The sequence below is a fragment of the Clupea harengus genome, chromosome 23 (assembly GCF_900700415.2).
Source record: "Clupea harengus chromosome 23, Ch_v2.0.2, whole genome shotgun sequence".
NCBI classification, from domain to species: domain Eukaryota; kingdom Metazoa; phylum Chordata; class Actinopteri; order Clupeiformes; family Clupeidae; genus Clupea; species Clupea harengus.
In genome coordinates, this window is record NC_045174.1 from 19,640,932 (window position 1) to 19,713,020 (window position 72,089).

General features: G+C 43.0%; 6 non-coding genes and 1 pseudogene across 6 annotated transcripts; 3 read left to right on the plus strand and 4 right to left on the minus strand.

Moving 5' to 3' along the window:
• Positions 1-35,557: 35,557 nt before the first annotated feature.
• Positions 35,558-35,640, minus strand: trnal-uaa. The gene has a single exon. It is a non-coding gene; the product is annotated as a tRNA-Leu (tRNA).
• A 410-nt stretch (positions 35,641-36,050) lies between these two features.
• Positions 36,051-36,133, minus strand: trnal-uaa. Its single transcript has one exon. It is a non-coding gene; the product is annotated as a tRNA-Leu (tRNA).
• Positions 36,134-36,543: 410 nt separating this feature from the next.
• Positions 36,544-36,626, minus strand: trnal-uaa. Its single transcript has one exon. It is a non-coding gene; the product is annotated as a tRNA-Leu (tRNA).
• Positions 36,627-37,024: 398 nt separating this feature from the next.
• On the minus strand, positions 37,025-37,107 carry trnal-uaa. The gene has a single exon. It is a non-coding gene; the product is annotated as a tRNA-Leu (tRNA).
• A 5,462-nt stretch (positions 37,108-42,569) lies between these two features.
• Positions 42,570-42,652, plus strand: trnal-uaa. The gene has a single exon. It is a non-coding gene; the product is annotated as a tRNA-Leu (tRNA).
• A 734-nt stretch (positions 42,653-43,386) lies between these two features.
• On the plus strand, positions 43,387-43,469 carry trnal-uaa. The gene has a single exon. It is a non-coding gene; the product is annotated as a tRNA-Leu (tRNA).
• An 8,186-nt stretch (positions 43,470-51,655) lies between these two features.
• On the plus strand, positions 51,656-55,781 carry LOC105904727 (annotated as a pseudogene).
• The last annotated feature ends 16,308 nt before the right edge of the window (positions 55,782-72,089 follow it).

Here is a 72,089-nt window from a genome sequence, read left to right on the forward strand (position 1 = left end):
AGCAACTCTCCTCTGCATCCACACTCTGGACTCACTGAAGCCGTTAATCTTCTAGTCTTGATGCAGCTCTTTGGTTATCAATCAGCGTTGGTTTTCAACTGTCAAGTTATCAGGGGATTTTTTTAACTTCTGCCCAAACTTGAAAAAGGCCTTGGCCATCAACAGGGTTAAAATGGTAACGACTCAGACGGTTTCTTCATTCTTCTTTGTTTTATTTGAGTTAAAATACTTCTTTTCAGCAAACACGTCTTTTCAGGTTGAAAACCTTTACAAGAAACAAAACATAAAATACAGCACTCAAAAACTGCCCTCCATCAAATACACAAACAACAACAGTGCATGTAAACTACCACAAAACTCAAACACTAAAGCACACTTTTGCAATAGATTACCAGATAACATCAAACATTGTCTTACCAGTAGCATCCCTGGTAGTGGCCAGCAAGTTAAGCCCCCCATTAGCAGTCACCATATGCTTTACAAACACTCACACTACCTGTGCTTAAGTGACTTGACTTCCTGTATTTCCTGTCATGAGGACCACTTCCTGCTTCACAATAAAAGTTGTATTTTCAAACAAAAGTCCCAATACAGTTACAATCTGACAGCACACCCACCATGCTCCCTTTCCAGGCTGGTGGCAATGAACCAGAGATAAATATTCACCAAGCCCCGCCTCTAAAGCCTGTTTAGTATGTAAACTCGTGGACATGCTCTCTTGTAGAAACCTTTCTGCTTGTGAAAGGAATTATTTCTATATCCCAAATGTATCGGAGACTCAGTCAGATTGTGATGAAAAAACCAAATCCAGGTTTATTCTTTCAGTGGCGCGCACCAGAGGAGGAAAGAGAGTTAGATTTCACTGAGTGTGTGTTCCACCTAAATCTCCTTCACTGAGTGTCTTTTGGGAAAGCACAGAATTTAAGCTGTGTGCATGCCAGGGGGGGTGGATCCCTAAATGCTAATTATTATATGTCTCTAGTCAGGGGGGGAAGCTGTGAGGGCTTCTCACACCTCATGTAGGCCAGGAACAGAATACACATGAGAAGTTTTTACAACTCATGAAATCCAAAGAACACTAAAATGACCACTAGGTCAGATATATTGAATTATTGACTATGGAATATATTTATTAAACTATCAAATGTCGGTCCCTTCACTTGCCTTGTGTCTGGCATCACACATTTAAACGTGGCGGTGTGTTGTTTGTGAAGTTCAGTGCAGCGCAGTGTCTTTAGAGTGAGTGGACCTCGTCCTTGGGTCTGTCTGCCTGTGTGTCCCCCGTCTCCAATCACACGCTCATGAAAGGAAGGCAAATGGCGTCCTCATTACGAGACTCAGATGCGCGAAGCTGAGCTGTTTGAAAGGCTGTAGGGGTTTGCGATTACTGACAACTCCTAGCTGCCTCCACAGTGTGTGTGGTTAATGTGTGTGCCTTCAGAAAAAGCCCTTTTATTTTTATTTTTTTCCCCCTCATGAATGAGGGACTGAAGTGACTCCTCAGTCAAGGCTGTGAATTATGTTCATGCACTTAAGTCTTTAATTTAAGATTATCTTCAGACTGTTTTCAGGAGAGTGGCAGCCAAAGCCTTTAACTGTAGAGTCGACTGTAAGATGTTTTTCGTTTTGTCAAGTAACTGCGGAGACATAGCTGTGTCGAGGTAACGGTTTTCTGAATTCTACAATTCTGCTGTATGTGCTTTGACGTGGTATTTCACACAGCGGAGACTCTCAAGATATTCCCCAGGGCCAAGTGATAAGAGAATTCAGAAAAGAGAGCACTAAGGTACAGCAAGCCTGCTAGCCACCAATGCTTACGGTACAGCAAGCCTGCTAGCCACCAATGCTACTGTCTGAGGCCAAGAGAAGAGGAGAGGAGGTACAGGGCCTGGTTCAGATATGAGTCGTCCACGCACACATGGGTGGAGATGGCAGCCTCTCCTGCTCTGAGCAGCAGCCAATGGACATACAGGAAGGAACTGCCAACTCCGTGTTCCAAACAGATGGTGCGAGAAGAAATCATGGAGTCAAGAAGAAGAGGATTCGGAACATTCTGGAACATTCTGCATTAAAACATGTACAGATGGCAACAGAAAAGACAATCCCAGGATTGGAGTTGTTAAAGTCCTTGCACGTTCTGATTAGCACATGACTGTGAGTCATACCCGGGAGCTTATGGGCATGCATAAGGGGGCACTGCACACCAGAACTAGGATGTCACCCTCTCAAACATGCGAGGAACGTTGCCTGCTAGTGAAGCCACAAATGAGCCGCCTTCTTCATTTCTGACGGAACCTTAGTGGTTTGGTTCTGGATCAACAACTTGACTTTTTCTTCCCTCTCCTACTCTCTCTCTCTCTCTCCTACTCTCTGTCTCCCTCTCTCTCTCTCTGTCTCTCTCTCCCTCTCTCCTTCTCTCTCTCCCTCTCTCCTTCTCTCTCTCTGTCCCCTCCCTCCTCTCAGTCTTTGCCCCACAAAAGTCCCAACTTTTGGCAGTGTAATTGAATGACAATGAAATCAGTTTAAAGTAACACTATGCAACAATTTGACACCTTTTGAGGTTTTATAGGCAACTAGTTTTGGTGCCATCCTCAAATGCATTTTGATAGTATATGATCATGTGAAGGACAGATAAACACCTGTGTCTTCCCCACTAGCCATCCAGGTTATACCCTATGTAGTTCTGTGTACCGGGCTGGAACATGCTGCAAAAATGGAAGAAAAGCTTTCACAGCATGACATTGCCGACTATACTGCCAAAAGACACCAGTTAGTGTGTTGGCAAGCTTCTATCAGTGTCAGCTGGGCTGTTGTTGGTGTTGGCAAGGTTTTTGCATGCCTTTTAGGTAGTTAGCTTGCTAGTTTTGGAACAGAAGTCCTTATTGCTGCTTTAATGACAGCGTTGTTGTGAGTGGATGCCAAAAAATATGTGGGAAAAGAGTGTATGATAAGAGACATTATTGCTTGTATTGCTGCTAGTTTTGGAACAGAACTCTGTATTGCTGCTTTAATGGGCTTGAATCTGACTGTGGAGTGAAGGGTGAAAGATGAGCTGGAATGTACAGATAGGCAGCAGAAGACTGATCACTCAGCCAGTCTGAAGGGACTCTGCAGGAGTTTTCACTTCTTTCCAGAAGCAGAAATGCTACTCTAGAGGGGGTCTATACAAAATCTTTTTTTCCTTTATTTTTCCTGAAGTGATAAATTATGCTCTGTGTGTATGTGGGAGGAGACATGGAGAGACTGAGAGAGATCAGAATGAAATACTGAGAGTGTTTTGTCACTTTGATTTCTTTGTGCAACATATGTGTTATATTGTAAAGTGTATTGTAGTATTTATTGACTTACTTACTTATTTATTTATGTCACAGTGTGACATCATGTGTGAAAAAAATGAACAAACATCAATGTCTAATACCTACCTAATACATAAAGAGGCTGTTGGAAAATGTACACAAAAACAATCAAACCCACACACACCAAATTACTCATTAGTGGTCAGTCTCATCAAGACCATGGCTCAGAGCCCTTCCCTCATCACCACTCCGTTCCCAGAAGAGGGAGATGCCTCCCTTCTCCAACAAACAGTTTGTGCCCACAAGCAGCAGCAGCAGCAGCAGCAGCAGCAGCAGCACTAGCACTAAGCTAACAGCAGCAGCACTAGCACTAAGCTAACAGCAGCAGCACTAGCGCTAAGCTAACAGGTTCAAACAATTTGTGCCCACAAGCAGCAGCAACACTAGCCCTAAGCTAACAGGTTCAGCCTCATTTCCGACCAGCGGGGGGGGGGGTTCTTATTGACCAGATCAGATCCTTTAGCCCTATGAGGAGACCCGCTGGTTTAACAAGATCAGAGTGATATGGAGCTAAGATGTGGAGATGAAAGAGGAATCCAGGGAGACATGGGTTATTATGGACTGCAGATGTCTACGGCATGGATCGGGGTGAATCAGGGCAACAACCCTGGGAGAAGTGTGCAGATCTCTCCACCACAGACATTACTGCTGTTTCACTGAATGTTTCAGTCATGTTATGAAGTATATATTTTCCATTTTGTATTTTTTTTGTTTACTGGGATGTTGACTAACATGAGGAGGTCATGGAAGGACATATTTCACCTCATCTCTCTCACTCGACCTCTCTTGTTTTCCCTCAGTAACGTCAAAAGCCTCAGCCATGTCTGCTTGAAAAATGTGAAAATGTTTCATCTCTCTTTATTGTTTTGCTCCTTTTCACTCCACTATATTTTGACTGCCATGAGAAGCTCTTGACTGTTGATTTGAATGGATTTCTTTCCCTCAGCTCTTCCTTGTTATGATGCCGTATAACACCTCAGCCATGTCTGCTCCTGAAAACAGAAGTAAACAAATTATCCAATGTGTGGCAACAAATAACATTACCTGATTCAATAGTGAGAGGGGATATCGAGGGTGCTAAAAGCCATTGGAAGAGGACCTGTGCGGGTAAGAAGCTTGCCCTGTCTTTTACTTAAAAGAAAGCTATTTTACTCAACCGATTGCAGTGTATACTGTATTCAGTTGAAAATAACTTGAATTATGACCTTTAATGCAATAAGAAAATAACAAGTGAATTTATGCTTGAAATTAAATGTTTTCAACTTGACACACTATTGCTTAAAATAAGACTCCCACACTTAAAGTGGATTATTTTACGATAAAGTTCTCAAATCTAGTTTTAAATAACTCAAATTAAGTTCAAATGTGTTTATCAAGACAGCGCAAGTAATATTAGCTAGAAATAGGTAAAAATAACCTTACCAAGAAAGCACTAGGTAAGTCCAATTTAGCTAAAAACAATGTCAACTAGATGTTTCATCTTAATATAGGAATAATAACCCTAGGTTAGAAAAAGCTGTTTTTGCAGAGTTTACTGTATTCATGATGAACTGGGCACATCCATAAGTGTTTTTGTCCCCCCCATCTGCTGTCTCTGTTACGAGGACACAAGTGCTGCGGGTGTGTGTGTGTGTGTGTGTGTGCGCGCGCGCATGTGTGTGTTTGTTTGGATGTGCTGTGGGTCATGGCACTTCCCTCAGGTAACAGTCAGAGCTGGGCACATTGAAATGCCTCATGCTCAAACAGTGCCACCAATCACAATCTGCCCTTTTGCTCACTGAAGCTAAAACAAACTGAAATTTAATTTGCTTGTGATTAAAAGAAGCCAATGACATATACATATTGATGATGGGTACAGAACGCAGGGGGCATAAAGGTGAAATTCCTCACAGGATGTGAGACATCAGAAATGACAGCAGAAATAAATCATCACTCGGCAACCGCATAGACCTTTTAGAGTTATTATGGTCTGAGCGATGCGTTGAACTTGGCTGCTACAGTTTCATTCTTTCCAGTGTGATCCAGCACCATCTTAGACCAGGAAGATGAGACAGTGAACTCCAGACAAGCTGAGCTCCATTTCCATGTCTCTCTCCCCCCCCCATCTGGCTGCAGGTAATATTTTGTAGGGAAGAGGAAGGATGTGGATGAAATTGAGTTCATGAGGAATTACTGTTGAGGGCCGAAATGATGAGATGGATTTGATTAAGTGACAGTGCACGCAGGAAGAGAGCTGTGGGATTGAAGGAAATCACATTTGCGGGTGCTGCTGCAATAACAGGCCGAAGCAGAGGTCAGAGGTGAGAGGGAAGGAAGGCTGGTAACAACGTTAGTGAACAGAAGCGATGTGGAGAGAATGACTATGGAGAGATACAGCAACAGAGCTGGGAGGGCTTGAGAGTAAAGAGGATTTGGGACAGTTTGGCAACCGTGTGACAGTACTCTTCACAAGACCTCTCCTCTCCTTGTGCAATGCTTGTCTCTTTATTGCTTACAGAGTTCTGACGAATTCTGTCTCTGAGCAGTATGTGGAAACTCTCTCTCTCTCGCGTGCTCTCTCTCCGACTCTCCCAGTTATTGTCAGTGTATCTGTGTCTGTGTCACCTTTCATCTTTCTATGCGTATTATGCGTTCATATGTGTTTCTGGATTCTCATGTAAGGCCTTGCATCTTATTGTTTCTTAACCTGCAAGCTCACTGCTTGCCTGGCATATTCCCCTGCCTTGCCTGATGCCACCCAAGACTAGCAAAGCCTCAGCCAAAAGCATTTCATATTAAAACACTTTCTTAATTACTTCTTGATTTAGAAAACCATCTCCTCTGCTCCCTCGTGTTCACCTCAATCTTCAGTTCAAGAGCAGGATATATGAACATGCCCAGTCAATAGAGCGGGCAAATTACTGGCCGGGTGGTGGAACAAACAGAAGCAGAATCGTCACCAAGTGTGGAATTGTTCTTGACCGCTCCCGATCAGTATATGAGTGGGTAGATGTCTGAGGAGTCGTATCGGAAGGTCACCAAGTGTCGAAGTGTCCTTGAGCAAGACACTGAACCCCCCCAACTGCTCCCGAAGTGCTGGTACATACCTTAGATAGTTGCCTCTGCCATCGGTGTGTGAATGGATAGATGTCTGAGTCATTCATCTGTAAAGCGCTTTGAGTGCTCTATTAGTAAAAAAATCAGTATATAAATGCAGTCCATTTACCATTTATTTCGTTAAGCAGTGATGCCTACACATTGCCTTTTGTGCTCTTCACAACCTAACAGGTTCGTTTTTAGCCCCCAGAAATGTGCTGTTGCAATTGTAGCAAAAACAAAGCCCTTTGGTTGGCAGCATTAATGCAGTACTTTGACTGAGCATCCTGTATAGCCTGCAGATATATGCTATTGCAGAGCTAATGAGCCACATTCACCAGCATGCATCAGAAGTTAGCACAATCCCTGACTGCTTATGCTGTGTCTTCTCATTTCAACAAGGGATTAATTTTCCTGTCAGAGATAAACGGTAGTTCAAGAGGTCCTGGTGGGTGATTTTTCCACTCACCTGCACGCTCATTCATGCCCTTTCATTCAGACACTGATTCATCCTTGTCTACGAGATCACTGATTTTATTAGCATCCAGTGTGTCTGACAGGGTGTTATTTCACTATTGAAATCTGGAGCACCCTCAGCCAGACAAAGCCACTACAGTTAAACCACTGACTTCACCAATCACTTCATTAGCTGTATGTCCATCTTCTGACCTCACATTAATGCATTAGCAAAGGGCCCTGGAATCTGATTACCTTAAAGCACAATCTAATAGACTGTCTGCACATAAATTATTAATGCACCGGGGAAAAAAAACATTAACATAAAAGGGGGACACAGCAACATTCTGAACCAAAACTACACAGAATTAGAGATTTACATGGAACACATTGAATTATGGGAGCTACACTACATCACACACACAGAGCAGCGAGCTACCCCCCCTGCAGTACAGTTCACACTTAAGGCCGAAATATACTTCTACGACTCTGTTGTCACGCAGTTGCCTGGACGGACTCGTTTTCATTATGGTTCTCCGACGGTTGTGGGTGTTGTAAAGCATTGATACTGATGTATTGACGGATTGACGGAGTCGGATAGTTACAAAATTTGGGAGGTGCACGTCAGGCCACGGAGTGTCTCCGTGTGTCCGTAAACGGACGACCATAAATTGCACTTTACACTAACACAGATACTCATACACATGCACTGCAAACATGCATCTTCTTGAAAGTTACGCATCTCACTCACCCGTCAAACATTCATCCCTGTTTGAGGCGTCTACCAGCATCACTGACGACCTTTGACCCCCAGCAGCACAGCCAAGGCAGCACACAGAAGAAAACCCAGACGTGATAGATGGGAATATAACATTCACAGACCCCCACCCCCAGGCTCGTCCGTGGTTGCTCTTACCAGAAAGACAGATAGGTAGTAAAAAGAGAATGTGAAAAGAGAGTTGACTTTTTCCCTCCTTTTTCTTCAGTCCTTCTGTCTATTTCTGTGATGTTATTTATGTTTGTTTGTGTTTTACTTTTCCAGTCTCCACTGTCCTTGGTTGTGCCACTATCCAGATCTGCAGAGATTATTCGTATCCAATATAACAGCAAACAGAATGCAGGGACCATTCCTAACAGATCCAAAGATAGATAGCAGTTATAAGCATCATACGTCATATAAGCATCATAAGTGTGTGTGTGTAGTTATAGGCATCAACGGTCTCAAGAGTGCGCTCTGCTATCTACCGAGGGATAAAAGTTGGCACAGTCCACCTTCAACTGGAGAGAGAAACACAAAACAGCGAAAATGAGACAAAATAAAAACCTATAAAAGTGACCTTCAAATAGGGGGTAATACATCTGTGATGTATTTACACAAGCATACATGTGTTAGTGTGTGTGTATTACTGTGTGTGTGTGTGTGTGTGTGTATGATAGAGAGGTTGATTGTTGTGTTTGTTCTGGAGCACAGTTGTCTACCAACAGTCCGGTGACACCTCAGGCCCCCCCCTCCCCCCCATCATAACATAGGGTTAGGTTTTCTTTACACAGGCATACATGTGTTAGTGTGTGTTTGTGTGTGTGTGTATCCATGTCAGAGTGAGAAATGTTTTTCTTGACTCCCTCTGTTTGTTCCGGAGCACAGTGTTGCATTATCAGTCAGGTGACACCTCAGGTCCTCCTTCATCATCTCCTCCATACAATCACTGGTAGGATCATGAGGGCTTTATATAGACTTGAAGAGAACGACAGTGTGTGTGTGTGTGTGTATGAGAGAGGTTGATTATTGTGTTTGTCCTGCAGCACAGTGGTCTACCAACAGTCCGCTGCCCCCCCGCCCCATCATCCACACTGTCACTGTTCAACTGATTCAGCTTCCACTCTCGCTGGGCCGTGTAATGCAGGGTAATGGCTTCTATTAAAGCACAGGGCCATATGTATGTATGGCCCACACAGCTCCATTACAGGAGAGGCAGAGGCCATACAGTTTCAGGGAGCGTGAATCCTTCACTGAAATGACCTGCTGCTAAGGCTTTCTCGTAGACAGAGAGGGGGAGGAAGAAAAAGAGAGTGGGAGAGAGAGAGAGAGAGGGAGGGAGAAAGAGAGAGTGGTAGAGAGAGAGAGAGAGAGAGAGGGAGGGAGAAAAAAGAGCAGGAGCGAGAGAAAAAGAATGAGGGCAGATGTGTAAACTGGTGTTACACCTGAGGCCCTTATAGGAGCTGAGTGTTACGTCCAGTCATGTTTATTAAGTTAAGTTGCCTGGTTCTTAGGCAGCATTCACACCTACGCGTTGGAATGCATTGCGCCAACGGATGGCGGAGGAGGAGTCTGGCGCGTGGGGTTCTGTTGATACCAGAGACGTTATAGTGAGATTGACAGATCAACAAACCAATCACGCCACTAGCAAGCTGCTTACCTTGTAAGCAGTAGCATGCTAACATTAGGTAGGGTGCTCACACACCTCGCAAATCCTATCAGATGTATTTTTCAGTTACAATAAAGGGGTTTTTACATTGTACAGTGTCTATTTCTCGGTAACTTTTAAAAAATCTAAGCAAAAAAAGTCAAACAAACAACATCTAGGTACAAATACGACCATCTACGGAGTTTGGTCGCCATCTTTTTTTTTTGAGCTTGCCGCTTTTTAGACGTGAGCATATACGGGATCTGATTGGCTAGCGCCTGTGCTGTCAGTTATGCATGAAAGGCAATTTGATTGGCTGACGCATGCATTGCCTCACGAAAAGTTGAACATTCTTCAACTCTTGCCGCAAGCAAAGCATGAAGCGCAACGCACGGGAACCCAACGGAGCCACAATTCAGTTCGGCAAAGGATGATGTCACCCCATTCAAATTGAATGGAGATCCGTCAACCCTGACGGATCAACGCATTCCAACGCGTAGGTGTGAATGCTGTGTTATCGTTTATTCTTCTGTTCTGTGTTGTGTTTGTTTACTCATCTCTCCTCTCGTTTCAAACTCCTCACGCCTGCCTTGTGAGTCCACCCCTCCTTGATTGTTAGCACCTGTCCCTCATCACCTAGTGTATTTGGTCTGTGTGTGTTCCTGTGTCTCGTTGCCAGTTCGTCTTTGTTTCCCCCGTGTTTCAAGCGTCCCAGCGAGTTCCTAGTGATACCGACCATTGCCTGATCGACTCCATGTTTGCCTCTTCTCTGCTGGTACCTCTGCCTCTACAACCCTCTACCTGTGTAGAGACCCTGGACTGGATAAACAACAAACCCTGCCGCTGCCCACCACTTCTTGGATTTGTTTGTCTGTATCTGGACTGTCTTACAGTGTAACGAACCCAATTAGTAAAAGTTGATTCTCTTCATCTTTGTCTCGAGTCGAGCATTTGGATCCGAAACTTCCACGTACATTGCAGTACGAACTGGCCCATATGGATTCAGCCGACTCCGAATGTCATCGCGCTGCCCTGCAGGCACAAGGCAAACGACTTTTTCAGACGGAGGAACAGTTCAAGCGGTGACGTAGACTGTGCACAGCCAGGTTAGTCTACTGAATAGTCATAGCCAGCATGTCATGGCTCGTCTGGACGCCCTCGCAGCTTCAGGTGCTGCTCCAGCTCAGAGTTTAGCTCCGGCTCCACTTCCCACTACTGCTCCGCCTGTTCCACCACCACCCATCCCGACAGATTTTCTGGGAACTCTGGGGACTGTCGGTCATTTCTGGTCCAGTGTGGGCTGCACTTTGAGTTGCAGGCACCGTCATTCCAGACAGAAAGCTCCCGATCATCTCCTATCTCACCGGCAGAGCTGAGAAATGGGCGACTGCCGAGTGGGCTAGAAACTCACCCATCTGCTCCTCGGTTCAGCTCTTCACCGACACGCTTTGCAAGATCTTCAACTACACTGCTCCAGGTCGGGAAGCAGCGAGAGCACTGATGGATTTACGTCAGGGCAACCGCAGAGTCCGCGATTATGTTATTGAGTTTCGCACACTGGCAACTGACAGTGGGTGGAATGATTCCTCTTTGTTTGATGCTTTTCTGCATGGATTGGCGGAACCCATGAAAGATCAGCTAACCCCTCTCAAACTCCCGTTTGAGATTGACGCTCTCATATCTCTGGCTACAAAGATTGACAATCGCTTTCACGAACGAGAGAAACAAAAATCCAAGCATTCAATCGTCCTCCTCTCCTCCTGGGGCTGGCTTCTTCTTTGTTACCAAGAAGGACAAGACGATCCGCCCCGGTATTGATTATCGGGGATTGAATGACATCACCATCAAGAATCGATACCCTCTTCCTCTTATTTCCTCTGCGTGTGAGCTGCTACAAGACGCTGAAATCTTCACCAAGCTAATTTTTACAGACGTTTTATTAGAAATTTCAGCACTATTGCCTCTCCATTGCATAACCTGACCTCCTCCAACGTAAAGTTTCAGTGGTCCCTACCGGCTGAGCGAGCCTTCCAGAGGTTGAAGGAGACCTTTACTACGGCGCCTGTCCTCACACTTCCAGACGTTAGTCGTCAGTTCAGGGTTGAGGTAGATGCCTCGGACGTAGGAGACGGGGCGATCCTCTCCCAACGATGCGACGATCGCAAGTGGACAATAAACTCCATCCATGCGCCTTCATCTCTCAGAAACTCTCTCCCGCTGAACGGAACTACGACGTGGGGAATAGGGAGTTGCTGGCCATTAAAGTAGCTCTGGAGGAATGGTGTTATTGGTTGGAGGGAGCAGCGCATCCGTTTTACTCATCTGACTGAACTGTAATATGTACCTTTAACTTTTCACCCCCACTATAAATTGTTGTTTGCTTATGTAGACTAAATAAAACAGGGTTCCCCAAGAGAAATGCTTACTTAGACCAGTTACAGAGCATTCACACGCTTCCGTTGGAATGCGTTGATCCGTCAGGTTGACGGATCTCCATTTGAATGGGGTGACGTCATCCTTTGCCGAACTGAATTGTGGCTCCGTTCAGTTCGTCAAAAGGTTGACGTCACCCCATTCAAAGTGAATGGGGATCCGTCAACCCTGACGGATCAACGCATTCCAACGGAAGCGTGTGAATGCTCTGTTACTGTTTTTCACGTCACTCGTGGTTGAACCCCTACTGGCGCACTGGCTCCCCACCTCAAGTCTCACATTCATCAGAGCTGACAACTTCCGCAAGGAAGAAAGGGCCAGGGTCGTACTGCCTCAGTAAATCACCGTCACCTGCAGGGAAGTACTGTGAGGTATAGCGTGCCCCACCGTCACCTGACAAGAATCCAATAATCGTCAGTCATCGCCGTGATGCTGTGTATGCGGAGGCACATACCCACGACCACACACACACACAGATAGAGAGCGAGAGAGAGAGCAAGAGAGAGAGAGAGAGTGTGTGTGTGGGGGGGGGTATGCTGAGATGTTTGTCTCTGAAATTATCTCGGGTGCAGAGGTTGGCACTTCTGAGCTCCTGTCTATTTGTTGTCATCCACAGTAAAGGTGCCTGTTGCTTAAAGAAGGCTGAATGGAAGTTAATTAGAAAGAAGTCTACTCTGTCTGCTTAAATGCCATCACTTTGCTACATCCAAAATGTCACAACAAGGCAGAGAGAGAGATCCAAACCATTCACAGCAACTCCAGTTAACCTTTTTAAAAATCAAATTAAAATTATTTGTCATCTTATTGCTCTTTCAATTGCAACATTTACACACATAAAACACAGCTTCAGTAGGTTACATTTTAGTTTCTGTCAACCTGGTTTCAGCTAGCTGTAGCCTGTGTTGGTTGTGTCTGTAGGCCTTTCTGTGTGGAGTTTGCATGTTCTCCCTGTGTTCTCAAGGGTTTCCTCCACATAGAACCCCAACAAAAAAACATGCAAAAGAACAGAAAAAATCGCTCCCTGTCCGTCCCTGACCAAGATTGGACTGAACACTTAGCCTGGTCCCCGGGCGCCGAAAAAAAGGCTGCCCATTGCTCCTGGCTGCCTTGAGGAAGGACAAGGACTCCAGGATGGGTTAAAGGCAGAAGGCAATTTTCACCGGCGACCTCATCAGCATGTGTGTGTGTGTGGTGTTGTGTGTCGTGCTGTGTGACAATAAATCATGACTTTGATGTAATCTTCTTGGGTGAAGAGTTTAGAAGATAAGACCCAAATGACCAAGCAGGGTATCAAAGCTCATTCAGGGTCCCCTCCAGAGACGCCTTCAGACCCCTCAGCCTCCCCACAGAACCAGAGAGGAGACGGAGGAGATTCTGGGGCTTAGAGCGGTTTCTTTCTGAATAGGGAAACCCTGAGCGCTTTGTGGGTTATTGTGTATGCATCCGTTTGTGTGTGTGTGTGGGCAGGAAGAAATGTTTTACTATGAAGTTGAATTTTTCTAGTGTATGTTGGCATGCATCTCATTTTAGTGATTTCGTTTGAACGAGTGGTCAATCTCTTTGCATGCAACGCAGTATTTACATCTAATTGAGCATGTATTTCTCATGTTTTTGTATTTTTGAATGTTCTCCTTATAAAATGTGTGTACAGGTGATCAGCATTGCAGCTAATATGTGTTTACAGTTGATCAGCATTACGGCTAATACCATGGCAGTGGAAGACTCCCATCCTTCCCTCCTGTCAAAGAGTCAGATTGATGATGTGACTGGTCCAAACAACACTCCTCAACAGGTACAGTTATGTTCATAACCAGATTGAATTCTACAGTCTTTCTTTGGTCATGTTTTTGTCTTTTATAAGCAATTATAAGAGGAAGGGAGTTTATTGTGATGGTCATCAGATGTGAATTAGTATATCAAACAGTTAAATGTAATGCATCTGGAAGGTTGGTGGTATTTAGGGCAAATTTTGGCTCTCAAAAGGATTTTTCTTGGGCAATTATCACTCTATTCTGGACACTCCTGTGCCCTAATCCTCTATGCTTGAATAGAAACTGTATGTGACAAATTGGCCCCGTGGCAAAAATAGCGTTGTTAGCCTAAGATTTATTTCTATGCTTAAGTGTCATATCAAACTACACAGATTTCACAGTTTTTCGGAGAAATATCTCTCTATCTCCCATGTTTTTGTCTTTTTTAAGCATTATAGGAGGAAGGGAGTTAATCTGATGTGAATTAGTATACCAAACAGTTAAATGTCATGCATCTGGAAGGTTGGTGGTAGTACCAAGATTGAGGTGGACTAAAGGGGTCATTGAGTTCTAAATATTGAGTTCTCAATTATGTGGCAAAATACCAGAGAACAGTGAAAAATATGCACAACTTTTTCTTTAAGCCCAAAATCGTCTTTTGTCGAATTCTGCTTATTATAAAGAGCGAAAATAAGGGAATTGTCACACTTGCAAACTTCAACAAAAGCTCAATTGAAAAATGACGAGTAAATTGACAGAAATAATTTCTAACTTCTTTTTTCAACGGGTCAAAGTTGGACTTTTGTTAACATTGTAACTTTTGAACCGTTTGACCGATTTTCAAAAATGAGGTACCATTGGATTCCTTGGATCAAGACGAATTTAACGTTCAATGGCGCCAATTTTCGGTTGTATAGATTTTCTGTTATTCCCGGTTTTATCAAAAAACCTTTGAAAGCTTACTCCTCCTAAAATTTTGGTCAAATCTTCTTCAAAATCACCAGAGATGATCTTCAGACCAAGCCTCACAAAAAACACAACCGTTTGTCCAGTATAGCCACTCAAATTCAGCAGAAAAGCCGCCAAACAGGAAGTAAAGTAATATCTAAGCAAATCTTTGTGATGTAAACCTAGGTGACAGTGGTACAGTGGTAGAGAAGTCGTTTAGTAATCAGAAGGTTGCTAGTTCAATTCCCTGTCGAAGCGTCATTGAGCAAGACACTGAACCTCTAAGTACAGTGCATGAGTGTAATGCAGTGTGTTGTTATTCCTTCGTTTCTTATACTTCTTCTTTCTTTGTACCGACTTCTGCACTTAATTCAGCTCGAACCGCTTAACTTAGAAACTCCGTTCAAACTTTGGCGCGTAGGTCTTGTAAAGGACACTTATGCTATGTATTTTTCATTTTTCTAAACTTTATACTTTTTAAAGAAACACGAATACAAATTCTCCCATTGACTTACATTGGGCCATTATGACGTCATAATATGGTCATTAAACTGGCTTGCACCTGTGCTTCACTGACACCTGCGCCAAGGTTCCAAGGCTCCTCTTTCTCTGTCCCTCTCATTTCAACTGTATAACTAGGAATATTAATAGACACCTTCCATAGGCCTACTCTACTTTTTTTTCTCCATCTTTCTCTCTATCCCTCTACCTCTACTTTCTCTCACACTCCATCTCTCTGCTTCACTCAATTATCTCTCCTTTCAATATTTTCCCTCTTCACGCATGCTTGGCTAATTGATTGATTTCCAATGGAATGTGTCCTTCTGCTCCCCTTGACACACGCGCGACCTGCATGAGACGCGCACACACACTATTTCATTGAGCTACTATTTTCTGGATACCGAGAGATTTTCGTCTACATTTGACCGTAAGTAATAAAAGCATACCTATTACTGTTTAATTCATATGATAACTGCAAACCGATTTTATTCTTGGTTACTGTATTTGAGGCAGCGCAGGTGTTTTTGGTCGAAATGGTAGCTAGCTTAGTTAGCTGGATAGTTACCTAGCATTAGGGAGAAGGCAATATGGTACCGATAGGTACATGTTTGAGGAATTGTGTTCAGAAAGTGATTTAACCAAAGGCCAGAAGTTTAATACCCCGTTTACACGATGGGAAAACGCATGTATTTTCATGCGTTTTGGCCTTTCATTTACACAAAAACTGAGGTTTTATCGCGGAAAACGACAATTTCTAAAAACCCAAAGTGGAGATTTCTGAAAACTCTGTTTTTGTGTTTTCGGTGTGAACTAGGTCAAACGGAGTTTTAGGTTCTCAAACGTCACAGTATGCGACTAAAAATGCATCACATCATGTGAGCGTCCTATTGTTTACAGTTAGTTTGCTTACTGATCATGGATGCTGTTAAGGTAGTGCTCATTTATACGTTAATGCAAACGCCTGTTTGTATTTACAAACACAACTGCTTTTCTATATGGAGGAGCACAGGCGAAGAACTGCACGGAGGTCAGCAGTCTTTCTACTGCTTTCACTCCCAAGACGTAGGCTACATTGCCTGCCAACGTCGCCGCCGACGGTTTTGGATCCGACCAGGGCGAACTGCTGTCTGGTGGGAAAACTTAGAGAAAAAAGTCGTCCTCCCGGACGAATGGCATGAGAACTTCCGAATGTCGTGCTCATCACTACTGTCTCTTTCGGAGTCACTGCATCCCTCCATAGAAGGGCGTATTTATGCGGGTTCATGTAAACAGAAACTTTTTTGAAAACGATCTTGTGTGTACGACGTTATTTTTGAAAACGGGCAGAAATATTTGTTTCTGTAAATACCCGGCTATGTGTAAATGTGGTCTAACACAGTTCATCTGCATTGATGAATACAAATGAAGTGTTTTATTGACTTGTTCCAGTATCACTTTGTGACTCCGTACTGTGTTGTGGATGTTGCAATGTCAATCATTTCATTTCCTTTTGCTTCTTGGCGTTCTTGTGCACGTTTGTGCGTTTAACAGCTCTTGTTTGTGTGAGCGAGCATTTATCTGTTGATGCCCGAGTTTAATAAAGCCAGGTTATTCATAAAAAACGTTGAGAAATTGATTCCGTCTGGCTCGGTTAGGAAAAAAATATTTCAATGTGTGTCGGACTCAGGGCTTCAATCAATGCTCTAATGTACATGTGTTTGTACAGGTAATTGTGTAGGCTTTCAATATTAGCATAGTCTTGCAGGGCTCGACATTTGTCCGCTGGTTTGGGACAAGTGGTTTTTTTTTTAGGGCAAGTGGAAAAGAAATGCTTGCAGATTCTGAGGATAGACCATGGAAGTTGCATTTAAACGCAAAAGGCAATTCCTCAAGTTGAGTACACAAGTGTGTGTCTCGTTTATTTTGACATACCAACAGGAATGAATGACAAGATGCCGCTGCCCTGTAACCTAACACACATGGGGCTTGACGTCATCACAACAACAGAATATTTAAAGGGACCGCGATCCCGGAACAGTCATACTTATACACGTAACACATTACTTAAATTACCTGAAACAACAGTGTGTAGAACCACACTAAGAACAAGGGTGAATTATGAAATCACGTTCACTACACACGTCCCCCCAGAATTCACCATATAAGAAAAAAATGATCGGCGTGGTGGTCGTATTAATCGAGTTTTGGGAGGGAGGGGAGCAGGGGGTGGGTGCAGAGCTGGAGGACGCCCGCGTCGTGGGGGTTGGGCCAATTCAATGAGCCTAGCAACGTCCAAATGAGCTGGTTTGAGGCGGTCAATGGAGAGTCGCTCCGGTTTACCACCCATGTCCACCACAAAATGTTTGTCTCCCGTCTCCAAAACACGGAATGGGCCCTCGTAGGGCGGGCGTAGCGGTCCCCTGTGAGCGTCGTGGCGAATGAAGACGTATTCAGCCGTCTGCAGCCCAGCAGGGATGTGCGACTGAGGGAGGCCGTGACGGGAAGTGGGGACAGGTGCGAAAAGCCTCGCATTGTCCAGTAGCGCGGCCCGCTGGAGAGTCGCAGACCAGGGAACGGTGGAGGCAGGAACAAAATCCCCTGGAACCCGCAGTGGCTGGCCATAGACAAGCTCCGCAGATGAGGACTGTAGTCTTCCTTTGGTGCAGTCCTGATGCAAAGCATCACTCACGGGAGCTTGTCGACCCAGTTGCTGTCTTTGAGGCCGGCACGAAGATAAGCCTTCATCGACCTATGAAATCGTTCACAGAGTCCGTTAGCCTGCGGGTGGTATGCCGTCGTGCGGTGGAGTTTCGCTCCGAGGCTCTGGGCCACCGCGTTCCACAGCTCAGACGTGAACTGTGCGCCCCGGTCAGAAGATATGTCCGAAGGAGTGCTGAAACGGGCAAACCAGGTGCCGAAAAATGCCCGTGTCATCTCGACAGATCAGGGGTTTTCCTGGGTCAAAATGGGTCTTCGGTGCTCAAAAAAAAAATGTGCGCGCTATGCGCGCAGTCTGTGTTACCATGTCACCTTATTAGCTTACATTTTATCATTTCATAAATAATGGAGGATATGCTTCAGGAAATCATTTAGCTTCCACTTAGATTAAAATAGATAGGCTAATAGATTGACAATAGTCCAAGCCCCATGGTGCTATCATTTATGGTTCAAAGATTATCAAGGTTGACCTCTTTACATATATATGCAAACTACTGAAATGTATATCAATAGAATCTAGAACTAACCAGTGGTCAGAAATGGAACACACAAATTATGAAATTCAAGTTTATCTATTATTACTATTAATTTTTATTATACAAACCTACATACCATTCATTTTGTTTTTATTATTAAAACTATCCACAAATATGTTTAATAGTGTGTTTAACTTCTATTGGCCCACCAATGGAGGCTGCGTTGGAAATCAAACTTGTCAGCATTTTGAGTGGACATTTCATTTGCATTTGTACAGGTGTATTCCTGCACGTAGGGCTGGCCCTCGCAGCGGAACGACAACCGCATCGGTTTATCAATGTTAATATTAATATTATTATATTCGAGATGCAACACAAATCTATCCGCTCTCCTCCGAACGAGCTGAGCTTTTATTGATAAACCATTGCGGTTGTCTGCCTCTCCCGAGGCCCCCGAGGTCTACTGGTAGCCTACTCGTTCAAACGGGTAGACAAATCAAATCATAGCCTACTCCTGTGTAGGTCCTCAACATAGCAGATATTTTAATCAGGCATGAAAATCCCTCACCTTTCGGGGAAATTCGCCGTTTTGAAACCGAATTAGGTGACCTACGTGAATCGTGTAGAGGGGGGGGGGTGAAGGTATTCATATTCATATAACTGCGAACAGGTGCGCGTGCCAGAAGGGAGCGCGAGATTCAGTGAATTGCGAACAGGTGCGCGTGCCAGAAGGGAGCACGAGTGCATAGAAATATTAACGCGAAGTTGCCTTGCATCACCAGTGCAGACCACCATCAGAAGCTGAAAGCACGCCTGCTGAAGAAGAGAAAGGGGCGAGGCTGAGACGTGGCAAAACAGCGAAAGCGGACCATGAAGGTGGTTCAGGCAAAGAAGAAGAAATTATCTGGTTCTGAGAGTATTACGAACTGTAATGTAAATTGTTATCTTTGCCAATAAAATGTATTAAAATTAGGGCTGTCAAAGTTAACGCGTTAATCTATGAGATTATTGTGGCCGAGATTAATGCGATAAAATATTTTAAGGCAGTTAACGCAACTTTGCTTACTTCCGATGTGCATTGACACATGACACGAAACCGCCGCGTGCCTGCAGTCAGGAATAGGAGAGACCGAGACGGTAGTTGAAGATGGAAAGAGCAGGGGATTGTTGGGCGGAAAGTTTCTCAGACATCCCAAGTCTCCCGGAAGTTCCGGGAGTCTCCCGCATATTGATAGCGACTCCCTGATGCCCGCAAATTACTTAAAATCTCCCGGAATCTAGAGCGAGCAAGACCGCGCACGCGAGACAGACGTGCTCCAAACCGCGTAAGCATCTGTGCAGCGCGCGCACGACAGAGAGGGACCTAGAGACTGCGTGTGTGTGGCAGTGTGAGTGTGTGCCTCATGAAGCATCCTGATTGGCCTGTTTCGGTAAGTCAACCAATCACTTTTCAGTGTGGGCGGGCTTTTATGTCTTCTCCTGAACCGAATTAATCAGTTCAGTGTATCTAGGAACAGGAGCACCAAGGCAGAGGGAGAGTACCCTAAAAAACGAAAATATAAGACACATTTTACAACAGACTATACAAAGGTGTACCCCTGTCTTAGAAAAGTAAATCACCAAGACAGTCTTGCTCGCTGTACAATCTGTAACAGTGATTTCAGCATTGCCCATGGCAGGTTAAATAACTGTAAAAGACATGTTGAGGTGAGTTCACCTCCCTGAAAGGACAGGTTGCAGGTTGGGATGTCTGGTTTCTGTTTAAGAGTAAAAATGACGGAACAACCGACAAAACTAAAGTTGTATGTAGCATTTGTTAAGCTGAATTTAGCTATCACAGAAGCAGCTCGTCTTTAAAGGGCCCATCGTATGCCCAATGGTTCCTTGGGGTCTTAATGAAATGTCTGTAACATATTTTGGTCAAAATACCACAAGGATCATTATTAATGGCATCCTTTTTACCCTGCCAAACACAGCCATTCTGTCAGCGAGCTGTTTTGAGCGCTTATGCTAATGAGCCAGCTAACCCCTCCCTCCTCCTCTACGGTTTTGGGCTAATCATTCTAACCTTTTAGTTTTTAGCTACTCATTCTTACCAAGTTTAGTTTTGTAAAATATGGCGACTGGATACGAGATTGTTCAGACCCTGAATAAGAAGAGGTTCCCAAACAAGTTCGATAATTTAGGGTACAACAGGACGTTTCTGAATGGTAAGTACACTTTGTCACTTCACTTGTTTTTACTTTGGCTAAGGTCATACGGTCTAGTCGGTGACGAGAACATCACAATGCTAGATAATAGTGTGTGCATGTACGAGTATGTCACAAATACAGTGTGTTTATGTAAGTTACTGTTTGTGAAAAGTGTTTATGTAAATGCAAGTAACGGGAACGCCATTATGCCTGCTACACGGGTAAAGCTCCAGCTGGAAAGTAAAATGTTATCTGACAACAGTAATGGACCAAGCAGGTTGTAGTGGCTAAAGTTCCCTTCTTGTTATCAGGAATTCATTTTCAACATATTCATTCACTTAACCACTCTAGACGGAAAGAACGAGTCTCTACGCGTGTTTAGTGCGTTTAACAACGGTAGAAAACAGTGAAATGAATGGCAGTTCTTATACATTCCATCAATGTCGAGCAGACTACGTCGTAGCTCACTACCACGCGCACTCCAAAGCAACTCTTATGTCCCATGCATATCTGGTTATTCTAAGCATTGCATGTACACTAAACATATATTAAACTGAAATGCAAAACTATAAAATACAATTATGCAATCATTATAATGAGCAATCACTCAATATGAATCTAAACAAAATAATATCTTTATCTGAGTCTAAATTACAATGTGGAAAATGGCACTAACACAGATGTAGAACATAACGTAACGTGTTTACCTCCGTTTATTAGCGTTCAAACATTGTTTTCTCATATCGTTGTATTTGTCAACTTGTGTCTGTAATTGTAACACAACATTCAAATACACTTCACCTGCAATGTTGTCACTTTTTAAAACCCTTTATCTATACAGGCGTAATTGTGCCAAGTGTAAGCAAATGCCTACAGAGCCTGAGAATGGATGCTGCAGGGAGATGCCACAGGTAAAATTATTTGTGAATGACATGGTAATTATGCAGTCATCTTGTTTTATATTCCATACTTACACTTTCAATATTCAAGGTAACAAGAAGACTACCGCAGCTTCCAAACCAACCAACGTGCATCATCCGGGACTTTTAGCTGTGTGATTGAATGTGTTCTCACTACAGAATGCATTCAACATCTATAGAGCAGACTATGGGCCTTATGTCTAAGGGGAATATAGCAGTAAGTTGTTTTGTTTTTTATGCATATGAGTCATCAGTGATTTCTGCAATACAAATATAACTGGGGAAGAAAATACAATAAATTCATCTTCCCTCTGTCTTACTTTGCTTACTGCTCATCTTGCATGTGTCAACTGTTGACGTGTTACATACCAAAACTGTTTCTATAGACTTGCTTCAAAGAATGCCACAGAGCTTTTTAAACATAGTTATTAAATGTACTGGCTAGTACATGGGTAATAAATACAAAAAAGACCAATTATAATAAAAACATTGATTACAAAATCACAATTCGTGCCATCAGTAGCCATACTGTTAACAAAGGAAGACTCAATAGATGTGTGTCACCATTTATTCTCTAAATACAATGTAAACTTTGCTCAGACGTTACAGGTATTTGGTGTACAGAAGCTTTGTTAGCAGGTCTTGGGGCTTTCTGGGACGGAGAATCTGGGTGGTCCTGCTCTTCTGCTCCAGATGGTGCTTTGGAGGATCTGTCTGACAGGCCACATGATGTAGCCTAGGACACTGTTCAGATGTTCTTCCTTAACCACAAGAGCAGCAATGTTATTCATGTTTTTTCCTGAATGTAATAAAAGGAAAATACTCCATACTGTAAATAAAATGTCATCTCACTGACCATTATCCTTGCACTGCAATGCATGAAACATGAACTAACAGCCAATACATCTCTAGCATTTGAAGAAATGTTGTATTCCATTACACCTAATATCAGTTTCACAACACAGAAAAGTAGGTACAATAACATTGGCATACTACCAACCCGGCATTTTTCTCATAAATCATTATGAAATAATCATACAGTGAACAGTATTTTTAACTTGTGCTGTACTATACACAAAACCCTCAAATGCCCCACATTGACAAACTGTTTTGGTAACTGCAGGTGAGTCTAAGCTGCTTATCAAGTCGTTTATGAATGATGCCTTTTTGGTGCGAGAATTCTCTAACCTTAACAACGGGAATCATACATTTTAGCGAAACATTATTATCCGTTGGTTTTCAACTATTATTAGCTATGATACTGCCTTGAGCGCTAATAGCTAGCGAGCTGTTTACGGCCACAACCCACACAAAGTTCTAAATGCCCGTGATATGTTGTGCTGTTGGACGTGACAACAGACGCCAAAGAAACCTAGATGTACAATTGATACAATCGTGAATAATTGCTGTGTCTTCTCTCTGCAGCTAAACTCTCCTGAGCAAGCTAGAGTGCTAATAGCTAGCGAGCTGTATAGCTCTTTTTTATGGGCTTTAGCTACAACTCGTTAGCCCATATTGACACTCTTGCTTGCTCAGGAGATAAGACACAGCACTTATTCACGATTGTATCAATTAACCACCACTAAAATAACACGGTTCATAAATCGCTGTTTGAATTAGTCCCCCTACAACATGCTAACGTCGTTAACCACCACACTGAATGGGCAAGTAACAGAATTATTTTTAAAAATACTTACATTTCCCTCGCCTGAAGTTCATTCAGGGACATTGCCTTCAAATATGAATTCAATCCATTTCGCTTGTGTCTTCTGAGGCTGGAACGTGATGTAGAGATCTGGCCAGCCCACCACAGCGCATCTTGAGTACTTAGTTTGCTTTATGCTGCTAGCTAGCTAGCTATTCAAAGAATATCCGAGCTTTGCAATAATGGCTTGCGCTCTGGCAAATATGTAATGAGTGTGGGGGGTGGGCCAAGGGGGGGGGGGGGGGGGGGGTGGTGGAGGACGGGGACGTTTTCACTTACTGCACTGCACAGCACTCAGGCGGTCTGGAGAGATATTTGGATGAAAGAGTGATGTTAAATGGATTTTAAACTATTTATTACTGTGACTCAAATATTTACATAAAAAAAAAAAATCTAACTTCATATACCATCAGCGCTGATGTTTTGCTAGCCGGAACTTTTTTTGGCCACCGCTATTATTAGGTTTATGGTGTCCATTGCCTTCAATTTACTCAATTTTTAAGTAATGATGCTGTAAGGGACAATGGCAGTCTTGCAAGACTGGTTAATGACGACTAGGGATGCACCGATACCGGTATCGGGCCGATACTTCGTTAAAATACTCGTACTCACTTTGAATTGCCGATACCAAGCACCGATACCACTCAACAGTATTTCACTGCATCAAACTGGTCAGGCTATGCGGACACAAAATGTGATTTGTTGTCCTACCTGACCTACCACTCTCTTGCCGTCTTGTGTTGCACTTGCTTGATGTTTGACTGTGTTAGGAAAGTTTGTTAAAGTGTCAAAGTATTTCAGTATACAGGTTTCGCTAAATTTAGCCGCTAGCATCTCGTTAGCGATTAGCAATTCCGTTGTGCTGCCTTAACGGCGATTAGGGCTCATTTTAAGATAAATGACGGCGACAGGAGTAAGGCACAGTGGAAGATCTGCACTGCTACGGTGTCGAGGGGCGGAAAGGAAAGTACTTTGTTTAACACAAGCAATTTGATTAAACACCTGAAGACGCACCATAGTGCTAAGTACAGAGTTCACTGATGCTAGTGGCACAAGACTGAAGCAACCAATCTTAACTGACGTCTTGCAAAAGAAAAAAACGTGCGCGCACGCACACACAGAGAGAAAGACTTATAGTGCCACATAGGTTAAGTGATTGTTTGTGTACTTGAGCAGGAGACTAATAGTTCTGTTTAGTTCGGGTACTTTTTGTTAAGCAGACTGATTTATTAACTATGCAGCAAATTGAATTGCCTTTATCTGGTTATATTTGCATTTTGTCTAATGTGATGATATTGTCATTTTGAAGGCTTTTTTTTTGTTAAAACCAGAAAGCACTGTTTATTTTTGGCTTGGGATAGCCTTCTGTTAATTTTGTACTATAGGCTTGACATAATCTGCAGAGGATAAAATAAAATCTGCCTCCAAATTAATTGCACTTTCATGGAGACCAAATCTAAGAAGTATCGGTACTCGGTATCGGCAAGTACACAAATAAAACTACTTGTACTCGTATCGGTTTGTAAAAAAGTGGTATCGGTGCATCCCTAATGACGGCCACATTAACACCAACTCCAAAATGAAGAGGATCATTGTGGAAGGAAAGCCCATCTCTGCATTTTTAAATGGGGCCTTAACAAAATGAAATGTTCTGTCCTATGGCAACTGTCTGACCCTGATTTGTATTGTAGGGATTATGATTTACCAATGTATTTCTTGTATGCTTATTTTTTATAGATGGAAAAGAAAAGATACTCTCCATACCAACGGGCCTTAACTGTGCGCTTGAAATGCGTGGCGAAAGCGACCAAAGCGGTAGCCACTGCATTCCACTTTGGTGACACGATCACGGCAGATTGGAGCACCCGAAATGTCTGTACGCTGTGCAATGGAGAGGAGGTCTTCGCCGCCAACCTCACAGAGTCCATGGCAGGAAGGATCGACCTTGAGCACACATACACTTTTAAAAACGTTGTGCTCAAGGATCAAAAAGCATTTTTAAATAAATCGACAGAAATATATAGGTCTGACAACCTTCCGGTAGGACCAGATACGGCAGCACAGGGGGTTCAATCGAAGCCTCTGCTGTGGCCGAATGCGAGTGGAGACTAACTGCAGGTGGTCCTCAGGTTGCTTCAGCACCCAAGGCTAATAACTTGCATACAACTTGTAATACATACTAGGAGGAGGAGTCTGTTTGCTCTTTTTGTTAAAATATTAAAATGTTTTTTTTGAGTGAAGCTAAAATTATCCAGTGCAATATAACACTATGCCTAATAGGCTGAAGCCGATTATTAGTGCTAAATAAAGTAAACCTACCATTAGTATGAAGCCTTGCTACAGGGTTTAATAACTCTAAGTCTCCTTTTTGCAGCTTGCAATGCCTCGCCAGGTCTCCACCAGAAATGGGTCGGTCCCCTTGACTGATATAACCCTGAACAGTGGTGGCGACACCCAAGCAGTGGTTCTTTGGCGCGAGGTCACCCTGACACCATTGGCAGTGGGTCGAAGCCACCCATCTCAAGGCAGCAAACACACCTGATTTTGGATTTAAATTTAATTCCAGTTCCTACACGGAAATAAATGTAAGTTGACAAATATTACTTCTTGTTGACATTCTGCTGTCCACTGACTAGCAAAGTAGCAATAGTGGATTTGAACATGACACAAATGCTAAAAAGAAGAGAAAAGCGTAATTGGGCCGTTTATAATTCTTTGGCTGGGCCTACCTGTAGCTATATCTTAGTTGAGGCCTAGCCTTCATTTCAGGCTGCAAAACAGGTTCAACATTACATTTACATTATCAATAGACTGGTTTACGGATGACTATAATGCCCATGTTTAAGCTCAAAATATTTCAAACCTACTGGAAACTGCCACAAACTTTACACTCCCACATTCACATACCTGCAGAAAAAAACACATTGTGTAAGGGGCAGATCAACTTTAAAAAAAAAGAGAGACTAAAATGAATGCCATCACTCATATTAACTAGAACTAAGAGGTTGCCCAGAATTTGCTACTGGAGTCCAAAATGAGGAGAATGTGTGCTGTGACCTATGAATACAAAAAAATTAAATCATTGGGACCAAAATAATACAGGCTAATGGTACATAATTACATCGGATCATTGTAACATCTGTGATCTGAAGCTCTACCTGAGCAGCTAAATTGTACCAATGAAATACTTGGCCTCTATTTAACTTGAAAATCTCTAAGAGCAAGCGTTTAGGCACGCAGAAAGTTCCCATCATTGTGCAAATGTATACTCTAGCTAGTCAGACAGGCAGAGCATCATGCAAGTTAGCCAACGTAAGCAAGCTAAATAATATTCATGCCAAGCTAATATACAAAGTTCGCCTACAAATCATTGCACAACCTAGGGGATTAATTTGACTGCATCTTAACGTGACCTTTGAGAAAGCGATACATTACGGTGTTGAATGATGGAACATTTTCTTAGCCAGGGTTATGTTGCACACCTACAGACCAAGCTTGTTGGGTCTAATATGCTAAGTCGTTAGCTAGCTCTAGCTAGCCCGCTTTGAATGAAAATAAGAAAAGCGAAACAAAATGTAGTCATGGAAAATCTATTACCCATCAAGTATGTGGACATCTCTAAACAATTCCTGAAAACGGATAAAGCTTACCAAGTAATAGCCCACCATGAGTTCCACGTATGTTGCTGGTTCTGGTTGATGAAGAGTGTGCACATGTTAACTTTGTAGGTGTGGGATCCAGTGAAATAATTACATAGATTTTATATGATTCAATCAGATTCATTCTGAATGTATCTGGATTAAACAGGTTGATGTGGTCTTTAATTGATATGGATAAATTAAATGTATTTTATTAAATTTTAAATACGTTTCATTGGTTACCTTGGATGCATGGGTTTTCTTAGAAACTTGACTGACGCATGCGCCAATTCCAAGGCTCCTCTTCTCTCTGTCCCATCATTCAACTATGTCCATCTTTTCCTACTCTTTAAAAAAAAAAAAAAAATTGTCAGCTTTCTTTGACTTTACAGTCCTCTATCCCAGTGTTTCTCAACCTTTTTTCAGTGAGAGACTTGGGCCTCAACCGCTCTATTCTCGCAGGAATGGATGACAGACACACACGTAGCTTCTGGTCCACACCTCTCTGTACTTGTTCTTGATGCAAGTTGAGTTCGAAAAGCTCAGTTCACACAAATGTGTCGTGGCAAAGGGTAGCAGTATGTCAACGGCGTTACTTGACAATATCGGGTATTCCTTTTCCAAAGATATCCAAAATGTATCTTGCTGCTGTGCCTGCAATGGCAGGTCGGCTGCGCTCTCCAAAAGCACACAAATTCCAAGGGTCACGGACCCAGTCAAAACCAGCAAAAGTCTCGGCTGGAAAATAGTTAATAAATCTCTCGTCAAGGGTTTGCAGAAGCCGAGAGATCAGGTCGGATTTTTTTTTGCTGTTTGAATGTTCACTGTACACAGGAAACATCTAAACTCTCCCCTGTTTCACACAAGAGTTTAGACTTGAAGCCATGCAATTTGTCTGATGAACTCAGAAGATTTTCCTCTTTACTTTGCATTTTAGAATTAAGTTCATCGAGGTGCTTAAATATATCGGCCAGGTGTGCGAGTTTCGCGCACCATTGTGCATGTGCAATTAACTCTGCATATGCTGAATTCTCTCCCGATAGGAACACTCTGAGTTCTTCTCTTAAAAACTCGTAGTCGGTCCATAACCATTCCGCGTGAGAGCCAGCGGACAGCCGTGTGCAGCAACAAGCTCTGATACTCGGCTCCCATTTCCTCGCAAATAATGGAAAAAAGACGGGACTTTAACGGCCGCGCCTTTATGAAATTAACTATGTCCACTGCCCCGTCCAGTACATCTGAAAGATCTTTTGGCAAAGTCTTGGCAGCTAGTTCCTCCCTGTGAAGGAAACAATGCGTTGTGCAAACATTTTGGTTTTGCGCTCTGATCCTGCTGATGAAACCTTTGACATTGCCCGTCATCGCAGCACCCCATCAGTGCAGACACTTATACAATTTTTCCAACTTAGACCTCCCTGTTCAAGGTACTCTGTTGTTACACGGTATATACAGGTAAATACAAGGTAGAACAGTTCACCAAACTGGCAAATTAGCCAACCGAAAACTGAATTTCGCCCGAAATAGCAACTGCTAGCAGACTCAAAAAACGTATGCAACTAAATATTTTACTCTATTCCCTGATAGCTGAGTGTACTAGTAACTATTATAGTAACTAGTAGCTACCTACAGCCTACTCTAATATACCAAAGGGAAATTAGCCACAGATTAGCAAACCGAATTTCGCCCGAAATAGCAACTGCTAGCAGACTCAAAAGACATACAACCTTTCCAGCAGCTGTCTCTTAGTTTGACTATAACCGTACTTAACAGTCGTACTTGCCAGTACGGTTAGTACGTCATTTCCTGTATATTTATTTCTGAAAAATCTGTGTGCCTTTACAAGTGTTTTGTAACCCACCCCAGCAGCTGTCTCTTTAAAAAAAAAAAAAAAACATAAAGCTGTAAATGCTGTAAAAACATTGGTATTGTTTTTTATTTTTCGGCCAACCGCCCCATAACAGCCAGAAGCCTATCCAATCTGACATCGGCCCTCTCCTGCCGCTCCATCTCTCTCCGCTGCCTTTCAATGTCAAAGGCCTCCGCCCTCTCCATCATCTCCCCCACAAAAGCCATGTTATACCTCCTCTTCCTCGATCGTTCCTGGCTCTCCTCTCTCGGTGGTGGGGAGGACACACTTCTCTGTGGGGAGGACACGGCACCCATAGAGTTGGGCTCTGCCATGGATGAGCTGCAGGGCAAAGAGGAACGCAGCACGGGTGGTGTGATGGAGTGCCTCTGACCAAGCAGCTCATCCATGGCAGAGTACCATGGCCACGAGGCAGCCGTATCCTCCCCATTGTCTGTCCCCGTGCCTGTGGGTGGGCACTTCAGCTCCTACAGATAAATACTACAGTAAATACCACAACAGTGCATGCAATATTCCAATGGTAGGTCATGTGTGACTATCTGGTCATACCTTATATTTTGATTTGAGATTATCCCACTTCTTGCGGGCCTGAAGTGGGCTGACCATGCCCGCAAGGCAGATGGAATCAAGCACCTGTCTGAACAGACAGCCAATTGTATCAGATATGTAAATGCCACTACTTCTTCAACTGGTTACTGTGGCTGAAGAGTGCCTTTGGAGTACTTACTTCCATCCTTCCATTGCCGTGTTTTTGTGGCCAGTGAAAAGATGCTCTGCCTCCCCTCTGGCCTTGATGAACGCACAAACATCGGTTGAGGACCCTACATAGATATAAAATATTATGAAAAACATTTTAACCACCACAAGACAACTATCGTAACGGCAGCTATTAACGCCCCAGCTATTAAAAAAGTGACAAACAGTTAAAAACATTTATAGATCGAAAAATCTTTACAATCAACCTTACATATTTCAGTAGCCGTGGGTGTCTAGATTAGACTGGTAACTTGTTAGCCTGGATACCAGACCGAATTTAGCCCCGCCCACACATTTTTTGGTTAGGAAGTTCGGTCTGGCATTACTCCATTGAGGAGAAATTATCTGCGGCTCGATATCGGCCGTACCAATCAAATTGTTAAGGCGGGCTTTATACGATGATGGACAGATGATCAACAGTAACGTAACCAACCACGTCACCAACACACGAGTTGAATTCGTTTTCAACAAACATGGCTGCCGCTGGAGAGCTGAAATGTATAGATTCGAGTCCATTTAGACATTGACAGTGCATTCATTTTGAAAGAGGAACAGAGAAACGCGATTAAGGCATTTGTCAATCGAAAAGATGTTTTTGCCTTCCTTCCTACGGGATCCGGTAAAAGTGTAATGTATCAGCTGCCCCTGGTCACATACTACGTTGTTCTGATTGGTTGTAGGTAACCAATTGAGCGAAGAGGCATTTTTTCTCCTGGTTCGGTTGAAACACGCCCCATAATCACAGCCCAATGGAGCGATATCAGACTCATATTCTGACTAGAATTATGAGTATGACATCGTCAGGCTAGTAACTTGTTTGGAATTCAACTGAAACGTGTTTTCCGTTTTTTTTCCTTTGTGTAGACCCACACGCAAAATTAGCTGATACAGGAGGTGGTACCCAATAACAGCCTTTCTCGTCGCGAAATCGAATTCGCTCAGTTCGTTCGTCAAACATTAGCCTTGATATTTTTAAATAGCAGGTTATTTTTAAAGTACATTTTGTATGCAGTTAAAATGCATATTTTCTAGGAACATAAACAACCGTTCACTTTCCTAACTATCTTGCTGGCGAACTAGCTATGACAGTTAACAGCAACCAACTGACAGTTAAGACACCTTGATGTATTTTTAAATAGCAGGTTATTTTTACAGTACATTTTGTGTGCAGTTACAATGCACATTTACAATTTCACATCATAAACAACCGTTCACTTTCTTAACTATCTTGCATTAAATACAGATAAATACCAGAGTTAACGTTAGCAATCTTGTTAACAATCTTCAGCTACCGATAGCGACCTGGCTAACGGATACCTTGCTAACTAATTCAGACAATTTTTTTGTTAATCAATCATGGCATAATTACATAGTACACTGTTTATTTCTCGGTAACTTTAAAAAAAAAAAAAGCAAAGAAACTTACACTTATGAATACTTTTGTTCCCAGTTTGGACTGGACTGGACACCTCTTGACTGACTTGTTCCGCCATCTTATTAATATTTTTTCTCTGGCTTGGGTTCTGGCGCACAGAGTTATGGGTAATACCTGCCGCCATTAAGACAGCAAGACAGCTCTGATGCTCTCTTGAAAAATGACCGTTATGTGACGTATTTCAAGGTATCTTACTAAAGCGGAAGAGAAGGTTTAAGACATTTCAGTACTTGCTCTCTTACTAGGGAGGAAGGAAGGACAGGAGCATTTTAAGCCTATTCGAACAGACCCTTAGTTTGACGATAACCGTCCTGAGCAGTCCTTTACGGTGACAGTATGGTTAGTACGTCATTAGATAGTTAATAAGATTAGCGGAGGGAGAGAGTTCTTTGCAATCGCCAAGATCCATTATTCTTGTATGAGCGCTACCGATTCAGCCGACAAGGAATCATTCATTTACAAGACCTTTTAGAGTAATTTATTGCAAACACCACAGTCAAACATTGACTGTCTTGCGCTTTTTTTGCGAGTGGTACATTTTTGTAGTGTCGGTGATGCGGCGAACAAAGCACTCATAATTATATGAGCGTTATTAGTACACCATAGCATATCATTATTGTAGAAAATGATTACGGTGGACTCATGATAAGAATAGAGAGAAATACAGACAATTTATTTTCACTGCTTCAATTTATTGCATTTGTTATTAATACATTTAGTCATTTAACAGACGTTTTTATTCAAAGCGACTTACAAGAAAATGTAGAACTATGTCGAGGAAGGAGGTGAGGGGATTCGAACTAGCAACCTTGTAGTTTCGAACCGGTAGAAGGATCCTCTGTACCAGGTGACAATTACTGTCAGGTATTCATACATAGATATCACCCTATAAACATCCCAACACACCTTGCTCTCACAGCAGTGGCGGTGTTGAATTTTGCCATGATTATGGTCTTGTATTCTTCATAAGCGTTCATGTTCATCTTCTGCTCGCCAGCGGAGAAAAAAAAAATTCTTTGAGTTTAGAACCATTATACCATTAGAAAATCATTGTTTTGGTGATCGACCTTTCCTGCCTTTTGAAGTAGCACGTGCACGCGCAAATGCCCCGGTAAGTTTAGCCTGGTTGAAATTAACCACATGATTTAGATGCGGATCAGCCGTTAACGAACCGATATTTGCTGTTCTCAGTAAGGTCACTAATCTTAACGGGCTAAAAGGCCAATTGATTAACTTAGCTTCAACCCTACGACGAACGGGCCCCAGATCTCTTCCAATTTTAGCCAATCACATTATCTTGTCTATGTGGACTACAACCCACCCGTCATAGTAACGGACATTGTCTCGTCCAGCCTGAGATCATGAGCAATGGCATCTGGTAGCTGCCCACCAAATGTTAGTGAAATATAGCTTGTTAATCTTATTAAACCGATTATCATACCTGGTTGAATATTCTTAAGAATGGCAGGATCGATGTTTATTTTAAGTGTCCTCTAAGCTAACGTTTAGCAAGCTAGCTAGTCAATGTCTAACATAACCTTGGCCTTGCTGACATGGATAGAGCTACGTTTGCTGCATTAGTTTGCTCTCTAGCCAGGTAACATCTTACTATCCTTTCAATATTTTCCCTCTTCACTCTCTCTTTATCTCATTATCCATAGCCACTCCTGTTCACTCTTCTTCTATCAATTCCTACTTTTTTTTTAAAAAACTTTTTTGACAGCCTTCTTGACTTTACAGTTCTTTATCCTCCCTCACAATCCATCTCTCTGCTTCACTCCATTTTCTCTCCTTTCAGTATTTTCCGTCTTTACTGTCTTTGTCTTTAGCCACTCTTGATCACAATTGTTTCCTTTCTTAACTTTTGCACTTCATGCACTGGTATTTCCTTCAGGAAATGCATATTTTAGTTCTTGTTATTATTATTATTCCTTTTACCGAACTTTAGCGCTTAATTCAGCTCGAACCACTTAACGTAGAAACTTCGTTCGAACTTTGTCGCATAGGTCTTATAAAGGCACAGCTAAAAGGGCGTGGCAAAATCTCGATGTTCGCTTGGGTTACAGTAAATGACAGTACCCTAGATTTGTTCCTCATGCTGATCTGGATCTCCGTGGACCTCATAATGGCCGCGATGAAAAAGATTTAGTGTGGAAAAACGTCCTGTTGGCTCAGGAAATGTTGCGGTGTTTGCGTCATCTGTGATGTACAGACTACTGCAATTGACCTGTTCAATTGGATTGAATGAAAAATACCATAAAATATTTAAAAAACATTGTAATTAAATAGTAAAAAGACTCATGCTTATCCCGGGTTCCATAAAAATATATATTATAGGTCAACATACTTTAAAAAATTATATACATATATAGCAAAGTTACTTTAACTAACATCAATGGCCGCGGGAACTAGTGGTTCGAGAATTTAAAATGATATGACTTGAAAATCCACCACCGCGGCACAGCCCCGCAGTCGTGGACTGGCCATCGGGAGCACCGGGAGAAGAATAACGATGGAAAACCAGGCTGAGGCTGAAAAATTAAGAGACAAAAAGACATCACCTTCACTAGACAAGGTTTTACCAATTGAAAACCGGCTATGTTTATTTTACACAAAGCTCAAAAAAATATTTTGCGCTCCAATAAAGGCCAAAAAAGAACCCCCCTGATAAAATATGTTCCCGCGGCTATGCTAACATTAACTCATTCTACCTGTCATAGAATGACGTGCCACCAAGCTAACCAAGGCGCTGTGAACTGTGTGAGCATTCTTTTTTGCAATGCATAAAAGTGTCAATTATAAGTTGAACAATGACAGCACCTGAAAAATCCTGCAAATCTTGTCTGCTGACATGTCATCTTCTTTCAGTGTCACCCGTTTGGGTCCTCGAAATAGCACGAAGATTTCCTTTGCCGTTTCCATTGTCGTTCCACACTAACTGACAAATAGCAGCGCGCCCTCTGCTGATATCCTGAATGTGACCGTCAAGCTCGTGGGAGCAACTTCCGGATCACAACACAAAAATCTACGCAAAATTGAGAAAGAAGATTTCCACACAGTATTTTAATTACCGATTTCCATGTTTAAGCACATCACAGAAAATCAGATAACGGGTCGTTTTTTCGTTTTCCGTTTTCTATTATCAAATGGGTCGTTTTCCGTTTTCTTATTTCTAAATGATAATCCCGATTTTGGTTTTCTCATTTCAAAACGACCGCAAAGTACACAGACCGAGCAGCTATCTTTTTTTGTTTTAGTGACATCAGTGGCTGACATTTGTTTGTTTGACTGAGCGAAAGGGGGAATATTTACTCTGAGTCCAATCTCATCCAAGTCATTCTCAATGAGAAACCCTTTGTCGACCATTACACCATCTCCCTTGTTCAGGTAGATGTGTTCTATTAGTGTATTCATCAACTCTAGAAAGTTGCTTTTCTGAAAAATGTCTTTGTTGGATAAGGCTCAAGTGAACAGAGTTGAGGTAAACAGAATAGCACCACGTGGATCACATGCAATCAGTGATTTCAAAGTGTTGGTTGACTTAGAGTTTGAGAAGCTTTGGCTTTGCAGTACCAATGATCTTGGCTTCTCGATCTTAAGTTCTGTGCAATCAAGTATTGGCAGAGTTGTAGGAAAGTCGTTTTTATATTTATCTGGCATTTGAGAGATTATGATGTTTCTATGTGGCCATGCAGGGAGTTCCCCAAGTACACCAAACATGTAGTCAATCCACGAGTTGAACAGAGTGCCTACGCTGCGTTTAGGTATCTGAAAGCCAGATCCTTTAAGTAAAAGTTTTGGCGCAAGTTCATAAGAACTAGCAATAGTTGGTGACGTAGTGGCATTTCATTAATTTCTTGATCCACCCTCTTATGCATCAGTGGGACACTAGTTGGTGGAGATGTTTCAGTGCTTGGCACTGCAAAGACAGCATAGGTTGTTAAACTGGTCATAACTAAAGCCAGTGAAATACTGGAAATAGTTAGCAATATTGATGTGGTGCAAGATTTCTGGTGTCAGTCTATATAGAATCAGATTTTTTCTCAATACATCAATTTCGGTATCCCTCTGAGCCAGCATAGTCTTCAATCTCAGCAGCTCCTCTGACGGATGCTGGTCCAGGTTGTGGTTGCTCTTCCACTGGTGGCTGTTCTTCCTCTGGATGCTCTGCAAATGCAAGTTTATGGTTAATTTGGAAGAAAGGCAATAAACATTTACATTTAGTCATTTAGCAGACGCTTTTGTCCAAAGCGCCGTACAAGGGAAATAATCTCTTAATGGGAAGGAAGGAAGAAAGGAAGGAAAGAGGCATTTTAAGACATTACGAACATGGCCAGGGTGTTTGGCACGGTGGCTCAGTTGCTTGCACTGCTGCCTCACAGCAAGAAGGTCATGGGTTCGATTCCCGCATGGGGCACTGTTGGCTCTGGGGGGCAGGTCCTCCCCAGAGTGCACAGTGCTCAGGTGGGCTATCTCCCGGGCCTTTCAGTGTGGAGTTTGCATGTTCTCCCCGTGTTCACAAGGGGTTTCCTCCACTAAGAACCCCAACAGTAAAAACATGCAAAATAACAGAACTCATGTCCATCCCTGACCAAAGATGGACACTTCACTTCACTTGGTCTTAATTATTATTACTCCTAAACAGGATCAGGGGTCAGGATTTAGAGGGTTAGCTCCAGCCAGTTAGCATCAGCTCTTCGGTGCCAGCAGCTGTCCAGGAAGTTTGTTTCCCATTGGCTAGTTTCAGTCATGTACTTGTGTGTCCAATCAGTTTTGTTTACTGTGGTTATCAGTCGTGTGGCATTTGAAGGTCAGGTGATTGGCTCTTCGTAATTTTGGTGCTAAAGTGAGCATTAAGATGTTGGCAGTTAGTTTCACACTTCTTGTGTTGAAGTAGCAATCATATGGATCACAGCATGAGTGTCTTGACAAATGTAGGATTTGTCTACCAGGAGAGGGGTTTGAACCCACGAGGACTATTGTCCATTGGATCTTAAGTCCAACGCCTTAACCTCTCGGCCATCCTGGTACACTTAACACTTGGTACACTTCTATGAAGAATTTCAAACCATTACTCACTCAGTATGTGATAAGGGTGTGTGTTTCAGGTCTGTGTGAGTGAGATGACTGTATTTTGGACCCCAACAGGGTGTTTGGGGATGTACTCAGGGGGTCAGGATTTAGAGGGTTAGCTTCAGCCAGTTAGCATCAGCTCTTCGGTGCCAGTAGCTGTCCAGGAAGTTTACTATGGATATCAGTTGTGTGGCATTTGATGGTCAGAGTGATTGGCTCTTCGTAGTTTTGGTGCTATAGTGAGCACCAAGTTTCATACTTCTTGGGTTGAAATAGCAAGCATATGCATCACAGCTCCAACTATATCCAGACATGAGTGTCTTGACCTGGGAATGACAAATGTAGGCTTTGCTTTAGAAAGACATCTACCAGGAGTGGGGTTCGAACCCACGAGGACTATTGTCCATTGGATCTTAAGTCCAACGCCTTAACCTCTCGGCCATCCTGGTACACTTAACACTTGGTACACTTCTATGAAGAATTTCAAACCATTACTCACTCAGTATGTGATAAGGGTGTGTGTTTCAGGTCTGTGTGAGTGAGATGACTGTATTTTGGACCCCAACAGGGTGTTTGGGGATGTACTCAGGGGGTCAGGATTTAGAGGGTTAGCTTCAGCCAGTTAGCATCAGCTCTTCGGTGCCAGTAGCTGTCCAGGAAGTTTACTATGGATATCAGTTGTGTGGCATTTGATGGTCAGAGTGATTGGCTCTTCGTAGTTTTGGTGCTATAGTGAGCACCAAGTTTCATACTTCTTGGGTTGAAATAGCAAGCATATGCATCACAGCTCCAACTATATCCAGACATGAGTGTCTTGACCTGGGAATGACAAATGTAGGCTTTGCTTTAGAAAGACATCTACCAGGAGTGGGGTTCGAACCCACGAGGACTATTGTCCATTGGATCTTAAGTCCAACGCCTTAACCTCTTGGCCATCCTGGTACACTTAACAGTGTTCTATGAATACTTTCACACCATTACTCACTCAGTATGTAATAAGGGTGTGTGTTTCAGGTCTGTGTGAGTGAGATGACTGTATTTTGGACCCCAACAGGGTGTTTGGGGATATACTCAGGGGGTCAGGATTTAGAGGGTTAGCTTCAGCCAGTTAGCATCAGCTCTTCGGTGCCAGTAGCTGTCCAGGAAGTTTACTATGGATATCAGTTGTGTGGCATTTGATGGTCAGAGTGATTGGCTCTTCGTAGTTTTGGTGCTATAGTGAGCACCAAGTTTCATACTTCTTGGGTTGAAATAGCAAGCATATGCATCACAGCTCCAACTATAGCATGAGTGTCTTGACCTGGAAATGACAAATGTAGGCTTTGCTTTAGAAAGACATCTACCAGGAGTGGGGTTCGAACCCACGAGGACTATTGTCCATTGGATCTTAAGTCCAACGCCTTAACCTCTCGGCCATCCTGGTACACTTAAGAGTGTCTGTGTCTGGTCTGTGTCTGGGTGAGATGACTGCATGTTGGACTCAGACAAGGTGTTTGGGAGTGTACTCGGGGGGTCAGGATTTAGAGGGTTAGCTCCAGCCAGTTAGCATCATTTTTTTGGTGCCAGCAGCTGTCCAGGAAGTGTGTTCCCATAGGCTGGTTTCAGTCATGTACTTGTGTGGCCAATTAGTGTAGGGTTTTGTTTACTGTGGTTATCAGTCGGGTGGTTATCAGTCGGGTGGCATTTGAAGGTCATAGCATAAGTGTCTTGACCTGGATGAAAGGTAATGACAAATGTAGGCTTTGCTTTAGAAAGACATCTACCAGGAGTGGGGTTCGAGCCCACGAGGACTGGATCTTAAACAAGCCGGTATCATCATCCTCGCCCAAATCCTGTTCCGGTGCGGACAACATCCTCATGCCCCTCGCTCCAGACCTAGACATACCAACATCTACGCTACAGAGCAATCACAGCTTCAACCTGGAGAAAGCAAGGAAGATTCAGGTTGAGACAAAGGCACAGGCTGCCTGTGACAAATGGCTCAAAGAGCGAGAGGCAGGGATTAAAGTATTCCGGCACCGTGCCGGATTTCCGGCGTCCGGCGTTTGGCTGCGAAAAAAATCTTATAAAAAAAAAAAAAAAAAACACACGTCTCGATATCATCACTTTCGAGTTTATGAGTTCGTCTGCCAATGAAATGAAAGGAGCACAACTCTCCCGCTCTCAAAATAACATTATTAACCAATCAGAAGTAGATTGGGGCGGGTCTTGGGAAAATGTGCTTCAAAGACTTGCTTTTCTCTGTCGCTCTGCCTAGCATAGATGCCTGAGTAGAGAGACATCACACCAAAGGAGAGTAGGATGGAAAGTAAGTTCATGAAAATAAATGGCGCTGGGCATGGATAGAAGAGATGGGAAGGGAAAGACAGTAAGCCTTTTGGTAGCTGTGTAAGAAGTTAAGAGAAGCAGGTGCTTGCTTCTGCACTTTGTGCTCGAGAAAGCTAATATATGGAACTAGCTATCCAACACACAACGCCTTTACCGGGAGCAACATCCTCAGCTGATGTACCGGCATCAATAACTGACCGTGTGTGTGACGTGTGTTTGACTAAACTGTCAATATCCAATCAGCATGTCGCTATTTTAACACACACGGCATAACACCAGAGTTTAAAAGACGTATTTCGGAAAAGCTAAAAAAAAAAAAAAACGGCATGTTTTCCTTAAATGTCGACGAAGCCACCAACAAGTACATGGACAAAGTCCTGTTTTGTATTTATTTCCCAACATTAGTTACTAGTTCTTGTAACATTTTAATGTTTTGTTTGTTATTTATTTTATCGATATATTTTCTATTAATTTCCTAGTATTTAATTTACGATTATTTCTTTTGAACAAAGCAATTATGGAAATGTTGCAATATGAAACTACATTATTATCTACAGTTCACTGTTGCACTTTAACAGTTTAAAAAGTAAATCGCTGTCCTTTTTCATATATCCTCAATTAAATGGTTGCAAATCAACTCTTCTTCCACTGACATACCCTTATTACATGTCACCTTGTGATTGTAGGTCATCTTGTAACCTTTCAGGGACAAAGCTTAGCAGCAAAACTTGATATCAAAAGAAATCGTAAATGCTACATGTGTTAGTACCATATTGTAGTGAGGTGGAGTACTATTGCTGACCTTTCTTGGGATTGCAGTTTCAAAAGTCTCACCATAATCTACAATCATTAATTTCTAAATGTTTGTTTGTTTGTTTTTTTGACCCTGCAAATGTGTCCATGCCACGGGACGACACCAGACGCAATCATATGTGAATTTAATTAGGTGAAGGGTTGTCATTGTTTTTCGTTTTCATAAGTTTATGAGTGCAGTTGATGTCTTGAGGATCAGTGGTGTTGTCATAGTGCTCTTTGTTCTCTGTTAAATGACAAAATGCCGTCTGCTCTTTTTCTGGGATAGTTGATGCTTATTTCATAATGGATGGTCTATGAGAGGTGCCTTATTGTGTTACCTATAGTTGTAATCTCATGCATAGAATGTTTTTTTCTAAAATATAAAATCTCTCTGTCTGTCTCTCTTCTCCACACACAACCACCCAAACAACAGTCCCAGAATGCATCCGTTTTATATAATTTACTCCTCTCAAGCTGTTTACGTCTCATAACAGCAGACATTCACTGCGACTTCCTCATTGGTGGGATTGACTCTGCAGTCACTTAAGGTGCAGTGGCCACACCCCACTGGCCAATCATAACTGTTTTTCCAAGGAAAACCCTGTTTTCTGATTGGCTCCCAATGGCATTAAGCTCGTTATTGGCTAGTCAGTACTCTGGTGGAGTGTCCATGGGGAAGGTGACCCTGAGCTCCACCTGTTCTGTTCCACACACAGGCTGCTGGTGATGCGTGTCCCCCATCACTCTCCCACACTCTACTCTGCCATCATCTCAGGCCTGCCAGTGGAGAGAGAGAGGAAGGGGGGGAGAGAGAGAGTGAGAGAGGAGAGAGACCACAGCTATACAGGGTAGGTAGCCACACAACTTATTATGCTCGATTTCTTCTTGACATGGGCTAAGCACCATAAATCATTCATCTTAAAAGTGTTTATAGATTTTTTTTTCTCTCTTCTCCTCTCCCTCAGTAGAACAGGGCTAAGAGTAGAAATGATGGGTTCCTGACACGGTGGGGCATTTTTACTCTAACTCAATAACTGCACTTATTTTCACAGAGGTTTTGATTTCCTGCCCTTCGAAGGTGCATGGAGATTTTAGCCATGTCACAGACGGCATCTGACAGGAGAGATCGAAATTGATCATTTCATTTTTGGTAAGATTGTGTAGTTAGACTTCAAATTTGAAAATGCCACATTGGACACAATGTAATAGATAAGAAAAAGAAATTTAGAAAATGGAATTTAGAAAATGTGAGGACTTGCCATCAAGTCAAGGTGAAAGTGGAAAGTATTACGTCAGTAGGAGGAATTAAAGCCAGGTGGCCTTTGGAACATGAAAGCTGTTTGCGCAGCTAGGTAACTAAGTAGCACTTATATAGCACTTTTCAGTCAAAGAATGCTGAAAAGTGCTTAACATCACAACAAAAACAAAAAAATGATATAAACTCCAGACGATGGTAAACAACGATAAATCACACAATCCAAGGGGAATAAAACAGGGAGGATCATATAAATTAAAGAAGAAAACGCCTGAAAATGTCCACCTCGATAATAATAACCCTACTTTTTGATAGGGTGCTCACAGTTCAGGTCAATAGATTCCAGCACTCTCCCCACGAATGTGACAAGCCAGCTAGATGTCATTGGGCATGATGGTGACTCCAGGCAATGTGCCAATCTGTGTGCCATTGTGCCAATCTGTGTGCCATTGTGTGATGGCGCACAGATTGGTGTCCTCGAAGAGCCCAACTAGGTAAGCCTCGCTGGCCTCCTGAAGAGCCATGACAGCAGAGCTCTGGAAGCACACATCAGTCGTGAAGTCCTGACTGATCTCTCTGACCAGATGCTGGAAGGGCAGCCACCATTTGACACCCACTATCACGATAACTGATGCAGTATACAGTCTTTGCTATATGAGGTGTTAATGGCATACTTTACAACCTTACAAATTATGAGTTCAAACGAGGTGAATTCTACACACTCAGAAGAGACAGTGCAGATTGGACCACATTAACACTGCACTCCTTGCGGGACCTGAGTGTAGTACAGAGCTCTGATGGGATATTTCTCCCCAATCCCTCCCAAAACACCTGCAGGGAATACCTCAGGGCATGTAACAAGTGACGTGTGTGTGTGTGTTTGAGAGAGCGTGTGTGTGCGTGTGTTTGAGAAAGTGTGTGTGTGGGTGTGCGGGTTTGAAAGAGAGTGTGTGTGTGCGTGTTTGAGAGAGAGAGAAAGTGTGTGTGTGCGTGTTTGAGAGTGTGTGTGCGTGCGTGTTTGAGAGAGTGTGTGTGAGTGTTTGAAAGAGAGTGTGTGTGTGTGTTTGAGAGTGTGTGTGTGTGCGAGTTTGAGAGTGTGTGTGTGTGTGTTCCAGTATGAATCTTTGTTTGTGACAGACTGCACTGAGAGCAATACAGCACTGCCTTCCCACATAATTCCCACGTCATTCTATACCAGGCCGGGTGACAAGGCCTCTCCTTTACACTCACTCACACTCGGTAGTCGCTGTAAGAATTCACTGAGAAACGCGTACCGCAAGAGCAGCTATGGTGAGAGTCTCCTCAGCAGTCATTTAGCACAGCAAATAATTGAATTAGGAATGTTTGAATCATGATTACAGCCAGCAGTCGCTGTTGATTGGGGCGGCGGTTAGCAGCGGTTAATCAGTGCTATTTTCAGTCCAGTTTGTGGGTAACTGGATAAACATCACCATTCACCTGGACTCCTCACTACACTCCTTTCACAAGTGCCTTGCAATCAATTGAAACAATGAGGGTCAATTGAGCATAATATGCGGGGAATTGATGGTGGTTTGATGAGGCATCCCTGACTTTACAAATGATCACTCACATTTCTGCCTATCAGTCTGTCTTAACAACACCCTTCCGTACTTGTTTTAATCCTCTGAGCTTCAGCAAGAGTTCAGTTCTTATTAAATCCAACATGTTTCAGTCACAATTTTCCCACCACAAACTAAAAACAGCCCCCCACACACACACACGTAACACCCAAGGACTTTCAAGATCTTTCTATCCATCTATCTGTCTTTCCATCTATCTATCTGTTGGGGTTGTAGTTGGATGTGTATGGAAGCCTGTCCATGAAAGGCGCACATATTTCACTAGTCAGGCTGTGTTATCTGAGGGTACTGAGACTAAGGAGAGAGGGCCTCAATAACCTCTGTCAGGGTTGTACTGTATCCCAGCGATGGAGAATTAAATTGTATTTTGCAGGGGGGGGGGGGTCATTGAACTTTTGGAGGTGTAATAAAAAACTATTGTGATTTTTTTTTTATTATTAAACTTTTTTTCACAGGTGAATTTCAGTCAATGAGTGGTTTGATTGGAATTGACAATCAGGACGTTTTAAAAGAGTGTGTGCAACAGAGGTGCAGGCAGTGATATCCAAAGACTGCTTTGCCTCTCGAAGCATTCAATACGGCCTTGTGATTGCAAAATCCTACCAAGTTTGCTTTGGCACTATGGTTTTTAGTCCTCTCACAAAAGGTGAAATATTTCACAGCAAGACAAGCCACTTGAAAACCTCCTCAAGATGCCTTTCAATAGTGCCATCTTCTCTTTGTGAAAAAGTTGTTATGAAGTGCATCGAGGAGAAGGAGAGGAAATAGACATGAGAATTCACTGAACAGTTTCAACAGCTGTTTTTCAAGTGAAGTTTTAGTTGGCTAAATGTCTGGGCATCTTAGTCAAGTGAAGTCACCTTCATTCACAACCAGTGTCTTGAGTTGGATGACACATCTCAGTGTACCAGGATGGCCGAGAGGTTAAGGCGTTGGACTTAAGATCCAATGGACAATAGTCCTCGTGGGTTCGAACCCCACTCCTGGTAAATCTCTTTCTAAAGCAAAGCCTACATTTGTCATTACCTTTCATCCAGGTCAAGACACTTATGCTATGACCTTCAAATGCCACCCGACTGATAAGTTTGAGCTATTGGCACTGAAGAGCTGAAGCTAACCCTCTAAATCTTGACCCCCTGAGCAGTGTTGCCAACTTAGCGACTTTGTCGCTATATCTGGCGACTTTCCAGACCCCCTTGTCGACTTAATTAGCAAAAAGCGACTAACGACAAATCTAGCGACTTTTTTTTGTCATTTGGTGGATTATTGTGTTGACAAAGCACTGAAAAAGCATCTCACATATCCCGTTCTGCAGTTCACGTTACTACCGATCTCACGAGAGCCGAGTACAGCGAGGGCCGTCGTCGTCTCCTCTCCACTCACACAGCGCCTGCGCGGGCAGTCTGACTAGAGAGCAGCAAAATATTAGAACTTTGTATTCGCGCGCACATTTTACCTCTCTCAGAATTGCATATTGTGCGCATGCGCAGCTTGTTTGCATATTATGCAAATTAGTTGATTACGTCACCTAGCGACTTCTGGCAAGTTTTGGGAGAGCTAACAGCTACTTTCCTTACAGAGAAGTTGGCAACACTGCCCGAGTACACTCCCAAACACCCTGTCTGGGTCCAACATATAGTCATCTCACTCAGACACAGACCTGACACACACCCTTATCACATACTGAGTGAATAATGGTGTGAGAGAGAACACTGTTAAGTGTACCAGGATGGCCGAGAGGTTAAGGCGTTGGACTTAAGATCCAAAGGACAATAATCCTCGTGGGTTCGAACCCCACTCCTGGTAAATGTCTTGCCTACATTTGTCATTACCAGGTCAAGACACTCAGTACAAGTGTGAAATTCTTCATAGAACACTCTTAAGCGTACCAGGATGGCCGAGAGGTTAAGGCGTTGGACTTAAGATCCAATGGACAATAGTCCTCGTTCGAACCCCACTCCAGGTCAAGACACTCATGCTGTGATGCATATGATAGCTACTTCAACCCAAGAAGTATGAAACTAACTGCCGACGTCTTGGTGCTCACTTTAGCACCAAAACTATGAAGAGCCAATCACCTGACCCTCAAACGATTTATATATATATATATATATATATAAAATAAGCACACACAGCGTCATGTTGCCGTACATGCTATCTTAATAGACTGTTCGAAATCAATGATTTTTGAGATACCTTCCCCCAAAAGGACCTGTCTCGTCAGACACCTGTCCAACAAGAGATCAAGGATTAAGACAGCTATCTAAGAATCCGAACACACCCGCTGTGTGTGCTTATTTGCTAGCTAGCAGCTACTGTTAGCGACCTGGCTAATGGATACATCGCTAACGAAATCAGACTATTTTTGTTAATTAATCATGACATAAGTACATAGTACACTGTTTATTTCTCGGTAACTTTAAAAAAAAATTACCAAAAAAAAGCAAAGAAACGTACATCGGTGATTACTTTTGTGGAACTACGACAATTTCATCCGCCATCTTTTTTTAAATTTGTCTCTGGTTAGGGAATGGCGCAGAGAGTTATGGGTAATAGCTGCTGCCATCAAGACATCAAGGCAGCTCATATGCTCTCTTGAAAAATGACTGTTATGTGACGTATTTCAAGGTATCAGAAGAGCAGAAAAGAAAGTTTAAGACATTTCGAACAGTCCCTGCTCCCTTAATAGGAAGGAAGCAGGCATTGTAAGTAGGGCTGTCAATCGATTAAAAAAAATTAACTAATTAATCGCACATTTTGAAATTAATTAATCGCGATTAATATATTTTTTTTTCTTAAGACTAAATCTTATAAATAAACAAGTAATCACTTCAGACAGTGTGTATTTTAGACACTGTTGTTTAATTGTATTTTTTTTTACACAATGGTGCCCCTCGTAAGAATTTCCCCTGAAGCAATTCGAATCACCTCAATCAGCCCACTGTCCTCAACTATGTTGATGGGCCGACAGTCACTGGCATCCCAAATGGTAACCTTTTCACGGACTGGTCTAGTTATTTTCCTAGAGAAGTCGTGGAGTATGGGTTGGCGATCATCTAACCTGGGACTGCTTTCTGTCGGGTGCTTTGCATTAAGGTGATAGCTAAATTCAGCTTGACAAATGCTACATACAACTTTAGTTTTGTCGATTCTTCCGTCATTTTGGCTCTTAAACAGAGACTTTCCGCCCAACACTCCCTCAGCTCTCTCCATCTTCAACTACCGCAGTGGTTCTCAAACTTTTACTGTCATTCCCCACTTTGAACAAGGGGGGCTATTCAAGCCCCACCTGTCCCTCATCGCTCCCGTAAAATGGTAGGCCAAGCCCCCTACTTACGGGCTACATTGCCCGAGGGGACACAGGTTCAAGTCTGGCCTGATGTAATTTCCCAATGCTCTCCCCACCTCTCTTCCTGTCAACTTAATGTCCTATCCAAATAAAGGCATTAAAAAAAAAAAAGTTGCGTTGATTGCATTAAAATATTTTATCGCGTTAATCGCGGCCGCATTAATCGCATAGATTAACGCGTTAACGCTGACAGCCCTAATTTTAAGACATTTCGAACTGGGCCCCCATGTTGTTGTTGGGGGATCCAGCATATCATCTTATGCCCTATCTGATGAAGGAATACAGGCATTAACCAAAGTCATCCGCATAGTGGAGCAATCTGTAGTCAAAGAAAACTATTTTAGTCTAGTTTTACTAAATGGAAACTTTTTTTTTAGCTACTCCTGCTTTAAATAAACTTCCAATCTAACTGAAACTACATACTTCCCTTGTAACCACCAAACGCAATGTTAGCACTGATAATTAAGTTAGCTAGCTTATTGTATTTCAGTGATATATTTGCAGAATACTTACTGTAAAAGCTGTCTTTAGGTCTTGAGAATGATAAACAAACTACTTACCTCCAAAACATACACTGAACTTGAGCATAACCAGCTAACTTTATGTTAACCATGGCTAAGCTTATGCTAGCCCATCTTTGATGTAACGACAAACCTTACCTAAGCTACGTTACCTTTACCACTAATGTTCAGCTCCTTCACATGAATTTGATAGCCTATTAGCTTTTTGAGTGGTTTCTCAGTCTCGAGCCTGCATAATGCAACACCACCATGTTACTAGTTGGCTTAATATAGCCACAATAAAAAACCTTAATACCAAGACGTTAATCTACCTCAGTTTTGTTGTGGTGAGCCTCGAGGTTTGTGGTATTCTTACCAACTATTTTATGTCCACATTGCTTTATTTCTGATTAGTTTCTGTCGACGGACGTTTACCTTGATACCATGCAAATGCTTGTATCGTGGGATAGAGAACTAAAGCCTCTGTATTGTGTTACGCTTTTCCTCACACCCTTGAAAACAATGGCTGCACATTTTTTGGTTGTCTCACACTGTGGTTAATATGTGTAAGTAACCTACATTTTGTTTATACGAACTGTGTGTTGCAAATTACATTTTTAGTAATATATGTTACGTGCTAATATGTGACTATTAGCATACCATTTATTCGTCATTTCGTTACTGGCTAACATTAACACTTATTAACCAGCTGTTCTGTAATGATATAGTAACTTGCTGTGTTGGTTCATAGTCCTTCTTAGTCTTTTCTGTTGTTTATTACAGTTGCACTCGTAAGTTTTCACCTCTATATCAATAAAGGTGGAAGGCGCTCGCTTCCTGGCTCGTAAAAACCGAGTTTTGCTGACTGTTTAACTGCGTGTAAAACACGTTTTAATTAGCAACATGAACATTGCAATTAGCAAATCATTGAAAATGTTCCAGTTGCATAGATATACAGTAAAAGGCCTAGTCCAAAGCACCTCTTTGTCCATCTTGGTCCCTGGCTCTCCAAAAAGACCTTCAGCTGAAATACAGCATGTTTGACTCTGCACTAGAAAATATAACTTCATTGAATGCTTACATTTCTTCTCACCTCTGGGAAATTACAGAAATCCCTCATCTGGCCGTATATTTGCCGGTAGGACTCCGTAAACAGTTTATTACGACTATCGAGTAATACAGTACCTATCGCCAACTGTACAATAGCTAATAATTTGTATGTTAATAGTAATAGCATGCTAATAGCTAAGTTATCCAGCTAAAACTTAAGCATCGTCATCACGTCTCTTGAGTTTTTCACAATTTTTTCCCCGTTGCAGTACAAAAATAAAGTTTTAGTCAATTCATCTGACTGTTGGAGACTTAACTTTGACCAAAACTGATTTCAAATCGGTCGGTAGATTAAGAAAATGTAACTAACGTGTTTTTACGTGAGTCTGAATATAACATTGACCAACAGTTAGCTCTGAATGATACATTTAAAACACGTACGCCATCGACATTTTTCTCCAGTATCAATTCATTTAAATTATAATTTTTTTTCTGATATGTTACAACCTCTGTTTGTAAAGTGAAATGCTTACACATGAATGTAAATTGGCTGACATTACCTTGGAAACACCTACATTGAGTACATACCTGACTACATTTAAATTAAATTCCATAGACAACATTGCAGAACTATGTAGTATACAGATTTTTTTATTTCGATGTTAGACATTTAGTGTCGGGTGATTGCAGGAAGATAGGTGCCAGTCTTCAGGTTGAGGGTCTCTGTATGCTGAGGTCAGTCAAAATTCATTGAGGCTTAATGTGTTAAATTCTGTAGACCTGTGGGAATACTGCAAAGCATACATTTATTTTAAAAACCTGCTAACTAAAACCATTCAAAGCAAGACCTGTTTAGTTGAAAGCCCACTCACCACGTCAAGGTACAGGTCATGGGTGGGGAGTTAGTGAGACAGGACAAGACAGAAGACAAGGTTAGTGAAAAATCAAAGCATACTTACATACTTTTATTTTACAAATGTGTATGCATGTGACAAATACATACAAACTTCACAGGGACATACATAGAAAAATGGTATACATAGAACATACCTTTAAAGGGAAAGATGGAGAGAATTTTTAAACTTGAAATTATTTTCAAGTTTTACTTACATCCTACATACTGTCTAAGTCGCGAAACGTGGCTCAACGACTTCCAATGCTGAACATGACTGTATCTTTAAAAGCCTGAACATGAACGTATCTTTAATAGCCTGAACATTGCGGATCTGTTCCGTTAGTACCTGATGGATTGGAAGCATGTGTACTGAAGTTAACACACAAAATGGCCACCCTCAACTACTACTTAATGGAAAAGATGTTTAATATGATAGACTGTAGATAATTTTTACCTTTGCAGCTACACCCAGCAAGCAAGCCTCCACAGGCCCTGTAATGGCGAAGGGCAATATGTTGGTGGACACTGAGTTGTCAGTGGCAAATTACTTATTGGTGGAGGGTGAGTCACCGGTGAAGGCTGGCTAAGACCACATTTACACATAGCCGGGTATTTACAGAAACAAATATTTCTGCCCCTCCGTTTTCAAAAATAACGTTGTACACACAACATCGTTTTCAAAAAAGTTTCTGTTTACATGAGCCCGCATAAATACGCCCTTCTATGGAGGGATGCAGTAACTCCGAAAGAGACAGTAGTGATGAGCGCGACATTCGGAAGTTCTCATGCCATTCGTCCGGGAGGACGACTTCTTTTCGAAGTTTTCCCAACAGACAGCAGTTCGCCCTGGTCGGATCCAAAACCGTCGGTGGCGACGTTGGCAGGCAATGTAGCCTACGTCTTGGGAGTGAAAGCAGTAGAAAGACTGCTGACCTCCGTGCAGTTCTTCGCCTCTGCTCCTCCATATAGAAAAGCAGTTGTGTTTGTAAATACAAACAGGCGTTTGCATTAACGTATAAATGAGCACTACCTTAACAGCATCCATGATCAGTAAGCAAACTAACTGTAAACAATAGGACACATGATGTGATGCATTTTTAGTCGCATTCTGTGACGTTTGAGAACCTAAAACTCCGTTTGACCTAGTTCACACGCAAACACTAAAACGGAGTTTTCAGAAATCTCCACTTTGGCCGGAGTTTTTAGAAATGATCGTTTTCCGTGATAAAACCTCCGTTTTCGTGTAAATGAAAGGCCAAAACGCATGAAAATATATGCGTTTTCCCATCGTGTAAACGGGGTATAAAAGAGAACCGGTTACGATTTGAATAACCCATGGGTGGTGGTGGGACTGGTGTCTGGTGCACAGAAACTTTGGGTTGTGAATGTTGCTGTGGTTTTGTCGGCACAGGGTCAGGTTCCAGATCAGCAAATCGTCTGGAGGCACAGGGAACTTTTCCTCCAAAGTTAGAGACTACATACAGAGAAACAGTGAATAAGTTAAATAAACAACAGATAAAAAGCAGAAGAAACTAAAAATTAAGACGAACTCTAATACATTTAGAAAATGTACTACACTTGAAGACATTAGGAATATCTGAAATTGGAAAAAACACAAACACACAAAGACAAAACGCTCATTATCTACTGTATATACATCTACATACAGTACATATACGTTTGTTCTCTATACAAGTTGTGCCCTTCTGCTGTCTCTTGCTGTATGTGTGATCGAGTTCAACAACCCCACCTTTTAGGGAAAAGGAACATAAAACACAATTTTCAATTACATTCCACTTGACATGACACTACATATGGAATAACGTATAAATGCAAAAATACCTACATTCACCATTGACAGCTGCCACCGAGATGTCGTGCAAAACAGTTAATTCCGGGACGTCGGAGACGATGTCGACATCTTCAGCAGTGTCTGTTCGAAGGACATACGGCTTTAAATGACGAACATTCACCTTCTGACGTCTCTTTGAAAGACACTGACTGTCAACCAGAGTGGACACTCCCTTGGTTGGTCCTGCCCAACATTCCTTCATACAATTCCCTAACTTAACCGCTTTCTTGTTAACTGCCAAGAGGACCTCATCTCCCTCCCTGACATCAAAACGTTAAACAGTACGCTTCTGTTTTGTTTCAAAATACGATTTCTGTCTACCCTGGGCGATTGGCAAGTAAGTCTGCCCTCCTCTGCTTGCGTCTCTTCACTGTTGTCGATCTCAAAGTCATCTACCTGTGGATCGGCGCTGCTGCCGGGATGAACCCAATAAATAGCTAAATATGGGCTCACCTTTGTGGAACGCTGCTTCGAGGTGTTAAGCGAAAAAACAGCGTGTTGCAGATAGACGTCCCAGTCATTCTGCTCCTGATTACAGTACTTTGTGAGATGGCGCTTAATATTCCGGTTTGAGCGCTCATCTTATATGAATTCAAATGTAGTCATGGTCTGGAGCGTAATATTGAATGGCTATTCTTTGTCTGTTCTCTGCCCCAGAGACGATTCCTGGAGGTGCTGGTTCTGGTGCTGGATGGTCCGCTGCTGCCCTCCCGACATCTGCATCTGGCTCCAGCAGGTCACCGTTGGTCAAGCAGATGTTGTGGAGCACAGTACAGCACACAATGACCTCTGGCACATACTTCACATCCACCTCCAGAGCCTTCAGGAAAGGATGAGGCAAAGAGGACATGCAGCGTCCCCCAGTGCCTCATCCATCAGTGAATACCACTTCCAAGAAGCGGCAGTGACCCCACCCCCCTCTGTGATGACACCAGTCCGGGGTGTCTTCAGCTCCTGCGGATGAAAAGACAGCCAAAAGAAAGAAATGCTGACAATATATGCTCAGATTGAGAGGTATAGCAGGTATACATTTATGCTAAGAAGTGGATTCCATTTGACCATACTGGAGTTGCACATCATTGTGCCTTCAACTGGTCTGGTAATTAGTTATTGAACTGAAGGCTGACCATACAATTACTTTACATTACTTGAGCACAATACATAGATAAGAACAAGAGTAACAACATCACCTTAATCATAATATATTGCATGCCTGTAAATACTCACTAGCAATGCCATCTCTACATTGTGCAAGTGTGTTAGTCTACAGGGGCAAAGTTATGATCAAGAAAGATTGATCTGACCTGGTATTTCTGGCAGAGGTTTTCCCACCTCTTTTTGACCAGCTTGGGGTCCAAACACCCAAGCCCTTTTTCCTTGATGAACACCCTGGTGAAAACATATGCTGCTTTTACATCTCGCCTCAACCACATCCCTGACACAGTAATGACCACATCGGACCACATTGATCATGATTTGTAAAGTTAGCAACTAAGGCAACCATTAACAGTAAAAGCCCTTTGACTATTAGCTACCGTATGAGTCATTTTACTTAATCGAATCCTGTCACGGTGGCGTTCCTCTTACCCGTGAAGAGGGACGCATTTGCTGCACGCCATGGGATGAGGGCCCTCGTGTCCTCGTCAGTCCCTAGACATGTGAAATACCACGACATTAAAAAAAACTCACAACGATGATTGAAAGCTAAAATGATTTGTAGAATGACAAATGGCGGATCCAATGGCATCTAAACTTCTTTATAACATCTTACATTACGCCATAATGCTAACTGGCTAATATTTACGTGTTTGCTAACTGTCTGTATAAATCGTTAACTCCACCAAATACTCATGTCGCTGACTTTAATCTGAGAATGGCTTGTTAGTAGTACATTTAATATCAGTAAAAAATTGAATTACCGCTGATACTTACGATTACGGTCAGAGGCTTATATACAGCCTTGTCCATGGGTTGAAGGTGGTGTGTGCAATGTGGTGGAAATGATAGCATGACCACTCCATTTGCACGACAGAAGTCAATGGCTTTGATAGAGATGTGTGAGGAGTGGATGTCTAGAAGCAGAAGGACCTTCTTGTCTTCAGTGGGCCTGGTGTGGTTCACAAAATGTTTCAGGAATTCCACAGTCATCTTCCTGCATCCATCCACTGCCATTTGAACCCTCTGGACTACCACTGATGAAATGTGTCAGGTATTTTTAGCGGGGGAAGACAAAATGGGGGGGGGGTGATGTTCCCTAAGGCATTACCTGCCAGTGCCATTGTTACCAAAGTTCCTCTCTCACCAGATGTGACTGCCCCCACTCTTCTGACTCCCTTGGAGGCAACCATGAAGCCCGGCTTTTGGACAGTGACCAGCCCCGTTTCATCCACATTCCAGACATCCTTAGCCTGAAAGTTGTGCCTCTCGTATACACTGGCTAGTTTGTTGAAGAAAGAGTCCACATTCAACTGGTTGAAATTGGAGTTTCTATGCAAACATGTGGCCTGAGGCCTCCTGATTGAAAGACGTTGATGCCTTCGCATGAACTTGGTAAACCAACTCGCTCCAGCCATGCGATTCTCTTGCCACTTCTCTGGAAAAGCCAGTGCATAAAACAAAGCCAATTCAAAGGCCAATTTGCGTATCTGAAACAATAATTTAAATATATATATATAAGGCTATTGCATTGTACAAGTCTAATTGGGTGAACATGGTCTTCATCCCCGGACCAGAGGAGAACTGCGAGAAGATGGAGAACGGGGGTCTGGTGAAGGACCTGGACAGCCTCCCACCGGCAGAGAAGGGGGAGAACGGCAGAGATTCCCTCATCATGCCACTGACGAAGAACGACCTTGACAAGGCCTACCGATACTTCTCCCCGAACTTTAAGGTGAAGCTGTACTTCACTTAGACGGTGGAAGAACTGTTAAACTCCGAGGCCAGCAACTCCACGTCAGTCACGCCGGATGTTAGTGACAATGAGCCGGACCATTACCGATACTCAGACACCACAGACTCTGACGTCTAACAAACCGTTCGACGAGGAGCAGCAGATAACGAAAGTCAGAATATTTTTTATGGTGGAAATAAACGAAAAACACACCCGTACAAAGAGACGTGCACAAAAAAAACCTGAACGTTTGAAAAAGAGACGGCTCCTGTTACCATGGAAACAATAAACTAAGCTAGCTTTAGTAGCTGCTGCATATCAGATATGGCTAACAGAAAAGTTTTGACATTCTTCTCAATGATGGTCAACTATTTGTAGTTAAAGAAGCACTATTTCGATAGTTTAGATTCATTTTCAGTATTTCAAAGAGAATGAGCTGTGGGAACACAAGAACAGTGAGGTCTAGCAGCAATTACCATAGACATATATCTTTAACTTATATTAAGCAGTCCCCCCAGGATTTCGCAGGCCTTTTTTTTGATAGTTGCGGCCTAAAATTACTGATTTCGCGGGGGGGCTTTTCCAAAAAGTTGCGGTGCTTTTTAGGTGTTTGTTGCGATGAAAATGCAGGACCAAGTGAAATTTGCTTTGTAATTATAATTGAGTTATTTGTTGAAAAATAAATAATTAATAAACAAACGTTCTTTAAAGAACAAAACCATTGAGAAATGGTCCTCTAAATAACCTTACCAACATGCCAAACAAAAGATTACCAGGACTATAAAAATGTAGCAAAATAGGCTGTTCTGCCCTCTGCTTATTAAGGTCAGAACATGTATATTGCTTGGATTGTTGTTATGGAAACGAACACAGTATAGTATAGGACTTTTACTTTGACATCATTCAAATGTTCGTCTCGTGGGAATTGCAACAGCTGTTATCTAGAAACATAGCTAGTTATGCTAAACACGTAGCGGGAACAGTACTGTGACGAAGATAAGAATGAGGCTCGAGACGATGAATGGTTTCCGAACTTTTTACTGTTCTCGAACACTCAAGTCATACTCGTACAAAGATTAACAGTAAATACACAAGATTATAACCACAACATCTGTACCACATGAACACGGTTGGCACTTCAGTTATAAGTATAAAACCACATTAATACAGAACAGGAATAATTCTAATCGACCACACACACACACAACAATGGGATATACACAACACATAGCACTTTGGCTAGGCTAACAGCTGCGGTGTAGTACTCCCATAATACACCGCGGCATAACAATAACACCAGTCCGCGTAGCGGAATCCGAGCTACGCTATAGTACATAGGATTTACTTATCCACAACGAAGTGCACCTGTTGGTATTACAAAAGGACCACAAGTAAGACTGAATAAAATGTTATGAATATCTCAGCCTTCACATAAAACGGAAAAAAAAGCCTGTGTCACTGTGATCTGTTTCGTCGTCTGACGTCCTGCCTGCGTTTCTGCCGTTCTCATTCTATGCTTATCTATCTGTTTTGCTATCCTTGTTGATTTATTTTATCCGTATAGGTGTTTATGTTGTTCAATTTCATATATTAATTTAAAGTCTTCCAATTTCAAGTAATCCATTCTTCTACACTAGCTGCTACCTTATCTTTAATCTGAAAGTAATGTTAAATCTCCATGGCAACAGCTCTTGAGGGTTTGGGAAATAATCGGATGTATTGCTTACTTCATTATTCACAGCAAAATAAATAATGTTCATTACATTTCATAGATTTATTACCAGACTCTATGTAAAAAGGGCCACGCACACCTTGCGGAAAATTATACAAATTGAAGCCAGATCTATTTCTGAATCTTCAGTGCGGACATGGGCTGCGTTCAATTTCCATGTCTGGTGTAGCCATTCTCGTTGTTTACAACAGATTAGAACTCTGCTAGTGTCTGCACCGCGTCTGCAGGGCAGAATTTCCGCCCTTGGTGTAACGGAAGGGAGAACGTTGTGGGAGACTACAATGATTTGTCAAATTTGCGGGAAAGTTGCGGTGATGTGTTAAAATTGCAACGTCGCGCTGAATTCGCTGGGAATCGTTGAATTTGCGTGAATTGGTGCGATCGCGAAATCCTGGAGGGTCTGATTAAGGTTTACGCTTACATGTTGGAAAACAGAACGTCTCATGGAGGCTGCTTGCTAATGCTATTTCAGTTATGTTTAATGCACTATTTCACTATTTCATTTATTTATTATGATGATTACATTTGTATGAACTTGTTACTCAAATACATTTGAAGTTCAAATTCCAACATTGAGTCATTATTTTTAAGCTGCTATAGGAAATAATCATTACATTAATCGAAAAAATAGTGGATAGATGAATTGATTACCAAAAGAATCATTAGTTGCAGCCCTAGTGATTACACGTGTGGGCATACCACTGTATAACACCATCATATTATTGTTCTACATGAAGAAGTGAAGACAGGTGAGCCATAAAGGTACTGTTAATACATTTATTTATTCAAATTAACTTAACTGAACTAACCTCCCTTCAAATATAAACAAAACGTATGTAGTGTAGCGAGTGAAGTGTGTGCAATGTTGAGTGTAAAAACATAATTAGTGTAGGTCAGTGTGTAGAAAAGTAAAATAAAAAGGAAAATGCTGATGCAGTTAGTGCCTCCAGCTCTGTCTCCTGCTCCTGTTCCGCCTCAAATATGAGCTGGTGCACTCGGAAACACACCCTTGCCCTTCTTGAAAGGGAAAGCCTTGCCATGGAGGGCAAGAGGCTCCTAAAGAATACTTCATTCTCGTCCTCCATGGTGGTGGAGGTGGAGGTTGACGCTGGGAGACTGCTGGCAGCAGCCCCATCTCAAACTCTGACATGGCCATGCCAGGCCTTGAACCCCCTCTTCCTCTTCTCTTCCTCCCCCTGACAGAATCTCCCCTTTCCTTCTGCTCGCCCTCACGTCTGCCCACACTGGCTTGCTGGCTGCTGTCCCGGCTCGTAGCTACGTAGCTGGAGATTGAATGTCTGAAGGTGTACGGGACTGTAAAAAGTTTGGGAACCACTTAGGCCAATAGCCTTTTGAGGCAGTATTGTTTCTGCACCTTAGTTTAAGGGTCAATAAATAATAGTGTTCTTAAGGGTCAATAAATAAATGTCTGTGGACCTCTTGTGTCCTCTTTTTCAAAAACCCAAATCTGGTCACTCTACGTATAATAAACCGTGATATATACCGTAACCGTGATATAAAACGGTAACAAATAACAAATACCGTGATAGAAGATTTTGGTCATATCGCCCACCCCTAACTCCAAGCATAAAAGTCATTATAAAATCTATAATCTATGCGCTGAAAGAAATGATTATGCCTCCAAATGTAATTGTCGTTTGGCACAATACCCTTTCGAGGACCATAATCCTCCACAGCTGGAGCTGATTAAGCCCTTTTGTGAAGACCTTGACAAGTGGTTAAGCGAAGATGATAATCATGTGGCGGCCATCCACCGCACCGGCGTGAGGATCTGCGCCTACCTGCTCCACCGGGGCAAGTTCCTCACGGCCCAGGAGGCGCTCGACTAACCTGTCACAATGGCCTCTGGCTCAACGGAACAGTCGGAAACTGACACAACTGAGACTTTAGTCACGAAGAGGAACAGCACGTTGGTGGTGTGGAATTATTTTGGCTTAAAAAAAGATGATGCTGCGCAGTGGCAGGTGTTGTGCAGAACATGCCGTGCCACCGTTGTTACTTCACGGGGTAACACTACAAACTTGTTCCAGCACTTTAAAAAAATACCATAAAACCATGTCGGCCAAAATGCCGAGCACCAGTGCACCAGACAAGCCAAATACCTCAAGACAGGGATCATTGACAGAAATGTTTGATAGTGTCACTCCATATGACCGCAATTCAAAACGGCACAGGGAAATCACTCGGGCAAATAACCGAGTTCATAGCTAAAGATATGGTGCCTCTCAGCACCGTGACCAAGCCTGGGTTCACGGCATTGATAAATACGCTTGATAAACGGTACAGCATACCCTCCCGTACATACTTCAGTCAGACTGCCATACCGGAGCTGTACAAAAAGTGCAAAGAGAAAGTCGCCGCAGAGCTTAAAACAGTGGAGTTTTTTGCTACTACTACTGATATGTGGTCAAGCTGCACATCTGAGCCTTACCAGAGTCTTACAGTCCATTTTATTGATGAAGATTTCAACCTCAAAGCTCGCTGCCTACTTCCCAGACGACCACACGGGAAAATATTGCAGCCGGCCTGAGAGAGGGGCTTGCCAGCTGGGATCTCCACAAGGAGAAACACGTCTGCATCACGACGGACAACACGTCAAGTATGGTGCTGGCTGCACGGCTTAATGAAATGACGAGGCTCCAGTGTTTTGGGCACAGATTACATCTTGCCATGGGTAAGTTATCATGTTGTGTGTGTGAGTGTGTGTGCAAGAGAGAGAGAGAGATTTACCAATTTACAGAAATCAGTGTAGGCCTATAGTATAAAAATCTAATGTGTTGATTAGCAATCAGGAAGCTGAATATACAAATATATAAATTATTTTGAGTTGTGGAAAGTGGGTGGGATGAAGGAACCCCCACCCCCATTCCTTTTCGAATATGTAAATTGAAATATTATGTGTTTTGATTTTATGTGCTTATATGTCTCTCTGGTGGAATGCCCACCTCCATTTTTCTTTTTTTTACATGTTCAAAATAAACACACACACACAAACTGTTTATGTGTTGTGGATGTGTGTATTTCAGAATGACAGAAAATGTGTGTGGAATGGTGACAAACTCAAATTGTTTGTAATATACTACTTTTTATTTTTTTCAGAAAATGCACTCAAAGATGACAGCGTGTCAAGGGCAACAGCACTGTGCAGGAAGCTGGTGGGGCACTTTTCCCACAGCTGGAAGAAGGCGGCAGCACTGACGGAGGCACAGAAGGATCTCAAACTCCCTGAGAAATATTTCCCCAAATATGCAAGAAATATAGTTATGACTTGATGATTAGGCGGCCATCTTGAAAAATGACCGCCATATTGGATTTTTGGATGGCCCCCATTCTAAAGTTAAAGAGATGACCAAGAAGAATGTTTACGCCAAATTTCATGCTTGTATCACAAAATGAACGATTGTTCCCCTTATTTCCTCTACCATGTGCAGGAAGCTGGTGGGGCACTTTTCCCTGAAGAAGAGGGCAGCGCTGACGGAGGCCCAGAGGGATCTCAAACTCCCTGAGCACAACCTCATAACTGGGCACAGAGGGATCTCAAACTCCCTGAGCACAACCTCATAACTGGGCCCAGAGGGATCTCAAACTCCCTGAGCACAACCTCATAACTGGGCCCAGAGGGATCTCAAACTCCCTGAGCACAACCTCATAACTGGGCCCAGAGGGATCTCAAACTCCCTGAGCACAACCTCATAACTTGAGTGCTCAACAAGATGGGGATCTAAAGAAATGATGATTGCCAGAGTGCTTGAACAGGCCAAAGCCATTTCTCAGGTATTGTCTGGTGATCGATATGCACGCTCCCTCATCCCAACCTGGCAGGATATTGAGCCCTTGAGGGAAAAGGCGAAGAGGTCTCTTCAAGACCAGTGCGGCATCTCTGTCTTTGCCTGTAAAACCTGAAGATGTCGCAGAGGCAGAGGTAAACAGTTACCTGATGACTCCTGCCATTGATGGAGAAGATGATCCCTTGGCTTGGTGGAGGGTGTACGAGATCAGCTACACACAATTGTCCACCATGGCCCGCAAGTATCTTTGTGTACCTGCCACAAGTGCTCCCTCAGAGCGTCTTTTTAGCACAGGAGGGAATATTGTGACTTGCACTCGCTCATCGTTGAAGCCAGCAAAAGTGATTATGCTGGTTTTCTTAGCAAAAAACCTGTGAGCCACAGAGAAAAAAAACTGTTGGATCATTATGGCTGGCAGTGCCATACTCATTGTGAAATTTAGTCTGTGAGGTGTGTTATTGTTGTGTATTTCAGATAAGTGAGGTTGATCTATATTATAATATTCAAATCGTTTTTTATTGTCTAATTTACAGAGTGCATTTCACCGTTTTTTATTTATAACTTTATTTTCTTTGATTTTACAAAATATTTTCAAAGTAGTAGAGGCAAATTCCATGTTTCAGTTGTGTGAAATGTTACTGACTTGGGAGCAGTAAGACACCTTTAATAATAAGAATTTAAAAAAATCTTAAGATGGTACATTTTGAAGACAGTGTTTAAAAAGTGCATGCCTTGTGTTTATACTTACAATTACTTTGTTTAAATTACTTAAATGCAGTGGCAAAGCCACCAATTTGTTCTTGTTTCTGTAATGAGCAGTGAAATACAAATGTAAAATGTGGGAAAGAATATTTTACACTAAATGTATCTAATTTTGTGTTGGTCATATTTAAATCATTCATTACGTTTTGTTGGGGGGGGGGAGGATAATAAAAAAAACGCATATTGAATCGCAATATTGGGGGGGGGGGGGGGGGGGTGACAATTTGATTATTTTCCCAAATTGTTCATCCCTAATTGGCTGGTGGCAACCGCAGAGCATTGGGTCTTGTGTGTGTATGTGTGCATTGCATAGCAATGGGTCTTGATGTACAAAACCACTTTAGAGTGTTTGGGGGTGCTTCTTCTCTTCTCTTTTTCTGTTCTTTCTTTCTTCTTTCTCTGCTGCTTCTCCTTTCCTGTCTTTGAGTGTGGAGATCCTCTCTTCCCCTGCACTCTCCTTCACCACTCCTCTCACTCATTAATTTCAGGTTTGGCTACTCATCTCAGGTTATGTTTAAGTAATATAGTACTCGTGCGATATTCCCACGGGTGTTGTTGCCTGCACCACTCGGCCTCCGGCCTCGTGGCTACGGCCGAACACCACCCGTGGGAATATCCCTTACCTACCCCACTGGCACGAGTACTATATTACTTTTATAAAACAATTTTAGTCAACCAATTAACATTTAAAGACGTGTTAGTTATTGATTAAAAAAAAAAAAACTCCATTGTCAACGTATTGGTTGCCACGTAACTAACATTCCAGATGAGTGTTCCTTTCCTATTTGTAGACATTTATTTGTACATTTCCCTGGATGGTGCACCCATTTACATATGGATTATCTCTGCTCTGATCATTTGTGTGACATAGGCGCGCGGGGTGTCGGGTGTCCTTTGCATCTTTGCCATGTCTCCGTTGCCGTAGTCTCTCAAAATATGGCTCCAGCGCTTCCTGCTGTCCAGCGAGGGTCGCCAGTAACTAGCGAGGGAGCTCTCCGATCTATGTAACATAAACGAAGAGAGACCGCAAGAGAAAATGTTTGCATCACAGTGCTTAAAAAAAAACACAACACTACGAAAATATTTCATTAGGCTATTGGGCTGCTCTTACCTATGGCCACTCACTGCCATGATCTCCCTGCTCGCAAATCCTGCGTCGGACAGCTTGTGTACGGCTGTGGTGCGCAGGCTGTGGTTGGTATATCTCACTGATGTCCCTGCCTCCTGGCACAGACGAGGGAGCATTTTGCCCAGCTGGTTCACGCCAAGGGGAGTTGACATGTACCAAAACGTGTCAGATGGTGCAAAGACCCTCTTTGGCTGGAGATAAAATGCTGTCGCACCTGGGGGGATCTTAGCGAGGTAACAGAGAGGATTGCCTGGCTCTTCATACATCGCTCCCCTTTGGTTTTCCTTGGCCCTCTCCATGGGGTCTTTATGATTCTTAGTTTCCTCGTTGAAGGACATTGCAAAAATATCGGCAGCCGTTCTCATAATTTTTTTGCACGAATGAGTCAGGCTTCAGGTGTCTATTGCCTTCACTCCCTCTGCGGCTGAAGTGTAACTGGATGTCGAACCAAACCTTGTTTAACAGGCTTCTGGGGTTAGATGGATGGAGTGCATCAGAGCCCTTAAGGATGGCCTGGTCCGCTGATGAAATCGGTGGGTGGTGTGCTGACTTATCCCTTCCAGCCTTTCGCATTTGTTTGAGGACACCCTTGAAGACGTTGTTGGCAAATGTAAATGTCCTGCATCATATTCCACATTCGGCCGAGGGGGGGCTCATTAATGTAACGATTAAGCCCTGCCTGAAGTCCAGCGTAGCTGCTGATGCTGTACAGCTCTCCTTTGGTTGTTCTAGTGGTTGCATACAGTTCCCGCAGTATTGCGGCGAATCCAGATTTTGCGATGGCTTTTAGATCAATCCAGATCTTCCGTTCACTTAGCCATGTTTTAAAACCGTTAACGGCCCACGACGTTTGCTTCACCATATTAGCTTCATGTCGGCTCCTTTTAATTGAGTCCAGATCAGCTGCGCTGATGGAGACGCACCTGGACACAGATGCGCTCTCCTCCCGCTTGAATGTATTAGGCCTATCTTGTTTTTCGTCATCAGACGATTCATAGATTAAATCAAACGTTATTTTGGGAAAATCCATCTCCATATTTGTTCTCCGATAGGTGTACTACTCACTTTTTGGAATTATATGAACTTTTAATTAACGGTTATCGCTACATGGTATCAACGCGCTATAGAATGTTTCATCGCGGAGCGATTTATTATTAACTGTGAAAAGTCCGAGTTGGGATGTCCTGGGGTATTCCAACTCATGGAACGTCTCTCGTCCAATCAGAAACAGCTAAATAATTCGATAGAACCCAATTGTTTTATAATATTTTATATCTCATGCATTTAGGTATATTTGGTCATTTAGGTGAATTTGGTCTAATCGGCGTGCAACCTGTGTATCATTAACCATTCTCTTAACTCCTTGTATGCCTTGCAATTACATTAATTAAGATCTCACAATTGGCGTATGTACTGTACTAATTTTCAGATTAATTGGAGTCAGATTCATTGTATTTTCAGCCATATTTATCACTCTAATGCTTTCTACTGTCCCATAAGGTTCTTGGAAGGACACATTTAAACCTTCCAGCCTTGCGTTTTCCATTGTTGGTAACATTTTGGCTGTCCTTACAAATTTACATACCGTAAATCCTCAAATAAAGACAAGGGTTGTGTTCGGATTCTTAGATAGCTGTCTAATCCTTGATCTCTTGTTGGACAGGTGTCTGACGAGAGAGGTCCTTTCGGGGGAAGGTATCTCAAAAACCGTTGATTTTGAACAGTCTATTAAGATAGGATGTACGGCAACATGACGCTGTGTCATCATGCTGTGTGTGCTTATTTGCTAGCTAGCAGCTACTGCGACCTGGCTAACGGATACATCGCTAACGAAACAGACTATTTTTGTTAATCAATCATGACATAAGTACATAGTACACTGTTTATTTCTCGGTAACTTTTTAAAAAAATTACCAAAAAAAGCAAAGAAACGTACATCAGTGAATACTTTTGTGGAACTTCGACGATTTCATCCGCCATTTTTTTTAATTATTTGTCTCCGGTTAGGGAATGGCGCAGAGAGTTATGGGTAATACCTGCCGCCATGAGAGCAAGGCAGCTCAGATGCTCTCTTGAAAAATGACCGTTATGTGACGTATTTCAAGGTATCTTACTAAAGCGGAAGAGAAGGTTTAAGACATTTCGAACAGTACTTGCTCTCTTACTAGGGAGGAAAGAAGGAAGGAAGGGAGCATTTTAAGCCTATTCGAACAGACCCCAGGATTCAATTGACGGATCGCCATGGCCCCACCCCCTTAGATACTGTTGCTACGTCCGACACTATTTCCTGGAACTGTCAAGCCAAAAGCCATGGCGAGTACGGGGACAAGCGCTATAGCTGTCAGTGTGAGTGATGATTTTTGCAGAAATACCTCCGCGATATCCTCCAGATCAAGGCAAAAGGGACTGCAATATGCAGTGGAAGGATATTTCCAAAATATTAAGATCAACAACGAAGTGGACACAACAATAATCGAAGCAAAAGCATACAGGTCTCAATCAAAAAAATTAGAAACCCCACAAACTCTTCATTAAATGCAACCAGCACAACCTTGTAGACTTGTCATATTATTTCACCACTGGGTAAGATCTGTATATAATATTTCAAGCTAGCTAATAACCTACAAAGATTCTTTATTCTTATTATTTATTCCGTCTCTGGCGAGAGACTCTGGAGGTATGTATCTATCTAGCTAGGTAGGATGGTGACAATCTAGAGAACAGTACAGTAACGTACCAGTGTGGATCAAGATAGCTGCTAGTAACGTTATTGTTCAAGGGATGTGTGTGCATGTTGCTGAAAGTATTTCACAGTCACTGTAGTGATAACTTGCTTGTAAAATGATGATCCTGATGTAATGCTATGGCTTTGTATCAGATCGCCAGGTTATTGCTCTTAGGTTGTGCCTTATGCATACCTTGGGATACTCAGGAGTAGGTTGCCCATTCACAAAATGCTACAAAGATTAAAATTAAAAAAAACGTCATAATGGCCTTCTGTTCAACGTTGATACAGTATGTTACTAGTTTCTCCAACTAAAGTGTTAATGTTAAAATCAAAATGTTAATGTTACCGTCTGTAAAATTGCACGCTGAGCTTCATTTACTTTGGAGCAGACATATGTGTGTTTTTTGGGGTCTCCCACACTTTTCCTCCTGTGTTTTGGGCTTTGGAAATGCGGGAAAAAACGACGTCAAATCTACAAGTCCCGTAGGCACACTGTTTCACCATGCTGCTCAGACCTCAAAGTTGTCGGACCTTCTTCTCTTAGTAGCGGTTGCTAAGGTATGATTAGACGAGGGCCGTTCTAGGGAGGAGTTTCGCGATCGGTCAATTAGGCAGCATTCAGACGAACGCGTTGGAATGCGTTGCGCCTACGGATGGCGGAGGAGGAGTCTGGCGCATGGGTTTTACCTTTTGCAATGCAACCTAACAACCAATCATATTTTTCCCGCTCAGAATCAGGTTTGTACGCTTGGGGCATACAATACAAAGAGACAGCGTGCTTTCGGGAGCTTTCATACAAACATGGATTCCGATTTTGCGTTGAGAGTAGCTATTGTCTATGCATTGCATAGGAGGCATAGGAGGCAGCGACTTGGTGTCCGTCGTTTTTTGGGTGCACCCCATCCTGCAGAGAAGATCTCGACAGGGTGAATACCATTCACTTGTCCAGGAGCTGCGTTTGGATGCAGTGTTATTTAAAAAGTGTTTCCGCATGACGCGGGAGAACTTTGACGAGTTGCTCTGCAAAGTAGCTCCGCTTATTATGAAGGCCAACACTGTGATGCGGTTGGCAATTGGACCCGCAGAGCGACTTGCCATCTGCCTACGGTAAGGTTTTAAAAAATTATAATTATACTGATTACCAATATGCCTGCTGTAGGGCGACTTCTTTCATTTGACTTGTAAAACTTCTGTATGATATAGAGAGAGAATGCATACCAGGGATCAATTATGTATAACTAAATGATGTATAATATAAGATTTCATTTAACTTTATTGTCATTGCAGAGTACAAGTACTCACATAACGTAATGCAGTTTAGCATCTAACCAGAAGTGCAAAAAAAGGTCAGAAAGGTGCAGAGTATGTGTATAGTGGTAAAATATAAATACATTTATATTTATATACAGTATGAAATAAGTTATATTGAGTATGAACATCATTGACAGTTTAGCAGTGTTAAGACTATAAACATGAGCAGCAATAGCAGTAGGTAGTGCAGTTGTGATATAAGTATACATAAAGTGCAGGTGTAAGTACAGGTGATAGTGCTAGTAGTAGAAGTAATATATATATACAGTATGATGTTATGTATCATTTCTACAATATCTAGGGTTAGGCTAAAGCTAATAAATCATTGTACATAGCAGAAGTTACACTGTGTATCATATTGACACAAATGTTTTTTTAATGACACACTTTTCTCTCAGGTACCTGGCCTCTGGTGACTCTTTTATGACCATAGCGTTCAGCTACCGGGTTGGCCTTTCAACCGTGTCTGGCATTGTCAGGGAGGTTGCTAGAGCCATATGGACCGCCCTGGTGGAGGACACCATGCCAGTTCCCAAAGCTGAGGACTGGAGGGCCATTTCTGCACAGTTCCAGGAGCGGTGGAACTTTCCACACTGTCTCGGGGCGATTGATGGGAAGCACGTGGTCATCCAAAGTCCTTGCAATTCCGGGTCCCTCTTTTTTAATTATAAGTCCACCTATTCGCTGGTTCTCCTGGCTGTGGTTGATGCAGACTACCTCTTCAGGGTAGTGGATGTTGGAGGCTTCGGAAGGACCAGTGACAGTGGGAGCCTCCGAAACTCCGCATTTGGAGAGGGCCTCAGACCACATTTACACATAGCCGGGTATTTACAGAAACGAATATTTCTGCCCCTCCGTTTTCAAAAATAACGTCGTACACACAACATCGTTTTCAAAAAAGTTTCTGTTTACATGAGCCCGCATAAATACGCCCTTCTATGGAGGGATGCAGTAACTCCGAAAGAGAGACAGTAGTGATGAGCGCAACATTCGGAAGTTCTCATGCCATTCGTCCGGGAGGACGACTTCTTTCTCGAAGTTTTCCCACCAGACAGCAGTTCGCCCTGGTCGGATCCAAAACCGTCGGTGGCGACGTTGGCAGGCAATGTAGCCTACGTCTTGGGAGTGAAAGCAGTAGAAAGACTGCTGACCTCCGTGCAGTTCTTCGCCTCTGCTCCTCCATATAGAAAAGCAGTTGTGTTTGTAAATACAAACAGGCGTTTGCATTAACGTATAAATGAGCACTACCTTAACAGCATCCATGATCAGTAAGCAAACTAACTGTAAACAATAGGACACATGATGTGATGCATTTTTAGTCGCATACTGTGACGTTTGAGAACCTAAAACTCCGTTTGACCTAGTTCACACGCAAACACTAAAACGGAGTTTTCAGAAATCTCCACTTTGGCCGGAGTTTTTAGAAATGATCGTTTTCCGTGATAAAACCTCCGTTTTCGTGTAAATGAAAGGCCAAAACGCATGAAAATATGTGTTTTCATCGTGTAAACGGGGTATCAGAGACGGCACTCTGAACATACCGCCTGACACTGCCATCCCAGGGGCAGAGCAGCGGGGGCCACTCCCCTATGTCTTTGTGGGGGATGCGGCCTTTCCGCTCATGCCTCACCTGCTACGGCCATTCCCTGGACACCATATCCCACCTGAGAGGAGGGTGTTCAACTACCGACTGAGCCGGGCCAGGTTGGTGGTTGAGTGCTCTTTTGGCCATCTCGCTTCTCGGTGGCGGATGTATCGGAGTGTCATCGGGACCAGCCCTGAGGTAGCGGAAGAGTGTGTGAAGGCCACATGTGTTTTGCACAACTTCCTTCGGATGAAAGATCTGGGAAGGAGGATTCCACACATCAATGAAGAGTCCACCTCTGATCAAACTCCTTGTGACACTCCCCTCCGGCAGAGAGCTTGCGGTCCATCAGGACCAAAACCTCACGCCACCAGAGCAGCTTCTTCCCGTCTGCGGCTGGCCTCATCAACAAGGCCCGGGACCCCCGTCCCCAACACGGACTCTTATCCCGAACTCTTATTTGAACACTCCTGCATAGACAGCACAGCTCTTTAATTTTTCCCTTTAACATATTCGGAATTTCAATATATGTTCTATTTAGTTTTTCCTTTGTTTGAAAAATAACTTAATATGTGTATTGTTTGCACCAACAAACAATTCCTGGTAGGTGAAAACGTACAAAACATGATGCAGTAGCTAGTGCCTCCAGCTCAGCCTCCTGCTCCTGTTCCTCCTGAAATATTAGTTGGTGCACACGAAAACGCACCCTTGCCCTTCTCGATAGGGTAAGCCTTGCCATGGAGGGCAAAAGGCTCCTAAAGAAAATTTCGTTCTCGTTCTCCGTTGGTGGTGGAGGTGGAGGTTGGCGCTGGGAGACTGCTGAAAGCAGCCCCCTCTCAAATTCTGATAAGGCCATGCCAGGCCTTGCACCGCCTCTTCCCCGGTCCTCCTGCTCTCCCTCACGTCTGCCCTCACTGGCTTGCTGGCACAGGGCAGGGGGTTTCAGGGAGAGAAGTGTAGGGGGATGGAGATGGGGGTGGAGTGTGTGTGGGCATATTGCTTGCTGTCTTATAAATCCCATAATAGCCATGTAGCGCCATGTGGGCCTCCTTCTCCCTATTACGTTCTCTTTTAAAACGGTCCCTCAATGACCTCCACCGTGTCTTGCATATTTCCTCTATTGAAATAAAAAAAAATTACTTAAATAAAACTATTCTGAAATTACTGAAATACATTATTCCTAAATAATGTCACCTCACATAACTGGTTCCTACCAACTACTGTAGTAAGTTACCTAATTAATATGACAAGACTTTACATGACAACACATGAATTCATACCAGCTTCCCCAACTGCCTCTGCCACCTCTCTCCAGGCATGAGCTCTCCGGTTTAGGTCCCGGTACGAAAATAATGACTGGTCGTAGAGGACAGGGTTGTTAGCAACCGCTATTATCAGTTTATCCTCCAGCTGTTCACGCGACTTCTGCTTTGGGTTGTGTTGACATTTATAGTGATTGACATGTGAACAAACCAGTGACGCCGCTAGCGAGCTCTTTGCCGTGTGGATAACATGCAAATCCCCTCATACGTATTTTTCAGTAACAATAACGTTTTTTTTTACATTGTACAGTGTCTATTTCTCGGTACGTTTCTAAAAATCCAAGCAAAAAAAAGTCAAACAATCTAGTTTTAGGTTAAAATACGACCATCTACGGAGTTGGGTCCGGCATCTTTTTTTGTTTGAGCTTCGCGCTGTTTTTTTTAGCTTCGTGCTGTGCTGTCAGTTATGCATGAGAGGCAATTCGATTGGCTGACGCATGCGTTGCCTCTCGAGAAGTTGAACATTCTTCAACTCTTGCCGCAAGCAAAGCATGAAACGCAACACACGGGAACCCAACGGAGCCACAATTCAGTTCCGCAAAGGATGACGTCACCCCATTCAAAGTGAATGGGGATCCGTCAACCCTGATGGATCAACGCATTCCAACGCGTACCGTGTGAATGCTGTGTTAGAGGCCGGGCTTCAGATAGTAGCCGGGGGCATGGTCGATACAGACAAATAAAGGCCGGGACCCGAATACAGGCCGGGGGTAAAATAAGGTAGCCTATTTTACTGTAGTCTACCAGCATCAGCACAAAGGAGACATAATTCAATTGAATCCATTACATAAATACATGTTCTCCTTCTGTTTCATTTTGTTGGCTAATTTCATGGGCTGTTTGCAATACAAAAAGACATTTTCCCACGTAGGCCTACTAGGCGAATTTGTTATTGTTCATGAAGGCACGTCTGGCAATTTGGTATTGTTTAGCCTAAATGCACGTATCGTAGCCTACTGTTGTTTTAGTTTAGCTTTAACGTTTTAGTTGGCTAGGCTACTTTATACAAAGAGATCGTAAAGCAGTACACTATGGCGCCAAGGCGAAAATTCGATATAAAATTCAAAGAGAAGGTCCGTGAGTGACAGTGGAGACCATAACTTCGTGGCAAGCAGGGGCTGGCTCCAGAGATTTCTCGAGCGCAATGGTTTTTCAGTGAGGAGACGTACAACGGTGTCTTAGAAAGACCCAGACCAAGTGGTTGAAAAGCTGGTTGACTACGTTGGAAAAGTAATCGCCTCCAAAAAAATTATGGATAGAGACATAATTGCCATGGACGAAACAGCAGTCTGGTTTGATATGCTGTCGTCCACAACGGTGGATAAGCGAGGGGCCAAAAGTGTGGCTTTAAAAACTACAGGGCATGAGAAGAGCCATCTCACAGTGATGCTGACTGCCAACGCTGCAGAAGTGTTCTGAGCCCCCCCGGAAGAGTTTTCTTAAATTGAAAGCGCGTTCTCGTGCACCTGGATTTGCATACATACAAGCAACAGGAACGCAAGTAATGTCCAAGCGGAAAGCAACCGGTGCACAGGTAAACAAAAGAAGATCTAACTTCACCGGTGTGGAGATGAAGCGTGAAATATTGTTCAGCAGTGTAAACGAGGGGTACAAGCACTCTCAGAAAAACGAGGCATGGGACTGCATTACACGGGAGGTTAACATGGTGTCAGGACAGGGGCGCACATCGGCAGAAATTAAAAAGAAATGGGCTGATGTGAAATCGGCCAAAAAAAAGATTAGCAAAGGTGAGAAGAGAGAGCATGGCCACTGGAGGAGGAACAGCGGGCTCAAGGTTGGGTGAGATGGACCAGCGCATCTTAGCCACCACAGCAGTCGCCGGGGTGCCTGGTGCTGAACATTTGGATAGCAACACCTGTCCAATCTCCCCGGTGGATTCCTCCGTGTAGTGAAACGGACGGTAAGTGTGTCTCCGAGAATGGATATCCAATTGAATCATGTGCCATTGCATTGTATGATCCCAACCCCCATAAATTATTTACCCACTCATGAAACTGATTTTGATTCAGATTAGCAGCCGTCCACCAGCGCTGCCCCGCCACGTGTGCACCCAGGGCCTGTGGCCATATAATAACACAGGCGGTGCTGGACAGCCAGGATAGAATGGCCATCAGCCAGGAGAGAATGGCCAACAGCCAGGCGAGATTGGCCAACAGCCAGGAGAGAATCGCGGGGGCACTGGAAGAGCTAGTTTCAACGATGGCGAAAATGCACGATACCCTCACCCAAATAAACACACAGAAGCCCTGATACCCTTGATGGAAATTGATATTACCATTCATTTATATACTTACCATCGCATTGCAAGTATGTTCTCGTGTGTGTGTGTGTGTGTGCCATGTGTATTGACAGTCTGGGCACACCCCTGGGAAGCCACAACCATGGCCTATGCTAAGTAGGCCTCATGAATGTATGCTCTTGACACCCCAGCAAACATCCTGCCTGCTTGACCTAGGTTGAGGGATACACATCATCTGTCCACCATCTTGCCTTTAGTGTGCGTGTTCCGGAACCTTCCGTAAGAAGGTCACCTCCCCTTCCCAACCTTGACCTGTAGAACATTCCCAAAGTTGACCTATCACCCCCAATGTAACCTCCCATGATTGACTGGTATTTAACCTGTAACACTGTGGTGCCTCTTTAGTCTTTTCCTGCCTCTACCTGATGTTGGAATTGACTCCCTGCAGGAGCACCTTGAAATACACCTCCAGAAAGGATTGATTTGCCTCGTGGTCTTTTGTCTAATAGAATGTTGGCCTGAGATTTCCTATCACCCTTGTTTGATTATTGCGGATGTGATGTGTTTAGTTCTTGAGATGAATTGTAATCTGTATGAAAGAATAGTGACAATTAAATTAATGTTGAAAGGCTTTATTTGCCCTACATTCTAAAAACCAATTCCTGTCGGACCTGGACCGCTTGTCAGAGCGATATTATGAAGGACGCAGCAGGCCATGATCATGCTACACACATGAAACGATGAAAAAATTGCCACAATTAACATCCAACAAAATGATTGTATTAGGGTGAGGTGGATGCTGTAATGTTTGAGCACGAATAAAACACCATTTCTAAGCTGTTGCCATCATACACACATCTCAGGTTTGTACAGCAGCTTGCCACCTGCTGCGTTCAAACACATCCACCTCCCTTTCAGCAGCCCGATGCTGCGCTCTACGGTGGAACGAGTCCTTGCGTGCCTTCCATTATAGGCCACCTCCTGCTACGTCTGAGGGTTGGTGATTGGGGTCATCAGCCAAGGGGCCAGCGCATATCTGCGCTCTCCTAATAAAACAAGTGATTAGAAGAATAGAGGCCTACTGTTGCTGGAACAATCAATTCTGCACAGATACTTACCTATTAGCCACGAATCTCCAGCGTCTCTTTGCTCGAGGTGCACACCCACAGCGCTGTTCGAAAAAATGTAGGAGTCATGTGCACCTCCTGGGAAGCGGGAGACCACGTTGAGCAGGTGGTACTGGGCGTCACAGATTATCTGCACATTTATTGAATGATTCCGTTTCCTATTTAAATGGAGAGGGTGCCTTGATGTGCACGTGAGTGCTGTCTATGACAGAGCACTCAAACGGTTCCGTCGGAATGCGTTGCGCCAACGGATGGCAGAGGAGGAGTCTGGCGCATGGGGTTGAGTTGATAACAGACGTTACAGTGAGATTGACAGGTCAACAAACCAATCATGCCACTAGCAAGCTGTTTGCCTTGTAAATAGTAGCATGCTAACATTAGATAGGGGGCCATCTTTTTTTTTTTTAGCTTCCCGCTTTTCAGACGTGAGCGCAATCTGATTGGCTAGCGCCTGTGCTGTCAGTTATGCATGAAAGGCAATTTGATTGGCCTAAAGCGTCCAATGAGGTAGTCATCGCTGTCTGCGAAAAGGTCTAGAGAGTCGCGGTACTGGCGCTCCCTCCTCAGCGCACGATCAGCAATATTCTCAAGCAACAGTAATTGTGCCGTATTGTGTGTGTAGGGTGCACACTTGTTCCTTTAAATAGCTCGATTGATCAGTGATAATTGGATGGCCTGGTTGAATTTATAATGATGTAAAAGTGGAGATTTCTGTTTGCGTGCGAACTAGGTCAAACGGAGTTTTAGGTTCTCAAACATCACAGTATGCGACTAAAAATGCATCACGTCATGTGAGCGTCCTATGTTTACAGTTAGTTTGCTTACTGATCATGGATGCTGTTAAGGTGGTGCTCATTTATACGTTAATACAAACGCTTTAGCCCTGTTTGTATTTACAATTACAAGTCTTTCTACTGCTTTCCCTCCCAAGACGTACATTGCCGCCGAAAGTTTTGGATCCGACCAGGGCCAACCGCTGTCTGGTGGGAAAACTTCGAGAAAGAAGTTGTCCTCCCGGACGAATGGCATGAGAACTTCCGAATGTCGCGCTCATCACTACTGTCTCTTTTGGAGTTACTGCATCCCTCCATAGAATGGCGTATTTATGCGGGTTCATGTAAACAGAAACTTTTATGAAAACGATCTTGTGTGTACGACGTTATTTTTGAAAACGGAGGTGCAGAAATATTCGTTTCTGTAAATACCCGGCTATGTGTAAATGTGGTCTTATTCACTTATGTGAAACGTAATTGTTAATGATACAAATATTCTAATTCTATTCTATTTTAATCCGAAGATGTCTGTAGAGTTGACGTGAACGCAATCACCAACGATTTCTCACAAATTCAGCCCTTAACACTTCTAACACGGAGGGGCCAGCCTGTGGTTTGTGAAAACTCTGGCCGATTTGCGACTGCTATTTCGCCTTCTGAAAGTCTTCTGAAGTTCAGATCAAATCCCAGATGAGAAAACTTTCATGAATGCCAAAAAAAACATCGTAAGTGGAGTTCAGAAGAAATCCTTCTTGAATTCTTCTTAACTGCATTCAGGAATGAGGCCCATTGTCTTCCTCCTTATCTATGTGGGCCATTGGAATGGACTCATTTGGGTTAAGTGTGTGAGACCTCAGGCCTGGGGTCAAAGGGCAAAACTCATGTGTTTGTTTATGCTTTTGTGTGTATGTGTGTGCTTGTTTGTTTCTGTTTGAGTGTGTGTGTGTGTGAGAGAGAGAGAGTGTATGGTGTTTATGCAACACTGGCCTTTTCTTTTCCTGCCACTCCTTGTCGGCATCACTCAGAGGGTGCAGGGCTTCTTCATTCTCTCTGTGTTGTGCCAGCACATGCAATGAACTGACCAAGCCCTCACTGCTATTACACACTGCTGCAGCCGTGTCACTGCCGATAAGATTGCCGTTTGAATGTCTGTGTAAGCTATATAAAAGCTGTAACCTGTAACGCTTTTATTATGATACAAATTAATACTAAAACAACTGACCAGCCCAGTTCCGGAAGATTCCGGAACTTCCCAATGGCCAGTTCATGCCTGGGCAACAGTCTTTGCTGTGTTATTGACCCTTAGATTGCTAGAAGTACGTCTCTCTATACTTATCAAGTATTCATTACTG